General features: G+C 28.2%; 4 protein-coding genes across 17 annotated transcripts; 1 reads left to right on the top strand and 3 right to left on the bottom strand.

Annotated features, from left to right (window-relative positions):
- Positions 1 to 15,451: 15,451 nt before the first annotated feature.
- LOC122538391 (polyubiquitin-A-like) lies at positions 15,452 to 23,492 on the bottom strand. The gene is made up of 3 exons (XM_043672421.1): positions 23,337 to 23,492; positions 19,905 to 22,426; positions 15,452 to 16,829 (listed from the first exon to the last, which is right to left on the bottom strand). The coding sequence occupies exons 2-3, from the start codon at positions 22,412 to 22,414 to the stop codon at positions 15,668 to 15,670; spliced, it is 3,672 nt and encodes a 1,223-aa protein (XP_043528356.1). The 5' UTR covers positions 22,415 to 22,426; positions 23,337 to 23,492; the 3' UTR covers positions 15,452 to 15,667.
- Positions 23,493 to 24,312: 820 nt separating this feature from the next.
- On the top strand, positions 24,313 to 35,616 carry LOC122538390 (protein abrupt-like). 5 transcript variants are annotated; one of them, XM_043672419.1, is made up of 6 exons: positions 29,437 to 29,567; positions 30,033 to 30,222; positions 30,302 to 30,484; positions 30,629 to 30,878; positions 33,315 to 33,647; positions 35,153 to 35,616. In XM_043672419.1, exons 2-6 carry the CDS (start codon positions 30,034 to 30,036, stop codon positions 35,443 to 35,445), a joined length of 1,248 nt encoding a protein of 415 aa, XP_043528354.1. In that variant the 5' UTR covers positions 29,437 to 29,567; position 30,033; the 3' UTR covers positions 35,446 to 35,616. The 5 variants fall into 5 exon arrangements, with proteins under 5 accessions (XP_043528355.1, XP_043528354.1, XP_043528350.1 ...); XM_043672420.1 differs by lacking the exons at positions 29,437 to 29,567; positions 33,315 to 33,647; positions 35,153 to 35,616 and adding exons at positions 24,313 to 24,503; positions 31,366 to 32,576; XM_043672415.1 differs by lacking the exons at positions 33,315 to 33,647; positions 35,153 to 35,616 and adding an exon at positions 31,366 to 32,576.
- On the bottom strand, positions 26,963 to 29,775 carry LOC122538389 (probable autophagy-related protein 17). Of its 2 annotated transcripts, none has more exons than XM_043672414.1 (6): positions 29,547 to 29,775; positions 28,504 to 28,740; positions 28,210 to 28,398; positions 27,630 to 28,128; positions 27,280 to 27,553; positions 26,963 to 27,116 (listed from the first exon to the last, which is right to left on the bottom strand). In XM_043672414.1, exons 2-6 carry the CDS (start codon positions 28,586 to 28,588, stop codon positions 26,994 to 26,996), a joined length of 1,170 nt encoding a protein of 389 aa, XP_043528349.1. In that variant the 5' UTR covers positions 28,589 to 28,740; positions 29,547 to 29,775; the 3' UTR covers positions 26,963 to 26,993. The 2 variants fall into 2 exon arrangements, with proteins under 2 accessions (XP_043528349.1, XP_043528348.1); XM_043672413.1 differs by lacking the exon at positions 29,547 to 29,775 and adding an exon at positions 28,877 to 29,030.
- Positions 35,617 to 37,918: 2,302 nt separating the features above from the next.
- Positions 37,919 to 52,903, bottom strand: LOC122538388. 9 transcript variants are annotated; one of them, XM_043672408.1, is made up of 7 exons: positions 52,747 to 52,902; positions 51,191 to 51,386; positions 45,528 to 45,907; positions 42,055 to 42,298; positions 40,039 to 40,463; positions 39,058 to 39,336; positions 37,919 to 38,454 (listed from the first exon to the last, which is right to left on the bottom strand). In XM_043672408.1, the coding sequence occupies exons 3-7, from the start codon at positions 45,843 to 45,845 to the stop codon at positions 38,263 to 38,265; spliced, it is 1,458 nt and encodes a 485-aa protein (XP_043528343.1). In that variant the 5' UTR covers positions 45,846 to 45,907; positions 51,191 to 51,386; positions 52,747 to 52,902; the 3' UTR covers positions 37,919 to 38,262. The 9 variants fall into 9 exon arrangements, with proteins under 9 accessions (XP_043528343.1, XP_043528344.1, XP_043528341.1 ...); XM_043672409.1 differs by having other exon boundaries at positions 51,191 to 51,365; positions 52,761 to 52,899; XM_043672406.1 differs by having other exon boundaries at positions 52,761 to 52,899.
- Positions 52,904 to 72,089: the final 19,186 nt, after the last annotated feature.

The raw sequence follows: 72,089 nt of genomic DNA on the forward strand, positions 1-72,089 counted from the left end.
ATAGTGTCAGCATTATAAAAAAATATTAACGTTAATATATTATTAATATCTACAAAATAATTAAATAATTAAAAATAATATTGCTTGGATTCACCTGAAAAAATTATTATTACTTCTTGCAAAATCTCTCAACGCGATGCAAATTTTTAATGTAGTTAAATAAAACGATCACAGACTTTATCGAACTCGTACGAACATTCATAGACAATTGCAATGGAATTGTTACAGTAGTATACATGCACATGTATGTATATATTTTCATAGGTCAAGAGAATGGAGAAACGTTTCGTGAAGTCAAAAGGAGCTAAGACAAACGAATATTATCGAGAACGAATCGTTACGAGCGACGACAAATTTTAATTTAAGTCTCCAACAGATTCCACCTTCATGAAAATTCAACAAATCCGTCGAGTTTCTAGAGATTCACACGACCTTCCACGAAAAGCAATGTCGATCGCCACGGAACAATCGCGAGTGAGTAAGCAAGCCGAGTTTACAATCGCGACTTTTTCTTCGGCTTTATAGCATGGTATCCGAGTCTCGGTTTTAGTGGATTGAAGTCATCGTCAGAGCAGAAGGAAGTTTGTCAAGGAGAACGAGAAAATTCTCCTCTGCGCATCCGCGATCCTTTGTATTTTTTCTAATCTGCAGCTTTTGATCGATCAATTGAATTTGGATCAATTAGAATTTTAAACGTTTCACATATTTTTGGTATAACGTTCGTGAACGAGGACGGGATCAAAAAGATTAAATTGAATCTAAGGGCCAACAATTCGTGATTACAAACTATTGTACTAATTAATAAAGTTACACGACTGTAATAATAATTTCTAAATTGATCTTAATCCCTTAAAGTCCACTTCCGTAATATTACATTTGCAGAACTATTTGTACAATTTCTTATGTACACTGTATAAAATAGTTTTCTTTTCGAGAAATAGTATTTTATACAAAATTGTAGACGTTTGCAGAATGAAAAAATGTTTGTTTTTGGCACAGTTTCTTAAAAAAATTCAACGAGCCCTTGATATAACTTGTATTTTTAATTTAGATATGATAATCTTTACAAATAAAATGAATCACTATACACGTAAATTACGTTTTTAATGTTCCGAATATTTGGATTTCTTTTTTTTGAAAATGTACAATTGATTACTATAGATATGATGTACAGAAACAGACAGAGATGTGACATCTGAAATTACTCGTAAAGCATTTCTTATACAATGTTTCAAAAGTTGTATAAAAAAAACAAGAATACCAAATATTATAAAATTTTTGTTTGAAACATTTTTTCGTATAACAAATAATTGAAAAATTAAAGAAAAATTTAATTTCAAGTTCGATTTAACTGTACATAAATGATATTTTATTATTAGAATTTATACTTATTGCTAATATTAGTAGAATTACTACTAAGAATTTATTGTGAAAGTGAAGTATTATGGATCACAGTAATTTGTGATTCATAAATTATAGCAAAGAGGGCCGATAACAAAAAAAAAAGTATAACATGTAAAATGTGCAGAAAATATGCAAATAATATATTCAATCATCTCTCTTTCTCTCTCTCTCTCTCTCTTTCTGTCTTTTGCGTGAAATATACAAAACATATACAATGTAAGAAACATGTATTTGCATAATCTGTCCATAAACTGATGATCATACTAGAGCAAAGTTTATTGGAAATAGAGATAAAAAAATAACAATTTGAAATAATGAATTACTCCCACACTATCTTCATTTGAGAAAAATAGCTTTATCTTACGTTCAGATTGGATAAATCATTTGCAAACAATTTTTTATTCGAGTCGATTCGTTAACAAGTTATGAGTGATGCTAATTTAATAACCACGAGCTGTAATACGTTATCCGCGGGAAGAGCGACCAAATATTTTTTATCGGATAGGTAAAAAAATTCCTTCATGATCCACGATCTTTTCGACGTGTTCGTGGCAGAATGATCGACAGTTTCTTCGATGCCTTGCACGCTAACGTTCGCGTTACGTTAACGTTGCATTAAAGTGATGTAATCGAAACGCTTATGCACGCTTATTTGTTGGAAGCGTCCGACTCGTGAAACGTCGACCTTTCCAGTCAGAATGGTCAGACATTAATCATCACGCGTACAAGCTATTTCAGAATTCTAAGTAAAAACTGACAAGAAGTCACTGATTTGTTAATTGATACAGTTATATAATATAGATACAGTTATATAATAAGATACATAAATTAAATAAATCAATCCCGAAAAGATTAATCAATTTTAATTTTAATTTAAGAACAAATTTATTGAAATTATATAAAAATAATTTTCTTTTAGAAAAAATGTATAAATGTATACTCTCGTTTGATCGAGCAATGATTTTTAATTTTAGCTAAACTAAATCCAAATTAATGAAAAATTAATTATTACACTTGTTAATAAGTGTTAAGCAACACTTATTATAATATATAAATTTAGTATTTAGATAATAATAATACATACAATAATAATATCTTTATATATATATCCAATATATTATTATATATTTTATAGTAATGTACACTAATGTATATTATTTATTATTTTTATTTATATTTAAATTTATTAATGAGACATATTAGTAATTAATTATTTAATTATTTAAGATATATATTACTATTTAATCATGCAGTTTTCTTCGAAATATTTCAGTAGATATTATTGAAATATGTATAGTTTTTAACAATTTTTTTAATATTCGATCTTTTCTATTTATACGCCTAATAAAATATAACAAGATTGATAAAGAAATGTAGAGAACAGCAGAATTAAGTCACAATCAGTTAAAGGAAAAATTTCTTAATCCATCTCATGATTTAAAAGTAAGAAAGATAAAGAGCTTAATGAATCAATAAAATAGTACACTATGTTAAAATTAAATTCTAAATATTGACTGTTGACATATAATTAATTGTTCAATTTTGTAGAATTTTCTTTGTTACTTATTCCTTGAAATCAAAGGGGAGCCAAGAATGAAGCTGGAATGGAGCTGTTACAATTTTTTCTAAATAATTCATTAAATTTTTCAAATAGATAATTCATTGAACAATTGTGCAAATGAAGTAGAGAATGTAGTAGAATGTTTCTAACCTTCCCTAAGTATATAATAATATGATACACATGCAATAATTATTTTCAAATTTAAAATATACGTAAAATCATAATATCCTCATTATAAATTCTCCTCACACTGAATATATATTATTCATAGTAAGTTTCTTCTTTACACACTTAATGGATGATATTAACTTATCAAATTCAAACTTTAAGAAAGAAATAACGTGTTAATCATTAACACATTAAAGATAGTGACCTTATTTACTTTGTATCAACATACGAAGTTTGATATTTGAAAGATGTCCGTGATCAAAGTTCATATACAACATTTTACATTACATGAGTTTGAGAAAGATAGCACTGCAGAAGTACAAGACTGCAAAAATATTTGTTAAGTGTATGATGATGAAGCTATAATATAAATGAAAGAACATACCAACGATGGTTTATTCTTTTTTATTCCGGGAATACCGAGACCAACGACAATTAAATGATGAAGCATTTACAAATAAGAAACAAATGGGTTGAATTAAGTATAAGGACGAATAACTTCCTATAAAACATTACTAATTCGTCTAACTACGATAATAATTCCTAAGTTAGTTTTAAAAGGTAAATTAATATCAAATAAGTGGTATAATGATTTTTTGTAAATAGAATAAATTACTATACATATAAATTACATTTCTAATATTCAGAATATTTAAATTTCTTTTCTGAAAATATATGATTTCTTAATTACGACGGACGTAATGTTTATGGTTATAAAAAAACACGTGTCATGTGCTTTCATTTTCGAGGCATTACTGTTTAAAGTTAGCTGTTTCCTTGTTTTTCTTTTACAAGGAGAAATGTTATATTCACTTCACTTTATGTGTAATACTCTTTATCTTTCATTTCATGCAAGTTATTTAAATATATACAATAGTGTGTTATTTCTGGTATAATCAAAAAGTATACGACATAATTTTGGTCGTTTTATTTCATATAAAATAGATTTTAATATGAACAGATAGAAGATAATAGAAAATAAAAAGAAATCACAAAGGAAAGATATAAGTAATCATTGTATTTTCCAAATTTTTTGGATTTATGTATGAATGAAAAATATTGGACTTAAATTGTATTATTTCTTTAAATGTATTTCTATTAAAAATTTTTTTCATGTATTTTTTGTTATAAATGTATAAATCGTATAATCGTATAATCATATTCTATAATTCAATTAATACATAAATCCAAACTTTTCGAAATTGTGAAATGTGGCATATTTTTTTTATAGAATATACAAGGTGAGCCATTATAAAGTATTTGTATTTGAACAAATAACAAAAAAGAAGATTATAGACTTTCGAATGAAAACAAAATTCTGCATTTCACAATACTAACTTCACAAATTTTAAGAGTTAAATCATTGACATTCGTCGTACCTATAGCACTTCCAAATATAGGCAAGGGTCAGATAATAATGGACCAATGTGGGCGTACGATATTGAATTTTAATTCACCACTGATCACAAATAGTTATTGTAAAAAATCTGTGTTGTATCAATCTTGTAAAATACTTATGTTTCAGATTTATAAAAAAAAAAAAATGACATGCTAGGATATAAAAAATTTTTTATATATTGGACCATTTATCTTGAAAGTGGTGTAAATCAATCTTCCTTTGTTTCAAAATGTTAAAGTGCTTACGTTTGCATCGGTTAGGCAATTCCGTTTAGCAACCAAATTTCAATTGATTAAAACAAACGAATGTTTTGAGACGTAAATTAAAAATTGTTTACAAATAAAAATCATAAATTTTTCATTTTCTCAGACAATAAACTCATACCACTTTCAAAATAAATGGTTCATATAATAATTCAGAAATTATCACAAGTGACTTATTTATTTTAGAATCAAATATTAATACTTCTGATACTTCAAACAAAAAAGTGTCAAAATAACATTAAACATAAAAGTAATAAATACTATTTAGAATGAGTAGAGGTTTTATAAATTATGTAAATTTATATTTGCATGATTGTAATTAAAAAGATGAAATATACGTAGAAAATTATTTTACTTATTAGTGTTATATATTTAATGAGAATATTATACATTTCTTGCATGTTATGTATATTATATGCGTATGTATATGCACATGTATTGTTATATGTATTCTTTTGCATAATATGTATTCTGTGCATTTCCTACAAATGGATTTCCTATAAATATATAAAAATCCGCAGATTAATTAATTTATTTATCTTTATAAAGCCTGATTTATTTTAATCTTTAACTGATATTATTAAATATTGGGAATCACATAGTATTAATTTTTTTATTCCTCAATCTTGGAATTTTTAATTTAATCTAATTTTATTATTAATCACTATCGGGGGGAAACGTAAATAAAATAAATAAAATTAAATACTCAAGATTTTACTTTGACTATATATAATTATTTATATATAATCAACGCAACGATATTGTATCAAATATTAAAATGCTCAAAGTGCTAAATTGATGAACAGCTTGTCAAATACAAGAATTGAACGATTATTCAAAGAAATTGCAAAAAGTTGAAAGATAAAACGAGCAAAACATAACTACTAAACACTGTTTACATTTTTTACAACGAACTCGAGACACTCAAGTCGACCTATTTTTTATAAAAATCGCTAGTATCGATCAAGGAGCTGCTCGTTCATCCGTTTTTGCGGTCAATGTGTATTTCTTCGCGTTTCACAACATTTCGCTCTTTTCTATGTAGCATGAGTAGCATGAAATCTGTGCATGCGTGAAAAATGGATGGTACTTGACAATAAGTACAACTCATGAAGCATGCTTTGTATCAAAAACATACGACTGCAATATTATTAAAAACTAGATATCTTTTCGAATTTTTCATAAAGAAATATTAAATCAAGTCAAATTAATTTAATTATTATTAAACAGAAATATCACTACTAAATGTTTATACATCAATAAGTTTACATTATAATTTGAAATTTTCTATAAAAATTCAATGATCCAATTATATCTAGTTATATCTAAATATGTATTTATTAATAGTCTCAACAATAGTGAATTATAAGTTACAAAGAACGTATGAATAAATAAAAATAAAAATCAGTAAACAAAATATAATAAAATATTTTATCGTATGCTCAACTTACATCTTTTTTATTAGATAAAACGAACTATAAATTATTAAAAAACATATGACTCAAGCATTGTGAAGTGAACAAATAAAAATATATAAAATAAAATAAATAATCGAACGAACAAACAACAAGATACAGTAAGATATTAACAACTTTGCTTATATCTTCTCTCAAGGCACAATGAACAATAAATTAAAAAGAATATATTATAAGACCAAAAGAATAAAACTAAAAATCAGGAAACAAAATATAGTAAGATATTAACAATTCCGTCAAGATATTTCTTTTTTCAAGACCGAATGAAATTCACGTGGTCGGACAGCTCACCTTATTTAAATTTCAAGGAGCGTTCGTTGGTACCATTTTACGATCAGGCCCAACTTCACACAATCTCACGTGGAAACTGGTGGTGGTAACACACCTTTCGACATTTACGTTCCATTGGTGTATGATGCGTTTCACGAGGAAAGAAAACAGAAAGAAAAAAAGAGAAAAACGTGAACGTTCCGAGCGATGAAAACAGAGAGGAAAATGGTTGGGAATAATTAGAAAAGTCGTCGACTGACACGACCGTAGTCCATGATCTTGAGCGGCATTCTCGAGTCGTGGGAGTCCTTCGCATAATTAACGCGGCGAAAGAATGCAACGGTGAAAGAGAAGGCTTAGAAAAAGAGAAAAAAATAAATAAAGGGGCACGAGGAAGAAGGATGGAAACGGATGAGAAGGCGGCGAGGGAGGTGAAGGAGGCAGCCTTAGAGAGAAAAGAGGGGAAAAAGGAGACGCAAGGGAGAAACGAAGACGGGACACAAGCGACATAATTAATGATTTCTCCGTAATAATTAGCGTTTTCACTTTGATCTTGAATCGCTCGTAGATCATTCGCCGTGTACTACCGTGTTTACTCTCGCTTCGTGTATAGCGGTACATCTGTGAAAAATTTTGCACATTGCCTGGCATACAGTCACACCGAAAAGTCTCCGTACAATTGAAATTCTAACCTTTGGGACGCAAGAGGGGCAAGAACGAGTTTCAAGAGAATTTAAAATTTAAAAGTGAGATGCATTTCTTATATGTAGCGAGTTGTTGTCTATGATGTTAAAAAATTTATTTAGTAGTTCTTCTTGATAGCTTCATCGACACAATCTCAATTATGTAATGATAAATAGACAAATTTGAATTATAGCATAAAATATACAGGCATAATAATATCCTATATCATTCAATTAATATTATACATAATATTTAAAAAAATATATAGTATTAAAACAATATGCTAATTAAAAAAACTAGTCTTCTTCGTCAACTTATCTGGGCACTATTTTTGTGTGAATTCTGGTATATTATAAATCGGTATACAATATGTGTGATAATTACAAAATTTGAAAAAACGATTAAATTTTTAGTAGCTTTGATTAGCTTACGATTAACCAAAAAACAATTGACTTTATGTATACAAGTCGTAGTAAATTTAGATTGATTAACGTTTGATTGGAATATATATGTATTATGTAATATATCTTTAGATTCAGTTGATCAATATTAATTTACACAGTTTGCCACAACTTTGTCAATTTTTGAGCTATAACAATGAAATTTGGACGGCATCTTTAGAAAATTTTTCTTGCACACAGCAATACAATTTTAAAAGACTGAATAATATTTATGGAATAGTTATGGAAGTATTAAACGGAAAATAAGAATAACGTAACAAAAATGAAATTAAAGAGTTATATTTAAGGTACATTTAATGTGTAGTGTACGAAGACTTTTTGAACTGATTGTATAATCCTCTGTCGTTATACCCCTTATTTTATTCTTCTTCAATCATTTTTCTTCCATACAAACTATCTTTCTATGTATAGTTAATAATAGGAAGCATACGTAAGAGATATGTAATTATGATCTTAATCTTCAATGGAAAAGACGCAATTCAGCGAAATATACTTTTGTTATCTCTGAATAATAGCACTGTAATAGCACTGTCTATATTTATAAAAATTTATATGTATATTCAATGTCCAAAATCGCTGAAAAATTTTTCATCACAGCCTTGAAGATTGAAATTTTCTCTTTGTAACGAACTCTAAAAATTTACTGTACAATTTGCACATCCCGTATAGTCATATAAGATAGTAATAATACAATAGTAGAAGATACTGACAAATTTTCAAATATCGTAAAATATAAATAAAAACGTGTAGAATAGTTGATGAAGCTTCAATGAACAGCTCTGAATTCAATAGACTTTCAAGTATACACATATTATCAAGTGGATCTTGGCCTCGCTTGAATTTAATTATATTGAAAATGTGTCGCATAGTACTTTCTCCCGTCGATCTAATAATCGTTAACTTTATATACTGTACTACGATAGACCTTTTTTTATGCTCTTAGTTTTTAACATCTAACGATCTCAGAAATTAAATTTCACATTATAAGAAATTTCAAAATCATCACGAAACTTGACCTTAAAAGTTTAATATACTAATGTTTGAAGTACAAAACAATAATTTAATTTGAAATGAATAAATTTTAATTTAATAATAAAGTTAATAAAATAATAATAATAAAGTTTGCGGATGTGAAATAAAATATTGCAGATTGTAAAGTGAAATGATATTTTTTTTTAATAATATTTTATCATCTTTCCACAAGATTTTAAAAATGTGTCAACATCAAAATGAAAACTGAGATTTTCTTATTAACTAAATTTGAATTTCAATGACACAGTTTATTGAGATTGTGAAACTCTATAAATATAGCTTTTTATTTGTTAATTCAAATACTGCAAAGAAATGACCATAATTATAACACTAATAATTGAGTAAAATATAACAAATAAAGCAAAATAGAATACATAGATTTCAAATTTCAAAAATTTCATTCGAATTGAATAGAATTCTTTACTTCTTAAATATAAGAAATGAAATTTATATGAAACTCCTACAAATTTAAAAAACTCACATCACAATATTTCGACCATAAGGAATCGAAGAAACTCATCTTAATAATGAATAACAGTATAATGTAACAATATGAAAATAATACATCTCGCTCGGGAACCATTGCCGAACAATTAATAATTAAGTTTAAATTAACTTTCGGGAAAACCGTAAAAGGAAACATGTAAATCCAAGAGGAACGATTAAACCGTGGTTTAGAACGGTTTTCTTAGAATGAAGAGTTAAAACGTTAAAACGTGAAACGTTCTACACAATATCCGATACATCAAGGCACAATACGAGAGAGACTTGACGCGTGTAAAAGCGTTTTCCGCAACTGTGATCCACATTATAGAATAAAGGTGGGTGCAACATGTAACGGAATGCCGTAGATACCACCCACGGCCGAGATCACTAACATTTCACATATGGCCGTTATCCAAGGGTAATTTTCGCAACGTGGGAATCCACGACCTTTCGGTTCAACATTTGCCACGATTGATCGCATCTGAATAGCGGGAAAAGATATTTCGCAAAGGGGGATTCCACGAGAAGGAAACTGCAAACATCGGGACAATTAAATATCCGGTTGCTTGAGCAAGGTGAACAGTTTAGTTAATTTTAGGAAAGTAATTTTAGAAATAATGGAAGCCTGTTTGACACATTTTTGTTGCTTCGCAGAAAACTCAAAACGAAATCTAAATATGTATTATAAATAGACTTCGTTTCTTTGAAATTTGAAAATACGAAAATAGAGCAGAGTGTATGTTATTCAACAAAAATATATGGACACAAAATATATAATAGTATTTATTATAATATTCAGCAAATGAAAGAACTGTTTATTCTGGTTTTGAATATAAAATCTACATAAAATTTGTTGAAAATTTGCATGAAAATCTACAGTCTAATTATTATTATTGAATATTCTTTTTCTTATCTTCTTCAAACATTTCAAGAAAAGATCATTATTTTATAAATTGTGTCATAGACTAGGAGAATATAATATAATAATAATAATAATAAATATAATATGCTACATTATATAATATAATATATTATAATATTATAATATTATTATATATATATGTATATATTTTAATATTCTAATGTCCATTTGTACATCTAGAGATATATCAATATTCATTAGATCTGTCTGTCATCCCATAGTGTTGTCCTAGGTTTAAAATAGAATGAAGAATCCTTTGAATATTTCTTATGCAATGCTTACAATGTAAATCACTAGAATGTAGATTCTTATGTATTTGTAAGAAATTTCAAAATACGCTGAATGTAAGTAATATAAGAAATATAAAAAATATTCAAACTGTAGTACTTTTTGTAATATATGAATTTGAAACTATGCAGTCGAGTTATTATACATTTGCGATGAAAGTGACACAAGTCTGGATATAAAAATTTTATTCATTTATATATCTTCATAGTTTGGTTGATAAAGCAATTTACACATAAGATTCGAGCAATAAAGAAAATATAAAACTTTAGTTATAAAAAAAAGGTCTTTTTTAAAATGAATATCGTTTCCTATTTAGAAAGAAAACGCGGTAGAACGTTTTATGTAAGAAAAAAATACGTCTTAATGTCACATTTTATTGCCATGCACTTTCATCGTTCCACGTAACAATCGCTTTAAAACACGATCGATTGAGATTTCACTCTAACTCCGTTTAAATTATACAAGAAACGACGACAATTTACGTAATGTTTTTCCTGAAACCGTGCAAAAATAACAATTGTTTCCTCACGGAAACGCAGAAACAAAAAAATGAATGCTCGTACTTACTTGTAATTTCGCGAATAATCGTTTCCTACTTCAAATTGTTGCTAATCAATTGCTATTTCAAATTGTTCGTTGTTTTTTCGTTTATTTTTCAAATTTAAATATAGATCAAATAATTTTGTCTATGTTTTCTTTTTCATTTTAACGTTTCATTATTTTCACATTTTCAAATACTTAATAATGTCTTCAAGTTGCTGTTATTTGATTACTTTACACATTTATTTTACATCTTTCATCATAATTAAATTAAGTATATTCTTTTCCTTTACTATGTTATTACTATTTTCTCATTTATTCAAAATTTATATTAATTTATTATATGATTCTTATAATTAATGTAATTTAAGTCCATATTAATTATTAACATTGGAATTAAATATTAATGATATTAAGATTTAGTATATTTAGTAATTAGTATACTTAATAGTATATTTAGTATACTTTATAAGTATATCAACCCTCAGGTCTTATTCTTTTTAATTAAATTCATAAAAATTTAAATTTGCATAAATGTTTACAATCCATTAATCATATATTCACGAACGTCACGAACTTTCTATCATCAAATTTTATTCTTTCGATTTTTCTTTGAAACCTTTCTGTATTTTAAATCATTTTCTTTTTATTAAAAATTTTATTTTCGATTGTCAGATCTGTTTCTTAACATTATACTTGTGAAATGCAATTCCAAAAGTTTGTCTAACATCTTTTTAATCATTAATTCTTCCAGTTGAAATTTACATATGTATAAAATTGAAAGGGATTTAAATTAATCTTTCCAAAAGATTTTATTCTTCAACACAGAACGAACAGAAGTAAACTAAATACTTAATGTACGTATCTATCACTAGAACCACCAATATTAAAATAACAAATTCATAACTTTTCATGAATTTTTCCATGATTCATGGGGATGTATTTTTAAAAATTTGAATAATTTTTCGTAAACTGCATTAGTAAAAGCTTGTATTCTTTATCGCAAAAAAAAAAAAAAAGAAAAGAATATTTTCCTTATTCCTTGCACTCGAATTTCATTGATGCAAATTTTAGTCGATAGTTAGTGTTAACGTGAACGGATTTGGTTCTTGGTTTCGATTTTACCATTTTGATAGTCCGCGAATATGATTGGGGGAGAGGTGTAGCAATCGCGAGTGCTGCTCGCGGCACTTTCTATTCGGAACGTTTCAACGTGATACAATTTCACTTGTTCCGCGGTATTTCGCCCGTGACTTGGTCGACGATCTCGACGATCGCCACGTCGAGCCGATCGGAGCCTCGCCGAACAAAGAACCGAGGAAGAAAAAAAAGAGACACGACAAAAAAGAAGAAGAAAAAAAGAAATTCTTCATGTAGGAAATATGCACGTGGTTCCGGGTTCACGGCTGTGGGACGACGCTGGTCACGCGATTCACGCGCTCACGGATAATAATTAACCGTAGAAGAACGAACGTTCCTCAAAGGGCTCGAGGAAGTCGCGACGAGGGTCGTTAACGAACCTAACGCTTCCGATTACGCTTCTTACGCGTGTTGTCCAAGCCAAGAAAAAAACACGGAAAGTGCATGATAATAATTAAACTGCGGATTTTTATGATACGGTTTACGAGACATTTGGAAAATGCACGAGTGCATACAATGGGAAAATATATAAATTACGATGCAGCTCCTGTATTCACCTAATGCAGCTCGAAGAACTGCAAAATGGCGATTACAACATTGGTTGGCAGCAATCAGTTACGTATTAAAATACGAGTGCATAAATTAACAGTCAGTAACGTTGAGTAAATAATTAATACACTGTACATTGATTGGTGTACACTTCCACGAATTTTCAGTTTTATTTCTTGGCATTTTCTTTTTACTAGCAATAAGTCAATTGATATTGCAAATAAAATGAAGGATAGAATGATAAATGATAATGTTTATTATTGCATTAATTTATATTGAATTAAAAATGATCAAATTATTGATGAATTATAAACGAATAATAGAGAAATGATATCTCGAAATACTCTCAAGGCCACAAATTTTACGCCACTCTAATATTAACATCGATCGACACTATACTGTCAATATTGTTAGAACATTTGCCGCATAAACATGGTTTTATAAAAACTCCGTGTTAATAAAATCTCTGAATATATATTCTAAATGTTTCGACATTATCTACTATTTCTAATAATTAATTTATAACGATTAAGCTATCAATTCACTTCAACAATTATATTTCTAAATAATATTTAAATATTTTAATAGATTATTTATAACAGCTAAGTCATTAATACATTTTTATGATATTCCCAAGTATTATTTAACAATTTTAACAATTTATTATAATTTATATATAAATTTAACAATTTATTATTATTTATAATTTTAACAATTTATTTATAATATATTTATAAGATCCTTTAACTACAATAGAGAAAAGCACTTATTTTTGAAAGTATCGCTAAATCATCCAGTTAATTAAAGATGATTTCTATTGAATTATTATTAATAAATGTGAAATTTTTAGTTAACGAAAATAATAGAATTTCATTTATATTCAATGCACTGCATTGAACTATCATAAAACTGTAAAAGCTTAACGTTAAAATTTGTGTATGTAATATAAATAAATAAAAAAATTAAATTTGATGGTTATAAATTATGACCAATTGACTTAAACTTCCATAGAAAATAATTTAACAAACAGTTGAAAATTTAATTAGTCAAGAATTGTTTTTAAAAATGTTTCATGAAATATAAATCATTTATATCAAGAACTATGTATTAATGGCTTTAGAATTATGTATAAAAATCTATCATGAATCCGTAAAATACAGATAGAGTTCTTTTTGATTTAATAGAATGATGTCACTTTTTACCAGCTTCTATTGAAAATTCGATAAGATTTAATAAATTATAACGGATTTCATGTCTTTGGCGCATTTGTTACTTGAGCAATTTCAACCGTTTTATTTGTAATTCTCCGATTCACCGTTCTTTAAATATAGAGTGCGCTAAAAGGACAATACTTTGTTTTACCATGTCGGTATTTCAGAACGTATGACGCGAAGGTGTCATGTCTTCCATAAGATGTCATATCTATTCTATACCTTGTCTATAATTTCGCAGAAACTTATATTTTAATGTTCTTCAATTTTAATGCATTCCGATTGCATACTATTTATTTGATAGTATCTATTAAAATAGATGATATGGAATAAAATAGATCTATCTATTTAATACTATTTATTTATAATTTAACAAATAACTTTAGAGAAAAAACTTACAGTATTTAACAATCAGACATCAATTTCATAAACATCCAAAATATAAACTATTATAGCTTCAATGCAGTCAACGATTTTTTATAACATATAGACAATTTTTGCGCAACTTGGCATTAATGACTTGATTTAAGCAAAAGTTGCAGATATGTATGCCCTTTTAATCTAACACGACAGTATAAACATTTGAGTCACTTTGGAAATTATTAGATTTTTACTCTTATTATGATGATTTAAATAATCATAATTAATTATGATAAAATAGAAATCATGCGACTTACTAATTAGGTGCGAGAGGCGACGTATGTAATTGATGACCCATCCAATGAAAAGAAAATCATTGCAAATATCACTAAATAAAACCCCGATGAAAATGTCTCTAACAAAGCACGATCATAATTGAATATATGTATATGTAATAACTCTTTTAAATAATGTTCACTATTTTAAATTATAAATGTATTTGATAATACAAAAACAAGTCATACCGGTAATTTTTAGGCGACAATTTCCGGCAAGCAGCTTCTTGCTACGCTTCCCGCTTAAAACTGACGGTTATACATCCCAATATTAAATCGATTACAAAAATCGATTATGTTGTGAAATTTCACCGCCTCATTGGCGCTGTAATCTTTACTGAAATTATCACACGCCCATTTCGTATGAGAATATCTTGAAATCATAATTGAAAAGAAAAATAAAAATTTCCTTCCTCTCTAATTCTTTTCGTTCATTAAATAAAATTTTCTATAAAAATGTTTACGTCTGTAAAATGTAAAAAGTTACGTCTATTTTGTTTGTAATTTTATGTTTTGAACCCGAGTCCAATTTTAAAAAATTTAATAAATTTAATTTTCTTAATAACTGATACTAAACATGAATCTAGTTTATTCTATCGATTCTATTCTCATTCAATGCCATTAGTAGTCAATAGTTTGAGCAAAAAGTGCACTCAAAAACCAATGATTTTTTTCCCTGGTTGGTATTCCAAGAGACAAAGTTCCAGAAAGGCGCTGTTCTGTTTTTAAAAATATCAATGTAACCATAAATTAAAATTATAATTATTTTACTTAACCAATTTGTATCATTTTATTCCTTTTTATTCCTTTATTCATATAATCCAATTTTAATAACATTCGATAAATCAAAATTACTATTATAAATAAGGAAGAAATAAGGGACAAATATTTTCATATTAGTAATTTATGTATTAATAAATATTTAATGAATATAACCACACTACAATAATGTATACATAGTTATACATATCAATATAACTTGTAACTTTTGATATTACATACAGATAAACAAACATCTTTATACCTAGTAATACAGAATATAAAATGTGCATAAAAAAGTGAAATAATGGAGCTTTTAATACTACCAATTTTACTAGATATTTTTGACAGATCTTACTTTCAAGGCAGTTTAGAACTTCCTCCACGGAGTCTCAACACTAAATGCAGAGTAGATTCCTTTTGAATGTTATAATCCAACAAAGTTCTCCCATCTTCTAATTGTTTCCCAGCAAAGATCAAGCGTTGCTGGTCAGGAGGAATTCCTTCTTTGTCTTGAATTTTTGCCTTAACATTTTCGATTGTATCCGAAGCTTCTACTTCCAAGGTAATGGTTTTCCCTGTGAGTGTTTTGACAAAGATTTGCATGCCTCCTCGAAGTCGCAATACCAAATGGAGTGTAGATTCCTTTTGGATATTGTAGTCCGAAAGAGTTCGTCCATCCTCTAACTGTTTGCCAGCAAAAATCAAACGTTGCTGGTCAGGAGGAATTCCTTCCTTGTCTTGAATTTTTGCCTTAACATTTTCAATTGTATCAGAAGCTTCTACTTCCAAGGTAATGGTTTTCCCTGTGAGTGTTTTGACAAAAATTTGCATGCCTCCTCGAAGTCTCAACACCAAATGGAGAGTAGACTCTTTCTGAATGTTATAGTCCGAAAGAGTTCTTCCATCTTCTAACTGCTTGCCAGCAAAAATCAAACGTTGCTGATCAGGAGGAATTCCTTCTTTGTCTTGGATTTTAGCTTTCACATTCTCTATTGTGTCTGAGGCTTCTACCTCAAGAGTAATAGTTTTTCCAGTGAGTGTTTTGACAAAAATTTGCATGCCTCCTCGAAGTCTCAACACCAAATGGAGAGTAGATTCCTTTTGAATGTTGTAGTCCGAAAGAGTTCTTCCATCTTCTAACTGCTTCCCAGCAAAGATCAAACGTTGCTGGTCAGGAGGAATTCCTTCTTTGTCTTGGATTTTAGCTTTCACATTTTCTATTGTGTCAGAAGCTTCTACTTCCAAGGTAATGGTCTTACCTGTGAGCGTTTTAACAAAAATCTGCATACCTCCTCGAAGTCTCAATACAAGATGGAGTGTTGATTCTTTCTGTATGTTGTAATCTGACAAAGTCCTTCCATCCTCTAACTGTTTGCCAGCAAAGATCAAGCGTTGCTGATCAGGTGGAATTCCTTCTTTGTCTTGAATTTTTGCCTTAACATTTTCGATTGTGTCAGAAGCTTCAACTTCAAGAGTAATAGTTTTTCCTGTCAAGGTCTTAACAAAGATCTGCATGGTTCTAGATCTAGAAAAAATTAGTAAACGAATATCAGCATCACATGATTGATGATAGTATATGATGAAAATATAGAGCAAACTTAAACTTTTGATAGATAAGGAAAAGAAAGGAATTAATAACTTTTGTACATTGTATTATTGTATCAGGAAGTTATTTTTTTAAAGAATTTGTTTTCCTTTAAATATCACACTACTTTTATAATAATATAATAATAAGATTTAATTGTACAAACGTTCAATGCTATTGAATATAATAATGAAATAGTATTTTAATCGTAGTTTTAAGAAAGAAATATGCCAGGCAATTTACAATATATATCATCATATGTATGTCCTTATGTTATCATATATATAGTATAAATAATTGTGTTTATGTATACTATTATTAACTCTTAATTAAGTAAAGTTTTAAAACTAATATACAAAAATAAATATACAATAAAAACAATAGTTATTACGATATTAAACTCGTAAATGAGCCTTCTTCTAAAATAATCAATATGATATAATAGTGTTCGGTAAAATGGTAGCTCAATAATAAAACTAAAAACTATTTATTATTTGACAATTCATTTAATACCGTTATGCAATTATGTAGTATACTTACATACTTTCGAATAATTTGTGAGATGTTATTTATAACGTAAGTTTAACGAAATTGTGGAAATTTAAATCGGACGAACTTGAAAAGCCGATGCAGTAGTTAGCCAAAAAAATGGATGGCGTATAACGTAGAACATGTAACTAGAATAGATATAGATATTTAGTAGTATTATTAAATAGTAAGTTTGAAATTCCAGACGTTAAAAATAATATAGAAAATATTAAAAATAACTTTCCAGTACTGAAAATATAAAGTTATATTTTTAAAGGAGCAAATTTATTTCAAAATTCGTTTAATGTAAACAAGTTGTTATGTTTGCGAGCAAATGTTGATTTGAATTTGAATTTTGTCGAAGTAGGAGGCGAAAGTTTATTACATTAACATCTGTTAGCTACTCATATAGTTAATTTAACAATACGAATACGAGCACAAATTTGATCAAAGTAGGAAACGAACGAGTATTTGTTCGTTTGATCTAAATACGCCATAATGTGAACATTAAATCTACAAGGTGTCCATAAAGTCTCTTTACAATTTCAAAAATTTATTACAAAGGCAATTAATGAGATATTTTCATCAGATTTGTTCTATGTATTCAGTGGTTATCAAGGTTTTTACCATATTGCATTTCAGGTATCCTGTTGAATAAGATACTGTTAAATGAACTCCTTACAAAATGGCTACTCCTCAAGAGAAGGCACAGTGTGTATCGTGGTTTATTGAAACCAAATCGGATGTGCAGACTCAGCGAAACTTCAAAACTAAGTATGGAAGACGTCCACCGTCACGTCCATCAATTCGTGCATGGCACAAGAAATTTATGGAGACAGGGACAATATTCGACAAAGAGAGGAGTGGACGACCTAAAACATCTGAGGAAAACATCGATCGTATAAAGAAAGCCTTCGATTGTTTTCCTAAACAGTCTATCCGTACTGCTGCCAAACAATTAAAGCTACCACGTTCAACAGTGCACAAAGTTATGAATGAGGCAAAAAAAACTTAAATATATATATCTCATTTTGTAATAATCTCCACTTATCTGTCTTTTCATTTGCCTTTGTAATAAATTTTTGAAATTGTAAAAAGACTTTATGGACACCCTGTACTACAACTCGTATTAATTTGTATATAATCAGATATTATGTACTATATATATATATATATATATATATATATATATATATATATATATTTAAATTAATTAATTAATTTTCAATAAAAAAATTTTCATATTATACTAACAATAATATTTAAATATTCCTTTATTTATTTGGTATCAAGTATTTAAAGCTAAAATGTATTTAAAATTAATTAAAAATTTAAAACATAATATTTCATTAAATTAGAGTTAATGTTATATATGTAAATAAAATTAAATTTAAAAGCCAAAAAATATCCTATCCCTTACCCAAAAATTCATATAATTATATATGTATAGATACAAATGGAATTTAAATGAAAATAACATCATTAAGGGATCAATCAAATCTATCAATCAAATATATAATTATATATACATATGCTTATTAAAGAAAAATAATCTTTTGTATAAATTTCCTGAAAATCTTGTGATTTGTCTAAAATTTTTCTCATCTCTAATATTTTTTTACTTCTATGTCTTAAAATGTGAAATAAAACTACAAAAAGTTTAATAAATCTATGAAATTGATAAAAATTCTGTTAAAACTAACGTATAATCTCAGAAGATATGTATATAGGAACAAAAATGTAGTGAAATCAAATGCTTTATCAATCAACTAAATTTGTAATTAGTTATTTAACTAAAGTAGAAAATATATAGCATATTATTATATTAAGGTATATAGTATACATTAAGAATCACATTTTACAATCGAAAAAATTTAAATATAAAGAAAAATAATAAAAAAAGAACTACAAATTATGTTTACAGATAGCAGATATTTCTTTATTTAAATAATTTATTACAAACAAAATATTAATGACTGATGTACTGCAATACACAATAAATTAAAGAATATAAAACAAAATAGTCAGATAATACAATATTTAAATATGCATTACTACACAAGTAAAAGACGAAATAAATAAAACCATTTATATTGGGAATGTATCGACAACTGTTTAATGAACATAAATACATTACAAGAAGTTTAGTCATTCATAAATAGGTTCATACATAATTAGGTTAGTCACTTGCCATTCTTGCATAAAGTACTATATATCGACAGCAAGTAGTATATATTTATGGCAAGTGAATATGAAATATACATAAAAAAGTAATATAATATATCTATCAATACTATCAATTTTACTGGATACCGCCAACAGATCTTGCTGTCAGGCAGATCAAAAGTAGAACCTTTATCAGGTTATTAACTGCAACATTCTTCCTTGTTTTTCAAATGATTAACGTCTTCAACCTGCACATTTGCAAGTTCAAGCAGGCAACCATTATGTGAAATGTGTTGCTCCAGAGAGGAAATATGCACACCACCTCGGAGTCTTAAAACCAAATGTAATGTAGATTCCTTTTGAATGTTGTAATCCAACAAAGTTCTCCCATCTTCTAACTGCTTCCCAGCAAAGATCAAACGTTGCTGGTCAGGAGGAATTCCTTCTTTGTCTTGAATTTTAGCTTTCACATTTTCTATGGTGTCAGAAGCTTCTACTTCCAAGGTGATGGTCTTACCTGTGAGCGTTTTAACAAATATTTGCATACCTCCTCGAAGTCTCAATACAAGATGAAGTGTTGATTCTTTTTGTATGTTATAATCTGACAGAGTCCTTCCATCCTCCAACTGTTTGCCAGCGAAGATTAAGCGTTGTTGATCAGGCGGAATTCCTTCCTTGTCCTGAATTTTCGCCTTAACATTTTCGATTGTATCAGAAGCTTCTACTTCCAAGGTAATGGTTTTCCCTGTGAGTGTTTTGACAAAAATTTGCATGCCTCCTCGAAGTCGCAATACCAAATGGAGTGTAGATTCCTTTTGGATATTGTAGTCCGAAAGAGTTCGTCCATCCTCTAACTGTTTGCCAGCAAAAATCAAACGTTGCTGGTCAGGAGGAATTCCTTCTTTGTCTTGGATCTTTGCTTTCACGTTCTCTATTGTGTCAGAAGCTTCTACTTCCAAGGTGATGGTTTTTCCTGTGAGTGTTTTGACAAAGATCTGCATGCCACCACGAAGTCGCAATACCAAATGGAGTGTAGATTCTTTCTGAATGTTATAGTCTGACAGAGTTCTCCCATCTTCTAACTGTTTACCAGCAAAGATCAAACGCTGCTGGTCTGGAGGAATTCCCTCTTTGTCTTGGATCTTTGCTTTCACGTTCTCTATTGTGTCTGAAGCTTCTACTTCTAAAGTGATGGTTTTTCCTGTCAATGTTTTGACAAAGATTTGCATGCCTCCTCGAAGCCTCAAAACAAGATGGAGTGTTGATTCTTTCTGAATGTTATAATCTGACAGAGTTCTCCCATCTTCTAACTGTTTACCAGCAAAGATCAAACGTTGCTGGTCAGGAGGAATTCCTTCTTTGTCTTGGATCTTTGCTTTCACGTTCTCTATTGTGTCTGAAGCCTCTACCTCAAGAGTAATGGTTTTTCCAGTGAGTGTTTTGACAAAAATTTGCATGCCTCCTCGAAGTCTCAACACCAAATGGAGAGTAGACTCCTTTTGGATGTTGTAGTCCGAGAGAGTTCTCCCGTCCTCTAATTGTTTACCAGCGAAGATTAAACGTTGCTGGTCAGGAGGAATTCCTTCTTTGTCTTGAATTTTAGCTTTCACATTCTCTATTGTGTCTGAAGCTTCTACTTCTAAAGTGATGGTTTTTCCTGTCAATGTTTTGACAAAGATTTGCATGCCTCCTCGAAGCCTCAAAACAAGATGGAGTGTTGATTCTTTCTGAATGTTATAGTCTGACAGAGTTCTCCCATCTTCTAACTGTTTACCAGCAAAGATCAAACGTTGCTGGTCAGGAGGAATTCCTTCTTTGTCTTGAATTTTAGCTTTCACATTCTCTATTGTGTCTGAAGCTTCTACTTCTAAAGTGATGGTTTTTCCTGTCAATGTTTTGACAAAGATTTGCATGCCTCCTCGAAGCCTCAAAACAAGATGGAGTGTTGATTCTTTCTGAATGTTATAGTCTGACAGAGTTCTCCCATCTTCTAACTGTTTACCAGCAAAGATCAAACGCTGCTGGTCTGGAGGAATTCCCTCTTTGTCTTGGATCTTTGCTTTTACATTCTCTATTGTGTCTGAAGCTTCTACTTCTAAAGTGATGGTTTTTCCTGTCAATGTTTTGACAAAGATTTGCATGCCTCCTCGAAGCCTCAAAACAAGATGGAGTGTTGATTCTTTCTGAATGTTATAATCTGACAGAGTTCTCCCATCTTCTAACTGTTTACCAGCAAAGATCAAACGCTGCTGGTCTGGAGGAATTCCTTCTTTGTCTTGGATCTTTGCTTTCACGTTCTCTATTGTGTCAGAAGCTTCTACTTCCAAGGTGATGGTTTTTCCTGTGAGTGTTTTGACAAAGATCTGCATGCCACCACGAAGTCGCAATACCAAATGGAGTGTAGATTCCTTTTGGATATTGTAGTCTGAGAGTGTTCGTCCATCTTCTAATTGCTTGCCAGCAAAAATCAGACGTTGTTGATCAGGGGGAATTCCTTCTTTATCTTGAATTTTTGCCTTAACATTCTCTATTGTGTCTGAAGCCTCTACCTCAAGAGTAATAGTTTTTCCAGTGAGTGTTTTGACAAAGATTTGCATTCCTCCACGAAGTCGCAACACCAAGTGAAGAGTAGATTCTTTTTGAATATTGTAGTCTGAGAGAGTTCTCCCATCTTCTAATTGTTTACCAGCAAAAATCAAACGCTGCTGGTCTGGAGGAATTCCCTCTTTGTCTTGGATCTTTGCTTTCACATTTTCTATTGTGTCAGAAGCTTCAACTTCAAGGGTAATAGTTTTTCCTGTTAAGGTCTTAACGAAGATCTGCATAATTGTATGAAGCTGTACAAAGATAAAAGGTACAAAAGAATAAAAATTATATCTATTACAGCGTCATGTTAAAAAATGAAATTGTAACTACTCCTTATCTTTAATATATGTTATAGAAATCAGCATTTTTAACAACTTCTCCCTTTTACATGAATATTAAATTCTCTCAATTTTATAGATGCTTGCAAGGAACTACTAATACATTTAATTCTATCTATATGTGCATATATTCACAAGCATAACTCGCATATCAAATGTCACTCTCTTTGTCTTTGTTGCATCATACTTTAAAAATATAAATCAATGAATGATGATGATGATGATGGTATATGATAAATATATATTTTAGTGATATAACAAAACGTTTGAGGAAAAAACTATAGCAAAATAAATAAAATTCGAAAAAGTGAACTATAAGTATAATTACTATAAAAAATAATAACCTTATATAACTCAAATGTCTGTTACTTAGAACAAAAAATCGTTTCTTTGAAGATGTATCAAGAAATTGTTTTCACTCGTATTGAAAGATATAAAAATTTGTTTTATTTTTTTATACATTACAAGATCATATGATTAAATTATTTAGTTTAAACAAATGTTCAATGCTGTTCAATGCTGTGTTATCATGATACTGAAATGGCTTTCTAACGAAAGCTTTAAAAAATTTAATTCGTTTAATTCACATTTAATTTTCAAAAATTTATCAATTCTTAATTTTTGCATATACATACAATAATATATATTTTATAAATAGATGTCTTGTAATAGCAAACTCTAAAATAAGCTTTTTAGTATCTCTATATATTTTCAATTTAGAAGAATAATGGAGACTCGTGAATGAGACATACGATATTGATTATTTGAAAACTCACGTAATATTTTTATACACAATACAAAAATGCAGTTATGTTATACTTACATTTGTTTAAATAATTTACAGGAAGATATTTGCAACACAAGTTGAACTATAAGTTTCTCAAAAAACCAAAAAAAGCAGAAAATGATAATACACCTCAGAAGGAGGGATGAAAAATAACGTACAACTTGTATATTCCAAAGTATAGATTCTAAATTCCCTAAATTGGAAACAATGTAAACGGTGTTTGAGTTATTACGTTACATATGAACTTGCCTTTACGTTTGACGATATTGATATGAAAAAGAGGAACGAGATTCGAAATTTATATCTGTACTATATATTCGTACTATTATAATACTTATCTGTACTTATATATTCGAAATATGTGATATATCTGTGTATTATTCAAAGATTCAACATGTAACTGCCGTAACACTAATAGTAAATTAAAAGTTTAAAAGACAAAATATCCTATTGGAAAAGTTTGAACTGAATTGTTAGAAATTGTAATATATTAAATGTTTTGATGGAGATATGTTTAATTATTAAGAACCGTTTTGCTTCTTAAAGAAAATTTTTGATTCTTGATTTTTGACTCTGATTTTTAGCTAAGTTGTACATTAATAATATAAAATAGAATAGAACTGATAAGAAAGAGATCAATTAAGCGGAATAAGAATCATGAATTTAAGAAGAATATTTCTTGGAACAATATTTTTCATATTTTCAATGATCAACATTTTAAGTTGTCTTTAGAATGAAAATTATATCTACATTCTAATCTACATTTTAACGTAGTTCTGAAACATTTACTTAAAAAAATTTATAATTTGCTTTAAACATAAAAAATTTAGACGTTATACTTATAAATTTAATTTTAAAATAATTCAAAGTAGAACATTATAAATTTTTCATAGAAAGTAAATTTAAAGTATTTCTGGAGCTTTTAATGTTTTTAATGTTGGCTATACATTCGAAAATATATATCATATATGTGGAAATATATGAAATTTAAAAGAACATAAAATAATTAAAAATATATAACGAACTACATAATTGCATAATGGATGCTTGTAAACTTATGTACGAAAGAAAAGAACAATCAGTTTTGTACGCTTCATTTTCGCACATAAATGATTTACGTTGTGCAATTTGTGAAATTGATTTTATTGAAGTTCACGATTCATCAGCAAAATCATATTTTCATTGGCAAACATTAAAATGCCGGTTAGTCCATAATTCCTATAAATTAAAAACTTTTTTTTATAATTTTTTAAATGTTTCAACAATAATTTTCACATTTTATGAATAATATAATTTTAGATTACTTATTCATTTAATATCCGATGTTATTGCTTCACCAGTATTGGGAACAGAAAGGTGTATATTTGTCATTGGATATAAAAAATTTTTTGAAGCTGGAAAATTGGAAAGAATTTTAAAAAATTTTAAATTAGTGGTTTGTTCAAGATATAAATTTCCATTAACTTTGAATGGATTATTTTAATAATAAACTAGTTTTTATTCTTGTTAGTATCAAGGATTACGGTCAGTTACTATGGAACTTTACAAAAATTGTCTTATCTATACAATACAGACTAAGATATGTCCTTTGTGGAACAAAGTTGGTGACTATTTTGTTCAAGGAAAAAATTTTTATAATTTTGTAGAAGGTATTAGAGGATTAAAATTAGACATACTTAAAAAGGGTAATAAAAGATTTTTAATTTTGTTCTTTATATCATAATAGCAAAAAATCTTATATATTAATAGTTAATAAATTTTTAGAAAATAATATATGTTTACAACTTCGTGCACAAATAATTAAAATTCCATACATAACACTTGAAGATTATCTTCCACCATATATTATATCTCACTTTTTAGCAGACCCTAAAGGATACATTGATTTATCTCATTATAAACTTCCATTTGTATATGTATTACCAAGGTAATGATAATTTTTTTTATTGTATGTATATCAGTCTACATTTATTTTATAAAAAGTTAAATAAAGTTTTAAAATAAGATTTTAAAATTTCTATAGCATGAAGAGAGGCAAATTATTATCTGTATCTAAAGAACTTCCAGCAAACTGTGTTTTCAAAGATTATGAACAATTACGTAGACACTGGAAAAATATGGTATAAATGTCTATGTATCATCTTGTGTATTTTATAATTTAAATTGCTTCCAAATATTTTTGCATATACATATTATATATATAATATTTCAGTATGGATATTCCTTGCCAAAAATTAAAGATGGAATTTTATATTATGAAATTAAATTTTTGATTCCTAAATCTAAAGTTTTTACATATCCTCATATGTGTATAGCAAAAAATCCATTAGAAGTTATTTCCAGTAGAGATAAAAAGTCTACAATCACACATTTCTTGTCTGATATGCTTGTGAAATTACCTATAATTTGTGGTAAACAATTACAAATATCCAAAGATACTCCATTTAATACAGTAAGTCACAAAAGATATGTAATAATCTTTATTCAATACTTATAAGAAAAAAAAAAATTTGTTTCAATTGATACTTTATTTCATATAGACGTCTCTAAATACACATGTATCATTCAATGTAGTAGCAAAAGATAAAGGATTAGATAGATATCTTGAGGAAAAGAGTAATATTACTTCAGAATTAGAATTTTCTGATAAAAATGTAGATGGATTAACAAAAGATACAAATACTGCTACATCATCAAAAACACAATTAACTAAAATTCATCAAATTCATAATGTACGATTTGATGAAAATAAGCGAATAAAATTAAGCAACAAGGATGTGGAAGGTAATCAAAATGGTACTAAAATAATAATACAATTGTAAAAATAATTCTAAAATAATTTTAATTATAAGATAAATTTCATATATTCAATGTTTCAGATATTCAATATTTAAATGCTTCATCTACACAAGATATGAGAAATAATTTTATCATGGGAAATATATCACAAAATTCAAAGAATAATTTTATTGTATCAGAAGAAGAAACAATTTCCACATACTTTAAAATTCAAAAAACGAATTCTTATGTTAAAACAAAAGAGGTACCTTCTTTTACATTTTTTTCGTAAGATATGCATATTTTATCATTTTGTTTTTATTTTACTTATAATCTTTTTCATTTAAAAATAGTTAACACAAGAAGAGGGACAAAAACAAAAAAAATTAACATTAAAAGAGAAATTGTCAAAAGCTAAATCCAGTGAAGATAGCAGTATATTTTTATCAGTATGCACTAGTATATTTACTTTATATTATTAATTAAAAATTTTATATAATTATCTTATACTTTATTAAATAGGGCCAAAATTCTGTGGAGGCAATGGCAAAAATGAATAAATTAGATCAAATGAAGAATAGTGAATTAAGTGATTGGCTCAAAAAGCATTCAATTCCACATAATTCTAAAGCAAGAAAAACTGAACTTATTAACAAAATATTATCTCATATTAAAAATACACAAATTTTACAGCAATTTCGTATATAGTACATTTTAAGCAAAAAGTGTCATATATATTTTTAAATATATATTATTATAAAAAAAATAATATGCTGATATAATAAATACTAAAAATAGAAATCATTAGTATTAAATACATAATATAATATATTTTTAATTGTTATACATTAAATCATACAATAAAATGAAACAATAATACATAATAAAAAATAATTAATAACAACAAATGTATTCTTATATGTCTGACTTTTTATAATATATTATAACATCTAATATAGCTTTTCTATCAACTTCACTTTCTATACCAATTTCAATTAAATCTTCATTAGTTAAAGTCATAAACAAATCAATGTCAACCTAAAATAAATAAGCATTAAATTACAATATAATATTTAGTAAGTAATTGTTGTATTTTAAAACAAATGTATAGAAAACAAATAAAACATTCAATTTATGAGTTAGTATGGTATCAATCAACATTATGTTATTATAATTTACAATAAAATTATGATATATTTACTTCTTGTTCAAGAAATATAGGCAAATGTTGACCTAATCCATGATGTTTTAGTAAAACAAACATTTTTGCTTCTTCTGGATTTAAAATCATCCCTCTTGGGGGTGTCCTGTAACGTGGTGGTGTTGGTGTATTTTCCCCAAATACATTTTCATCATTTATATTTGGAGGAACGTTTGATGGTCGCAGTGGACTAAATTCAGGCACATATTCAAGAGTAGTATCAAGGTCTTCTTTGTGTTGGATATTTAAGTCTGATGGTCGAATAGACTGCAATCTTTAATAATATGATAAAATTAAACTATCATATTATTTTACATGTAATATATGTAATATAACATATATCAATATACCTCTGCAAAGGTAATTCGTTTACATTTACATTACTTTTTGCACAAGGAAATACTACTTCGTTTTTATCTAACTGTTTATCTTTTGTTTCATTTGTAATATTAATTTCCTTATTATATTTATTTTCTGTAAAATATATATTTGGAGAACTAGGTAACATTTCATTAAGGGTCAAATTAGGTGAAATTAAACTACACTGAATATTTTCTGCATGATTTGTTGGTAAACTTAATGTAAAAGATTTAAAAAATTTTTTTGAATTTTTCATATTGTTATTACAATCATCAGTATTGGATGTTATAATAACTTTTGAAGGAGACAGATTATTGTTATTATCATTTATTAATTTGGAAAAATTTAAGTTGTCCTTTTCAACTGATTTATTTTCTGTAGGAATGTTATCCGAATTATCATTCCAATAATTTTCCATGCTAAAATATTTTGCTAAGTTCCTTATTTCTGGTACTATTGACTGTTCCATCATAATGTGAGTATAGTAATCTATTTAAAATGAATAGAAAATCTTCAAGCAATATTGCATATTATTATTTCATAAATTTTGAAAAATATATAATATCTTACTATTTTTGGAAACATCAAATCCTAACTCTATCAATTTAAAAAATAAATTTTTATCATTTTTCATAGCAGCAATACAAAGTGGTGTAATATCATCATTTAGAGAATTTAAGAGTGTTGCTGGACATGCATCGTATACAGTTTCAAACATAGTTTTATTTATTGCTGCTGCTAATCCAAAAACAGACATGCCTACAAACCAACAAAAATACATGTACATGTTTAAATTTAACAATGTATTTTTATATTGTAATTTTACTGTATTAAAAAAATAAAATTTCCAATCTCTTTTAATACCTAAATAAGTTGATTCATTTATGTTAGCATTATTTTGTAAAAGATATTTCACCATTTTAATATGTTTATTACGAATTGCCAACATTAATGGTGTCCAACCAAATTTATTTTTTCTATCGATAATTTGACGGCAATCGTGTTTTCGGAAAATCTCTTCTGCAATATCAAGGCATCCATTTGCTGCGCTAATGTGTAACAAATTTTCTCCATAACTGTTTACCCTATTTAGTGTATATTCTAAAAATTGAAATTTAGTATTTAATGTTTTCGTAATTAGTTGTATCTAAATAAAAAAAATAGCATATGCTTTAATAATTAGAGCTAATAAATTATTGTATAATGTAGTTAATTATATATATAATTAATTTAATACCCTCTTTTTGTAACGCTTTTATAACTTCTTTTTCCATAGTATTCTTGGTATAATAATTTTCTTTTTCATTACAATTTGTTTGCAAATTGATGCTATTTTCACTAAACATTATTGATACTATTATATATTTCCCAAGTCTTAATTTATATCAATTGTACTAAAATAGTATTTAATAAGGTATCTTTAATATATTTCTGTATTTACCGAATTAAACATTGAAAGTGACCTACAGTCTAATATGTATTTCATTTGATTTGTTTGTAAATTTTTGCATCTGATTCTGCAATGTATTATGAATTAAATAATTCAGCAATATAACATAAGAAGCATTTTTTAAGGAAACTAATAGAAGTTCTTGCATTTAAAAACATTTATAGGTCGAAAGTCTGTTTGATTTTATTACATTTTCGATTATTTCCGCCAAAATTTTTAGTTTAGTCAGAAGTGTCTATTTCACTGGTAATGTGATGGCAGCACAATCACGTAAAATGTGACGTGCACGATAATTTCTGACAGTATTTGAATTTCAATTTCGAAATCTTCATATATCTATCTGGCTGAAGAAAACAATTATTTCATAAAATTACAAAGATAACAGCGTCATTCTTGTTCCTATAACGCGTGAGCAACGAATTAAATGTGGTTTGTTGTAACATAACGTGCAACTTACAGCGATAAACTTTAAGACAACGTGAGTTACTTTCTATCACGCATATTTCCAAGTTCTTTTCAATTTGTTTGTTTCCAATTAAAATATAAAGAATTCCATTACGTCAGATTATAATCGTGCATTTTTCTTTGATGTTCTGTTTATATTTTTCGTGGTGTAAGTTTTTGCTAGGTTAACTTTCAGACGACGCCGAGATCGTATTTTTGGGGTGGGGGCACTAATTAAGAGAATGTGGATGGGGGAGACGAGCACGTATCGTTACCGTTAGTGGTCAATTTTCTCGAATCTTTATTAACATCGGATCCACATATTGTATTCAAGTAAATGCATATATGTTGAATTCTCTTTATTTTCTCTGTGATAGATTATAGATTTAGCCAATTTTATTATAACAATATGGAAATACTGATTTTCTTATTACTGTATCATAATGTTCTGTTATAATATCATGAATTTTGTTTGAATTATGTATAATTTATTATTCAGAATGGGAAGCAGTGGTCAATTATATAGCCTTTCCTGGGGAGAGTTTAGTTCATCACTGGCATCTGCGGTACAATTGTTAAGAGGTCATGGAGATTTGGTTGATGTGACACTGGCTGCTGGTGGACGCAGTTTCCCTGCACATAAAATAGTTCTTTGCGCAGCTAGTCCCTTTTTACTGGATTTATTAAAGGTTATTATTTTTCTCATTACTTTGAATGCTTTACGCAGCATAATTACAGCTTGTCCTTAAATTTATTTTGTACAAGTAGAGCACACCATGTCAACATCCAGTAGTTATGTTAGCGGGTATAGGAGCAGATGATTTGGAATCACTGTTGGAGTTTGTGTATCGTGGTGAAGTGAGTGTAGAACCTTCTCAATTACCTTCACTTCTTCAAGCTGCTCATTGTCTTTGTATTCATGGATTAACGCCTCCTACTATATTGACTGAGGTATGTTTTATAATTAAATAATACATTGCATTGAAATATTTATATTTTTCTTTGTACCATATATTTATCAATTTTTTAATCAAGTAAATATTAGTCAACAGTGATTTTTAAAGGAAAAGATGGTTAATATCTTTATTTCTTTAGAATGGGGAGGAGGTACCAGTATCAGCAATACCAACAGCAAATGAAACTTTATCAAAAGAAACCATTAGTCCGTATTTTCCATTGAAGCGAAGAAAAAAAAGGAGAAAGTCATCTTCATCTTCTGGAAAATGGCCACGCAATGTTAATACTACTGAGAATGAAAATAGGACTGTAGATGGAAGTGATAATAGTCGGTCGGTAAATTATGATCACAAAGATGAAGATAATACGGAACATGGCGATGATACAGGTAAGAAATATTCAACTTTTTTGTATTGTAGCATATTTTGTAACTATTATATTCGTTAAATTTGTTATAATTTCGTATTTAATGTTTACTTCGAATAATAAGAAATATCATTTTTTTACTATATATTTTAAGTACAATCTTCTTTTTATTATTGTACATTGAACTGAGTTGATCATTATATTGTTATGTATATTTAATGGTCAGTTTAGTAGCAAATTTTGGCAAGAATGGATATCTACAATATCTACTTGTGTTTTGTGTCCGATATATTGTTTTCATCATTTATTAATATGTTTTTGGAACATAATCCATAAGTGTTTAAAGCTCCTTTCAAGCTTTCATATATTAGAACGGACACAAGCACAACCATCAATCGGGTTGAACTGCGTCTAATCAATCACGTCATATGCTATAATGATTCGAAAATTTCAGATGTGAAAATCAGTTCAGCCCTGCATGGTAATATTGTGTTTGTGTCTGTTAACAGCGAACGATCGGTTGGAATATTCAAATCATCGAAGTTGTCACTCGCCCCGTGGTCAAGAAGCGCAACCAGTGTCGGCAGAAAGTTCTCAAGCAGGAACGCATCAAGATCAAATATCGGACAATGAATCGCATCTTCACACTTTAATGCCAATGCAGCCATATTCTCCACTACATATACCGCAATTTCCTGGTCCTTTAAATATGGGCTTTCCTCCTGGTATACCACTCCCACTAGTTACTCAGGGTTCAACAGCTGGAACAGGATCTTGTGGACTGACAGGCAATATGAATTTGTCTAAAATACGAGGTGCATCTGACTGTCCAGGTGTTTGTCCATTATGTGGTGCTACGTTACGGCAAGCGAGAAATTTACGTAGACACCTATTATCCTCGTGCAAATATCGGTTTAGTAGTAATCCGGTTCAGAGTTCCCCAGCCGATGCAATGATGATAGAAGTAAAGCCTGAAGTCGAGTTATCGAGTTATAATGAGCAGTCCATGACGTACGGAACTGATAGTGGAAGTAGTACCTGTGAGCAAATAATTTGTAAGCCCAGTCCACTTCCTTCGCCAACATCACAGGGCCCGAGTGTTGTTTCCCCTCAGAGCAACATTCCGTCTCCGACTATCGCTAGATGAATGTACAGAAAAAAACTGAAAACGAAGATATGATGCAAACAGAATCTTCCGATTCTGTTGTTGTGATTGTGAAACTATTTTGTTTCTTTTCGTCAATTTGTTCTGTAATGTAATAAATTTAATTTAAGGAAGCGCATCCGTTTTTTTTTTTTTTACTTATCGTTTTAATGTACTTATATGAATTTATGTTCGAACTATTGTTTATCAGTTAAGAAAAATTATAACGGATTGGCATTATTCTGTAGAATTTCTCAGAATGAACTGATTGTTATATTACATGTATAGTTTATAATCTTATTTTAGGAGTTTTTTCATTGAAAATTAATGAAATTAACTTGAAACGAAACGTTTAATATGAACGTTCAAAATAAAGTTAAAGTATACAAAAATCTTCCACGTTAGTAAGTAAGAGCAGTATCTTTAGGGTTAATGGGAATAGTCGATGAAAAATTATGCCTAGTGAGAGCGGTGGTATAAGTATTGCAAAATACTTCTAAATTTTCGATATCTTTGAAATATTCACTTACGCAATAACTGTGTATGATCAGTTTTATATAAACTTATTGAAATCTATCTTTGTAGCTTATTTTTCTCTTATTTCTTTTGCCAATAAAATGTTAAATTAATATTTTAACATTACACACGTGTAAGTAGAATTCGGATTTCTGTCGATATGTTTCAAAAGAAAAACAAAGTCTCAATATTCAAATTTAAATAAAAACGTATTAACAAATTTAAATAAAAATGTATTATATACATATATAAAGAATTTACTTTTATATAATAACATAAACTGACAGAAATTTCAGTTCCTACTTAAATAGGAAGAAATTAAAAACTTAATTTATATGTTCCTTTATAAAATATTGGCAGTTATTTTATTTAGAATATCAATCAATTAATAGGTGTAAACAAAAATCAATATGAATTATGAATTACGTTAACGGTATATTTAACTAATGATAAGTAACAAATTCGTTTGACAGAATAGCAAAAGTTTATTTTATCATAGACTGTATACTTTTAAATAAAAGAATATCTACAGGTCGTAATTCTTCGAGCAAATATTTTGCAAATATTTTCTGTACATGGCCTTTTTGTACGTACTTTGCATAATTATTTATTTATAACTATTAATCTACTTTTATGGAGTCGCAATACGTCTTAGCGGTAAAAAAAAAAAAGGTCAGAACAATAAATACATACAGATTAATATCCATGATTGTATACTTATTCGATTATTGCCTATTGTTGTGGTGATCTTTTTCAGGTGTGTTTGAATGTGTTTAGATTTGACGGAATTAATTTTAGGAGATGGATTGTCCAAAGCACGAAGCATGTCTGATCAGCCGGCGTCGTGTCCACTTTGCGGGGCAATTTTGCGCCAATCACGAAATTTAAGAAGGCATTTAGAGCTTCTACACTTTGGATTTGGTAGCAGTAGTAAATCAGGTGTTCACATGAGGCACCGAAGAACTGATAGAAATAACGATTTTGTTCGATCAACACTCGCATCCATTTGTCCACCACATATAACAAGGACGGATTATTCAAGAGTTGTAGAGAATACCGACTTGTCGACGTTAACTTCTTTATCCATCGCTTCGACAGTCAATTCCAATGCATCGAATGTCAGCCTTGCAGGTGAATGCTTAGCAGCTTGAAATAGAGAAAAGGAGGAATGATTGATACAATTACTTTTGGTAGTTGATGATACAGAGTATAACAACTAATATTTTAATAATTTGTATTAAAGTTTGTGGTATTAAAAAAAGTTTATTCATTTATAATTTGTAGTTTCATAATCATAATATTAATTAATATTTAAAATACTTCAAGTCTTCTTCTTACAATGATTTTGATTGATTTATTATATGATATACTGTATTAGTAGAATACGTAAATATTTCTCTTTAATAATTTATATTTTTCTCAGTTATTTTATATAAGATAAATTAATTTCAGTATTATTTTGCGATACTTTTTTTAATATTAAAGACTAGCATTTTTTTGTAACATAAAATATAAATTTTATGATTTAAAATATGAGTTGGTATAGTATAAAAGTCTGTATTGTTTCATCAATATATTTAAATATCTGTAATTAATTTGTTTAATTAATTAAACAAAAGTGTCGTTTGAAATCATATAATACTTATGTAAATTGATTAATTGATTGATTGATTGATATAGTATATAAATTGAAAGAAAAATAGAAAGTAATATTGTATCGATCTTCCTATGATGTCAAGTTCTCTGTAACTGTTTTCTTACGATTAATTTTTTGTATATATAATCAGATAAAAATAAGAATCAAAACTTGTAACTTTTACATATTTTAATTTGTTTGCCATCATATGTTGAGAGACTGTAAATTATTTTTAGTTATTGTATTGTAAGTGTAAGTAAATAAGAAACAAAATACAAGTATTTATGTTAAAAATGTTGTCAATTATTTTGTTTGCAAAATTCTTTTGTAATATTATGTTTATTTAAAATAATCATATGCACGATTATCTTCAATTTATATTTGTCATTGAATGCATACTTTAAGTAACATTTGTACAACACTTTATATGTATATAAAGTTAAAAAAAGAAATTGTTCTCAATGTATAAATTTAATAAAATACATTGATTATATTAAGTTACAAACAATGAAAAAGCAATCGAAATTAGTAGAAAAAATCAATTTATATACACTACTAAATTAAAGTATTCGATGATTATAAAAATCTGGTGACAATGTAAGAATTCAGTACAAATTTTAATTAATGTACGTTTGCAATTTTTCTTAAATTACAAGTAATTATTCTCAAAGAAAAAGAGAAGATCAAAGCAACATTTTTCTGATTGTAAAATTTGTTTTGAAAATAAGCCTAATGTGTTATCAACAGAATAAGACTTTTAAAAGACTTATATTTATACAAAAATGATTGAAGACGTCACTAAGAATATGAAACAACTTTCGTAATTTGTAAAATTCATAAAATTAATATTTAACAGTGTATCATAAAATTAACTTAATGAAAGACATTATATTCTTATTACATATTATTCTTATTTCTTCTCTTTTTCATTTGACTACTTGGTACGAAATAAATTAAGCAGTATGTGCAATATGTGATATTCTTATGTCTTTGTGAACAGGAAGTTTGATGGGATCAGGTGTACTGGGAAATGGTGATCAAAGTGCTAACTCTACTCTGGTCTCTGCGTCAACTTCAAGCACGGCCCCTATTGTCTCTGCCAATAATGGAATTTACTCATCAGATGGTAGTGCCAGTATGCTAAATTGCTTATTACCGTCGTTACCATCTTTGCCTTCTCTGTCTTCTCCGCACGACGTGTTTCGGCATGGTGAAATGTTGCGAGTTGGTATTGCATATCATGACTCCTCGAGGCAACATTTCAAGCAGCCACAGCGTACCGATGTCACCTAATTTATATAATAATTCATGAATTCTTTCGCTTTAAATATTAATTCATGTTAGAAATTGTAAAGCTGAGTATGTCGAATTTCGTCGCGTTTTAGTATTGAGGGCTATATTAAAAACTGTATAAGTAACTGTATAAGCTGTGAAAAATGTAAAGAATTAAGAAGAACTTGTAAACACCGTGTCTCGCTGTTATAAATTTTGTAAAAATATTTTTTATATCGAATCACATTTTGTAAAACATTCCTTACTTTGAGATTCTATAAATTATTATATTATTAATATAAATGATTATTTTACAGTAATGTACAAAAAGATGAAGTTATATGATACGTGAGTTGTAGTTTTATTGATATGTCTTCGAAAGTTATGCGATGTTATTTAAGAAAATAAAACTTGCAGTTAATATTAAACGACGTTGGATTTAAGTAATGGATAGAATTATTCGGCGGAGAATTTTAATTTTGTTTTAATTTCAATTTGTAAGATTTAATAAAATTTCTGTTTTAATTTTATTTTTTGATATGACAGATATGTAATACAAACGTCGCGTTAATTTTTTATTTGATTCAATCAATATTGTACAATAAATTATTCAGGTTTTTATGATGTCGCGAAAATTTAATATGAAACAATACAGGCAAAAAGAATCGAGATGAAAAAATACCTATCGAGTCTTTTTTACAAAGAAATTAAAAATTCATCAAAATTCAAAAATTCAAAAAAACATCACTTTCTTAAAATTTATGGTAAATTTGTTTTGAATAGAAATTTCTCTTAACAGGACTTTAAGATTAATGTTAAACCAGATTTAATTCTTGTAAATAAAAATATAATATTAATGTAAGTATGTACGATAAAAATATAATGATATATTGAAAATAGAAGATTTCTAGATAAATAAAATATTAAGTTCAAGTATCGAGAAACTAGATGATTTATTTTGTTCTTCCTAGTTAACAGTCTAATGTTAATTACATATTTATAATGGTCGATTATAGGTAAACAAATTTTTGAAAATTAGTAAAAAGATAAAATTTTTAATTATAAATATTCAACAAAATAGTGGAAATGAAATTTTGCTTTATTGCAGTTGTACATTAAAGTACATCGATGTTTCATTAATGATTCTTGATAAATATTATTGTAATTGTGAGACACTTGATAAAAATAAAATCATACGTAAATTTAGAAATTTGTTATATTCACTAATTAATGTTAAATTTTATAATATTTAGAATATATAGTTTCATTTATGGTTTCAAATTAATTCTGACTTGTTACTTATAAATTATAATATATTAAGTATGAACTATTATTATGAATTATGATGTAGAAGAATGATTTAACATTTCGTTGTCATACATATAAATAATAAATAAGGGAATAAAAAGTAATATTAAATAATAAGTTTTATTGATGGAAATAAATGTTGAATGAGTGAAAACTTGTAAGCAATTTAAATAATTAGAAAGTACACTGAAATGTAAAAAAATGTATCAAATGTAGTTGTAAGTGGAATGAGTGTAAAAAATTATTATTTCCTAAAATATTTGATTTCTGTAATGAAAATAGTTGCAAATTATTGTATAAAACAGAATTTCAAAATATATTTTAAGTTATAATATCGATAATACATTTATAGAATTTCATGGACATATTATAGGTACAATATTTTTATGAAACTTTATTTAATAGCTAATATTTTTATAAATATTTATTTAATAGCTTTCTGCAATAGCGATTCACTTATATCAAAGGAAAATTTCATCGAAAAATCACAGAAATCATTACAAATGTGCTACGAAACAGTCTAATATTTTACATATTTTTATTTATTATTAAAAGTGTTGATGAGCAGGTGTTTAAATTTGGTAATTTTAAAATTTTACAAATGATAATCTACATGCAGAATTTAAATATTTAATACAAATATAAAGTTAAATTATTTTTTATAGAATATTTTTAATTAATACATATTTACTTAAACATACAAATTTCAAAAAATTAATTTAATTCATTTAGTTAATTTGGTTATATAATTACCTAAAATTAATGATTGCAAATTATTAATACTCATACTAATCAAGAAGTAGTGTTAAACGTTTTATTAATTGTAATTATTGTTAAAGCAACTATATAAACAAAATCCAAAATTAGAACTCATGTAGAACTCATATTTGTTTTAAGCATTAATTTTAAATAAATGACACCTGCCTGTAGTATATCGTGTGATTAAGTACTGACACTAATACTGGTAACAGTTCAATAGCAAGAATATGAGAATTTTGTACAAGTTATTAAATCACAAAAGTAAAAGAATTATCGAAAAATACATTATACAATTCCTAAATAAATTTTTCAAAAGGAAAAGAATGTATCTAAGTAATGTATTATTTTCATATTCCAGAAAATAGAAATTGAATATATCTCTTAAAAAACTATTCTGTAAAATATATGTTTAATTTCTATTTGCGCAAACAAAAGTATAGAAATTCATTTTAATAGAAATTTTACGCGTTTTTATTTATTGATCATTTAATTAGATAACACAACATTATGAAAAAAATTTCTCTCGTAGAACCAACTATATGCTATATTGTTTGAAATTTATGTTACTAGTCAGTTGTACGGAAGAAACTGCAAAATTTATTATATAAGTTCAATTTTACTTCATCATGAATTAACAATGGCAGTAAAACACTCCTAGCGTGTTTGTATCTTATAAAAATATTTAATTGTGTTTTTTAAGTAACGAGGTATTATTTCGTAATATTAAACAATCTTTCGTTATATGCTACCGTGGAAATAATTTTGTATCGTTCACACGATGAGATTCATTTCCTCCGAATCATTATTTGTACGTCCTATAACAAATGGCCAATTCCTTTTCGAGATCCTTTCCAATTCTCCCTGTAAGAGATTTAAAAGGTCGTCGAAATATCGCAGATCATGTACTTCTTGTCGCAGTTTACTTGTATTGAACAAAATATCTGCCATTTTCTCTTCGTCACACTGAAAAATAAAGAAAATTTATGTTTTTCATAATATTTTATAAATTAATGTCAAAAAAGCATGTTATGAAAGATATTTTTGAACAGAATATTTATAAGAAATAATTCAATCGTTATTATTTTCTGGTATTGATTTGTTTTTTTTAAAAACCTGCCTCTAATGAAAAGTTTCTTGTATTTTTCAAAACTATCGATTTATCAAGTTTCAAATGAACCACAGTTTTAGAATATGAAGAATTTTTTAGATTATAAATACAAAGTCTTTCGACTTTCTTATCAAATTTCTTTCCATATTACGTTAGATAAATGTCCGATTAAACATAACTTAACGAATTAAATTTATGAATGTTATTAATTAATTTTTAAATATTTGTAAATATTTTACCTTTAAAATATAATATTATGTTCGAAACATGTATCACAATATATTTAGAAAAGAATTCTACATAACTTTTTAAAATTTTTTAGTCAGCAATTCAGAAAAATTTTAGCATTTTACACTAGTACAATTTTTTTCCTAGAAATCGTTCAAATGTTTACTTTATTGAAGAGTATGCCTCCGACAGAATTTCGGTTTAAAATATATAGTTTCAAAAGTTGTTACTTGAAAGCTTTTCCGAAGATCAGATATATCTCTGTAAATATCTTTGTTGCTATCTTGAAGTTTCTTTATTTTGTTTTGAAGATGAATTAGAGGTTCTTTTTCGAGGGTCGTCGACATATTTTCGTCCGTTTCGATTGCCAGGGCCAGCCTGGTCAATTGATCGTGCGTAGACATGCTGTCGTAGAAACGATCTTCTTCGAGAAGGACCGCAGCTTCCTCGGGATTTGTGTCGAGCGCTTTGAAAACTGACACTGCCTGGTTGGTGGTAGAACATTTTCCCTGTTAAAAATAAAAAGAAACCGAAATGAAATTTTTCAAAGTGATAAGTAATAATTATTCATTAACGCAAAGAAAACTATAAAGAAAACACTTAATTTAACTTATTTTATTTCTCATTGACTAGTAATTTTTAAATTGACAAAAAATAAATGAGTATTAATATTTTTTATTATTCCTAGTAATTTTTAAAATAATAAATAACAAATTATTTTAAAAGGATGAAATTTATCCATCGAACAAGTTAAGGATTTTCTACGAAAAAAGATTTTCTACGTAAAATTACTTTCCATGTTTATTACGCATAACTTAATAAATAACATTTTTATCATACTTCTTTACTCTTATTTCAGTAAATGACTTTTGGCACGAAATTTAAGAATAATAGGATATTAAAAAAGACGAATAAGCACAATACGAAGGAACGAGAAAACAATTGTTGTTTAAATTACTATGAATTAATTTTATTCATTTAATTCTTCAATCAACATTTCATTTGCAATTCTTTGCAATTCCAAAGATTCACTTCAAATCTTTTCTAATATTATTTTCCATTTAAATTCTACAATTTAATGAATTTTCAAGATATTTAAATGTCCTATGTAATATCACGATAAGATACTGCTTGGTTCTTTAATGGGTTAACCAACATTAATTTATTCTTGTTTCTTTTCAACTTATAATGTATCATTTAAGAAATAAAACCTGTGTGGCATCAATCTTGTAATTCGTCGTCGCCAACTCATCACTGAGAGAAGAGCTTTGCATATTCAAAGTGTGCGTGTTGGAGGTCCAATCGTTACTCTGAATATTGGACGTGTCTTCGAACGGGCTCGTTTCAGAGCAAGCACTGAAAGAGTTACGTGTCCTCAACTTGTCGCGGCTCTCCCACGTGTCGTTTAATCTCTCGTAAATTGATCTCTTGTTGAACGAACAATCGAACATGTTCGGGCTTTCCGTATTCGATTCCCCATTCGACACATCTTCCTTTTTCGTTTCGTTTTTATCAGCAACCGTCCCGTTACTAATGTTGTAGACACGTTCGTATTTTCTCCGACGATGCAAGTCGATCGTCGGCACCACTATCTCTTTCGGATTGGGATTCATGAAAGCTTTCAGCTGCATTGCACCTGAATGAACAGAATATAAACCCAATTTAGTTTAATTTAATTTTAATTGTTTTTAGAAAGCGACTGACTTTACTATTTAAATTTCTTTAGATTCCAGCGCTAAAGTAAGCTGACCGATGCTTAATCTTTTTACGTTGGAAATAGATTTTCCTTAACAATTAGATTTAACACAAATAGCAAAGATTCTTTCATGCAATGGTGAATAATTTATTTGAGAAGCTAATATGATCGTTTCGAGGATATTTTGTGCAACGCTTGTATCTAAACTAATTATAACTATTAATATATAACATATAACATAACTAATATTAATATACAATATTATTTTATAATATAATATCAATATAACCACCAATACTAATATTATATATTATATAATACTAATATTAATATAAGTATTAATACTAACTATTTGAATTTCAAAAGAAATCTTAAAGAAAGATGTGTATGATATTTTTTTCCCAGATATTTAATTAATTTTTAGAAATTTCAATCATCAGAAATAATTAAAACCTAATATTAATAATATATACTATATACTAACATTACTAATATTATATAATACTAATATTAATATAAGTATTAATACTAACTATTTAAATTTCAAAAGAAATCTTAAAGAAAGATGTGTATGATATTTTTTTTCCAGATATTTAATTAATTTTTAGAAATTTCAATCATCAGAAATAATTAAAACCTAATACTAATAATATATACTATATACTAACATTACTAATATTATATAATACTAATATTAATATAAGTATTAATACTAACTATTTAAATTTCAAAAGAAATCTTAAAGAAAGATGTGTATGATATTTTTTTTCCAGATATTTAATCAATTTTTAGAAATTTCAATCATCAGAAATAATTAAAACCTAATACTAATAATATATACTATAAATATATACTATACTAATAATATATACTATAAATAATTAAAACCTAATACTAATAATATATACTAATAATATACACTAACATTACTAATATTATATAATACTAATATTAATATTAAATTTCAAAAGAAATCTTTAAGATGTGTATGATATTTTTTTTTCCAGATATTTAATTAATTTTCAGAAATTTCAATCATCAGAGATAATTAAAACTTAATACTAATAATATGCATACCATATACTAATATTACTAATATTAACATAACTATTAATACTAACTATTTAAATTTTAAAAGAAACATTAAAAATGGATGTACATGATATTTTCTTTTCGGATATTTAATCAATTTTTCAGAAATTTCAACCGTCACAGATAATTAATAAACCGTGTCGTAAAATTCCGAGATTCTCTCGTACGTATTCGATGTACGATCGTGAAGCAAGTTTAAGAGTACAGGCGAAGGTACGTCTAACGAGCACGAAGCGAGCCGATTTCACATATTGGTAAACCGCGAAACTTTACTAGGTCAGGCACAATAGTCGGATTATATTCAAGTTAGCTGATGGCGATCCGCTGTTGCACGCTCGGCAAATATCGGAACTGGCCCAACATTTTCTCTCTTTCTCTTTCTCTCTCTCTCTCTCTCTCTCTCTCTCTCTCTCTCTTCTAAACAGCAAGATATACGTACCATCTTGGTTCGAGTCGATAAGATAGTTCAATCCCCGGCGGCACAAGGACGTTTTCCATGGATTTTCTGCCATGTCTCTCACTTGAGAGATGGATAAATAGCGAGGCGAAGGCGTTAGTATCCGGTAGTTCTGAGATCTGACCAGCCTTTCCGGGGTGTAGCATATGCCGTGCGATTGCTGCGACTTCAAATCTGTCGAGCACCGTATCCCATCATCTTCCGTTTGAAATGGCGCGAAATAGTCCTGTAATTACCAAAACTGTCAATAGCCGGTTCATCAGATTGTTACAATAAGCTGCTTGGTACATTTTGAGAAATAATATACAAAACGCAAAGTAATACACTGTAGGAATTTTCGTATAAGAAGGTAGTTTGTTCAAAGTTAAAAGTAAGAATTTTGTTTAATGGTGATTTGAAGGATTCATATTAACCACTATTCTTTCTTAATCGCTACTCCCTAGACTAACTATATTCTTTCTGATAATGATCGAAACTCTCTGTAACAGACGACTCTTTGTAACTCACTGACGACTCGCTACTCTCTTCCTCGTCTGCACAAAACATTCGTCGTTCATACACACACACACACACACACACAAACGCAACCATACCCTTAATATTTTGAGCGCTAGACCTGGAGGGCCTAACTTTCGCCACAGGACGCCACTTGGGACATTTGGCTACAATTGTTGAGCATTGGAGAAAGTTCTGAGCCCTTTCCCAGAATTTGCCCATCCCACAATACGAAAAGGCGAAGCTTGTACTATGTACTTGTTGATGAGATCAAGTGAATAAAAAAAAACGAGATTCAAGTGAATAAATAGCGTTCCCGAAATTGTGAAAGACTGAATGATCTAGAACGAAAATAACATTTACAAGCACACGTTTCTTTAAATTTTTTATTATTTTATTTGGAAATATAATTAATGGATTTTTTTTAAAGTATTCATGCGTGAACGACAACATTCCTTGAATGACCATTTTGAAAATGAACAAGTTATGACTATGAGGTATACAACCGATCAGGTTAAACGCCCCGTTTTCGAGAAAATCGAGTCTGAAAATTTATCAAGTTGAACCTTAAGCTAATTTTAAGACGCGACAGAAAAGAATAATCAACAGGATGTGCAACTTTTTTGCATGTCGAGTTTGAAACTTGATCAAGTACCAAGGCAATTTTTAACGAAATAGACGCAGAGTATATTTTCTTAGAAAACGACGCTATGAATGAAGAAAAGTATACGTATGTATATACGTATGCACGCACAAAGTTATTATACATAAAATTTATATGTAATATATTACGATATTATATGTAATAATAAATAATAAATAGAAATATTAATATAATAATAAAATATAATAATATAATTTTATATTATATATTATTATAATATTATTTATTATATTAATTATATTGTTATATATTATTACATTATTATTATGTATAAATATAAAATTATAATAATAAAATATAATAAAATATAATTAAATACAATTTTAATATATTTTAATTTAATTTTATAATAAAATATAATTAAATGTAATTTTATATTAATATATTTTATATTAATATAATATATTATTTATTATATTATTATTATATTAATTATATTGTTATATATTATTATATTATTATTATGTATAAATATAAAATTATGATAATGAAATATAATAATATAATTTTATATTAATATAATATTATTTATTATACTATTATTATATTAATATGAATATTAACAATATTATTATTATATCAATTGTTATATATTATTATATTATTTTTAAGTATAAACATAAGACTATAATAATAAAATATAATAATATAATTTTATATTAATATAGTATTATTTATTATATAATTATTATTTGATTAATATAAATATTAATATAATAATAAAATATAACAATATAATAATAATAAATAATAAACAATATATAATAATAATAGTATTGTTCGCGTGCAACAAATGATTTTATAATACAGCGTAACGCTTAGTGCACGCTGACTCTTAAGGGACTGTCCTTGGTGGTCTATTTGAACGCAATGTTACCCCTAGATTATCGGAGAATTCTCAGGAGACGATCAGTACCGATCGGAGGTTAAACGATTTCTCTACTATCCTTCCGAGCCGATGGAAAATAGAAGGAAACTCTCTCGTTTTCCTTTCCATTGGGCTTCAAGATTTTTTTAGCCTCAAGACGAGGACAAATTCGTTCGCAATCATTTGTCAACTCGCGTTTTGTTTAAATATTCATTGAAATAGAACTTTCACTAAAAGGTGATCCCATAGGCTATGGCACGTTATACGCTATTGACATAACCAATCTATTCTCCAATTCTAATGAGTTAACGAGGCCTTAGTCGTCGTGTTGGGTTTTCTCTGTTCGAAAATAACGAAGCGAGTCCATAAATCATTCAACTCATTAAATTGTAGAATAATTTTTTTTTAACTTTAGTTTAAATTATTATTCAAACGGATTAATTATTATAATAATTTTAATTTTTAGAATTATTATTATAAATCTAAATTTAATACACTTTAAAAGTTATTGCGCATTATTAAATTTGACTTTAATACTTTTAATGTACATAATTTTTTTCTCAATAAATTTAATATCATTTTATCTTATATTTGAATCTAATCTCGTTTATTAGTAACTTTTTTATATAATTATAAAATTAGGGTACGGTGAATTTCGTTTTAATTCTTCATTTTATTTAACATTTTATACTTTGGTATTTCCTTTGCCATTTATTATTTATTAAATTTATTAAATTTATTTTGCAGTTTAAATTTTTATATTTTAGAAATATTAAATTATAAATAATTTTATATATTGACAATTTTAAATTTATTTATATATTATCTAAATCTAATTTATTAGTAATTTTTTATATAATTATAAAATGAGGGTACGGTGAATTTCGTTTTAATTCTTCATTTTATTTAACATTTTATACTTTGGTATTTTCTTTGCCATTTATTATTTAATTTATTAAATTTATTTTGCAGATAAAATTTTTATATTTTAGAAATATTAAATATTTTATATATTGATAATTTTAAATTTATTTATATATTATATTTTAAATTTATTTATATATTATTATTTAAATTAATAAATTTAAATTTATTTATATATTATATTTATATATTATTTTATCTGTTTTAGTAAAAATTCCAATATATGCATATGATTCATGGATGGTTATTAAAAATTCATGTTGAAGCCTCTTTTTTTCAGTACAATAATTCTAGCTTCAGTTATGTTAAAATTAAAAAGATACGATATATTAGAAATTGCAACGTGTTGAATTAAAATTGCTATATCTTTCTCACAGCTAGATTTTCATTCAGTCAATTAATTTGTTTGTTAATACGACCTAATTTTCTAATTATCACGAATTCAAATTTCAGAAATAGCAAATAAAGTTAAATTTCCCAAAAGAGCAAATAACATCAACTTACCGTGTCGTTTTCAATCGCGTCTTGTTCGATAAGATTTATGTCCAAATCCTCGTTAATTAACGACGTTAGCTCTATCTTTTCGTAATTGTCGTTACATTCTTGTTTGAATTCCTGTGCAAGGAAATAACTGTCGCTATCGTCAGAGTCCACGCAAGAGAACATCGATTCGGTCGATCCTACAGATTGACGATCTTTACTGCGACCGGTTCTGGGCGACTTTAGATTGTCTTCGTTGTTCAACCACCAGCCGAAATCATCCTGCTTCAACATTTCTTTAAGTTTCGCGTCGCCGCTGTTCCTCCCTTTTAGGCAGAACATCGTAGACGAATTCTCGTGTGCAATTTCACTGATCTTTGGATATTTTTGTGAATGAATTAAATCTGAAACAAACAAGATCAGATTAGACTAGTGGATTTTCGTGCACAATTGCAATTTAACCACTTGCGGACCATAACGAGTGACCAGACCGTATACAATAATTTGTCGCTTTTACCATCTACCGCCGCACTACCCTAACTAAAATTTATAAAAGTGAAGGACGCAGAAAATTGAAAAGATACTATTATCTGTAATTTAAATTTAGCAACAATAATTGTGGTACATTAACGAATGTATTCCCATTCCTTATTATTATCGTTTGATACGTTGTGCATTTGTAGAAAGAAAGAAAAATAGTATTATTCAATTACTTTAGTCAAGTAGAACTTTTCTCTCGATCATATTCATTTTATATTCATTTATAGTCATTGTAAAATATTTGTACGAGTAAAATCAGTGACTACTGCGTGAAAATAAAAATAAAAATTAATTAAGTGATAACCGAAATTCTAATAAACTGACAATAGCTAAAATTAAAGTTCAAAAATACCAGATTTGATTTTGGAAAAACTTTGTTTCGAGAGTTATCGCCAGTTGTGAAATCTGTAGTGAAATTGTTTCAAGAGCTGCGCTAGATCCGATGCAGATCTCAGTTTTGGTTAGATTAGAGTTTGGGTTCGTGATTAGATTAGAATCGCATAGAAATGGAATTGGTCAGCGTTATTTTCTGAGAATGAAATTCTGGATCTTTGCGCAAAGAGATATCGCCATCTTGTATAAATTAAACTTCGGTGAGTTCAGTTGCAAATTTTTTTTTTGTATATTTATTAAGTTAAAAATGTTTCAGACTTAAAACATCTATTTCAGTCTGAAGACGTTGCTTTACTCGTTATACTTTTAAAAACTAGCAATCAGAATTTATTTTAGTGTTCTAAAATAAAATACGTATAAAACTAGAGTCACCTATTTATGAATGTTTAAATATATTATATACATAGATAATTAGATAATATTTAAATATTTTAATATATTAGTATTAATTATTATAAAATAATAATAATTATTATATTATAATTAATATATTAATATTAATATTGATTATTATATAATAATTTAATATATTATAATTAATTATTTAAATATTTAAATATACTATATAGATAATTAATAAATATTTATATTATAATTAATAAATATACTATATAGATAATTAATAAATATTTATATTATAATTAATAAATATACTATATAGATAATTAATAAATATTTAAATATACTATAGATAATTAGAATCGAAACAGTGCGATTAAAATAAACAATTGTTCATATATTTGGTATGGACAATGTAATAAATCTGGATACTACGCATAATATATATGGGCATTATTAACAATAACAAGTAAAATTGAGTATACGGGTGAATGATAAAAACTGCTCCCATGGAAATCATTGACGTCAAATTGATATTTATTAGGCTGCCTGATAATTTTCGTTATTATTCATAATGAGAATTTATTACATTGTCACATACACAGTATGTACATACAGCGAAAATAAAAAGTAAATATATGTGTCTAACTAAACTATGAGATTTATGAATTATATTAAGTATAATAATCATTAAGATTTAGACAATAATATGATGTTATAGCATAATATTTATGGCATTTAAAAGATGTGTTTACATATAAATGTAAAAATTATAGAACTAGACACAAAAAATATTTTATTAAGCAATTCATGAGGTTACAGAATTGTTAAAAAATTAATTTAGATACGTATCTTAAAATCGAATTTAGCTGCCGAATTCTCAAGCCTTTTAAGATCGAGATCTAAAGCATACCGCAAAAGCGGCTAAAGATTGGTTGCTATAGAATACTCTAAATTAATTAATACGCCGTTACGTTACTAATCTCCTAAGATGTTGCGTTATTTTAATTAAGAAAAGTTAAAACATATTAAATAAATTTCGTACCTTCAAGGTATTTTATTCACTTTCGACCTTGTAAACATAATTACTCTTTTATTTCAATAAAAGTCAGTATTGATTTTCCTAAAAGCACGTGTGTTTTTTGTGATCACAGAAACAGAAACAGAAAGAATCCGACACTCGTTATTTTCACAAGTTTTACAATTCCAATATCGACACTTTATTTTTCTTCAAATATAAATTTATTTATATGCATGTAAATATAATTTTTAATTAACATAATGAAATAATAGTTTTATAATAAAAATATATTTTAGTAATAATTAAAAATTAATAATGTTATTTACAGTTTAAAGTAATGAAAATGAATTTTTCAAAAAATCAATGAGCAAAATTTGTTTTGTACCTTCGATATGAGGGTTAATCAATTTATTTTAATAATTTTAATAATTTCGAAAGTAAATGATCTAAATATATAGCTACCTTTTTTATGAAGTAAAAGAAACAAATATATATTCAGAAATTAAATGTTTGTCGTATTTATTAATGTCTAATTTTTTTCTAAATAAATTCAATTTATATTTGAACCCAATGGGAAACATTTCATACACATAACAACTTTCATAACATTTTTTCTACATAAATTCAATTTATATTTGAACCCCAATGGAAAACAAATTCACACACACGTAACAACTTCAACTACCGTTTCAATTACAATTTCTCACCCAAATAACAGGACTTTGTACACAGATGAAAAGATTCGTCCAAACACAAGCCACTGCAAACCACCAACCGAGATCTCGCTTCAATAATGAAGTTCCATCGTCAAAGTTAGACGCGAATGGAACCGGGTACGTCTGACAACGAACTGGGACGACGAGTAAGCCATTATACGTACACTTGCCCGGCTTCTGTGTCGACTTCGAACGCTCGACCATAGAACGTTAAACCGATAAATCGAACGATCAACGACAAAAACTTCTCATCGATCCACGTTCCTCGAACAGTTTCTTGACACGTGAGAACTAGCGTGTATCGCGTGCAGGTTAGGATCGCCGCGAGTCTTCGATCCGACGTGTCCGGTTTGACGAAGCGACGCTACAGTTCCGAGTTCGATCGTCTCTACGGAACGCCGATTTTCCTTGACCACCGGGTAACCATGGGAACGCTAATTTAATAAATCCGACGGTTTCTTGTTTCGTGTCGTTTAGAGCCGCGTGTCGATTAACGTCGCGTGTTCGCTGGATCTCGCTTGATTCATAGACGACGATTAGATTCAGTCGCGGAAATGGAGGCACGCGGCGAGATGAGATTTGCTCGCGCGTTATGATTTGTTGCTTTTTCGTACGTTGCATCCGATAAGCCTCGGATTGGTCAACCGAGAACGATCTATATATACGAGAGCGAATTAATTAATTGAGAGGATTGTCGAGTTAGTGTAAGTGTAACAGATGTACGTCAGAAAGTTTCTTAATCAATTTCAAGTATATTTAAATGTAACCCAGGTAAAACAAATGATAAGTTTATTAATAGTTTCTTAATAATTTCTGTACAGTGATACCGACGGGTTCAAAAAGATAGCGACGAATTATTGTATAATTGGTTTGGTCACTCGTTATGGTCCGCAATCAGTTGCCAGCGCAGGTGGTTAAAATACACATGTTACGAGGAGAATTTAGTGTAATTAGTTTGTTTCTAGATGATTTCGCGAAGGTCAATTATTATTTTTCAAATACAAATCACGTACCTAAATGGTTTTGCATTGATTTATATGGCAAGTAATTCTCTATTAACCTCTTGCGCTGGAATGACGTGCCACGCACGTCGAGAATTTTTTTGTCAAAAAATTGCAACGTTTTCTCAGTTTCAAGTATATTTAAATGTAACCCAGGTAAAACAGATGATAAGTTTATTAGTTCTTAGTCGTTTCTATCCAGTGATGTCATACCGACGGGTTCAAAAAGATAGCGACGAATTATTGTACAATTGGTTTGGTCACTCGTTATGGTCCGCAATCAGTTGCCAGCGCAAGTGGCTGAAATACACAATGTTACGAGGAGAATTTAGTGTAATTAGTTTGTTTCTAGATGGTTTTGCGAAGGTCAATTATTATTTTTCAAATACAAATGGTTTTATATTGATTTATGCTGCAAGTCATTCTTTATTAACCTCTTGTGCTGGAATGACGTGCCACGCATGTTGAGAATTTTTTTGTTCCAAAATTGCAACGTTTTCTCAGTTTCAAGTATATTTAAATGTAACCCAGGTAAAACAGATGATAAGTTTATTAGTTCTTAGTCATTTCTATCCAGTGATGTCATACCGACGGGTTCAGAAAGATAGCGACGAATTATTGTATAATTGGTTCGGTCACTCGTTATGGTCCGCAATCAGTTGCCAGCGCAAGAGGTTAAATACTGGGAAACGTGTAATAATATTATTGCAAAGAAATTCGGTACTGCATGGTAGGAGAAACATAAAACAGATACAAAGGATCCTCGTGGTTCTCTAGAAATGATAAGATCGCAATCTGAGAGCAATAAGTGAAGCTCGGCAGAGAGATTGAAGTAAAGATTGACATTCAATTTGATGCGAGTCATCGAAGTCTGCAACTCTTCCGAATTAACGTCGATTTTATAAATATATCTTTTGCATTATATTGTTTCAAAGTATCGTTTCGAGCAGTCGCTTTGTTAAGAAACAAATTACATTTGCAATTCTAATTGTATCTTTACCTGTGTGCTTCGCGCCATTTAAATAAGTATAATCCACATATGTTTACAATGAAACATAAACATTAATCGCCTTATCGTCCTTTTACATATCTCTGTTCATCTAATCAGACGAACATTATCATTTTCTGTATTATCTACTCATTTTAATCCATTCTTACCTTGATCTTTGAATTCATACTTTCACATAATACACGAGCACGTTTGAAACAGTCGATAAAGTGTATTTATGCTGCACTGTTCTTCAACTTTCATCTCGCGGTTTTCAAACGTACATACACATACACATACATATATATATATATATATATATATATATATATATATATATATATATATATATATCATTACATTACACATTCACGAATCAAGAAATTAACAGCACAAAAATACACACGTGTAATGTAGTTTTCACGTGAAAATGTCATAAAATTGACCGAACAATCGCAACTCAACTCATATTCACTTTCATCGTCTTTGATCTCCGAGCAATCGTAAAAATCTCGTTCGGTTCACCGATGTACGCACTGTGTCCAAGCATACACTGACCCATACCACGTTTTTTCCCGGGCTATAACATCACTGAGCTCACCCACAATGATGAATGTCGGTGTTTGTTTTCGATACGACCTAAACAAACATTCCGATAGCGAGTTCAATCAATTCTCACTGTTACTCACCTATATATGCTCATACTCGCGGGGGTACGTTCTTTCACGATAACTCGATGACCCGGCTTTCGCGATACGAGTTCCTCGTTCGTAAGTTGAGTCAGAGTAATGCCAATCCGAATCATGTTGATACGAACGTGAACATGAAGCTGTCCTTCAGATCGTGAGACTTGTTTTGTAAACACTATTATACCGGTGAATTTTGCTTATGACAGATTTTAATTTAAAAATTAAATTTAATTAAATTGAAAACTTAATGGGAATTAAGTTTATAATTATATTATATATTATTATATATTATTATAATTATATTATATTATAAACTAATATAATATAATTATATTATATTATAACTAATATAATATAATATATTATATATTATTATAATTATATTATATTATATTATAAACTAGTATAATATTATACTATAATATTATAGTATAATATAATAGTATAATATTATATTATAAACTAATATAATTAGATTATTTATTATTTATAATTATATTAGTTTATAATTATATTATAAATTATTGTATGTATTTAATTTTAGTGAAAGACTAGTATTTAGGTGAACTAGATAATCCCCTCTCTCCAGTCCAAGATCCTAAATTATAATCTATCGTATTTTATACATGTCGTGAAACTTTTTGAACACACGTGAAATAAATAAAATAAATAAAATAGCGACACACGAAAATAAATGGAAAGGAAAGGATAGCATTTTTTGCTTAGAACTTTAAGAATCGTGTCAAAAGATTTGTACTCGAGGCTGGCTAATTTCGAACTGAACTGGAGTGAAATAATATTTTAAGCGCAAAAATATAGTTTGAGACATAGTTCTAAAATTTATAATCAAATTATTTGAGTCGATATTTCTCGTGCAATGTAGGCTATATCTTATATTACACTGTTGCTAATGAGAAACGGTCCAATTATATTCACAATATAGATTTCAATTCATAATATCGATTAAACTTTGATTCACCAGATTCTTTAAATTTCGTTGTGAAACAATTTTGTAATTATTTAGCTTTAGTTTAATCATTGTTGATGACTTTGTGATCTATTGTTTGCCATTATATTATCACGACTATATGTTGTTATATTATTTTAAGAAAAATTTTATTTTTAACGTAATTTTTATTTCTCTAAGACTATCTTTATTAGTTGATCTAGTTTTTAGTTAAACATTTTTATTACTTGATTTATTTTCATTCGGTGTACATACAAATAAAGTCACTATTCAAATAAATAAATAAAAATTGAACGAGTTATTTCAAGTATTTAAATATTCAAATATTTATTTCAAGTATTTGAATAAGAAATACGATTAGAAATATGGAAAAAAATAATTATTCAAGACTAAAAACACTATTTAAAATAACTATGAAAAACGAATAAATTAATAACTATTAAAACATCGTGAAAAAATTATTTGTAACTACTATCAAACATTACAAACTATAACTATTAAAGCACTATAAAAAAAAATATATATTCAAATGTCGAATGAGTGTGTTATTTGTTGATTATTTAAATCGACAATGAGCACTAAAACATACATTTCGAAACATACGTTTGCACAGACGGACGTGAAACTTTTTCATCGGGTATTTCTGACATTTTCCTTGTGAAATTATATCGGACAAACGATCGAACAAAACAGCGACACGGAATCGTGTTGTACATCGAACTAACAATAAGAGCGAACGAATCATGCGTCGATTGTCTGTCGTGAATGTTCCCAGATATTCGTCGACACAACAAGTTGCGAAATTCTCACGGGGAATTTTATCGTGTCATCGTGACACGAGTTTTTGTGAGAAACAATGCGAATTGACTGTAAGTATTTATAATGAATATCGCCGCGAGGAGAACTTCAGTCACACTGAAGTTCTCCACGTTCATATTTGCTGCAACGGTGAAGAGATATATTCACTTTCACGTGGTAGTATCGAGTTTCGTGATTGAAACTTGTGTGTTTTTTAGAAAAAAAGAAAAAGAAAAGCTGGTAATTGTGGTAAAGACTGTTTCAGAATTATACGTATGTACATAAGCCTTGCTCGTTAATTTTGACAATAGCAAGGTTTAAATATACGTGGGAAAATTAATATACATCAAAGTGATTCTTGTTAATGTTCGAATGTTCATGTTGAGAAATTGTTGCTCTATATGTTTGTTCACAATAATTAATTGTTATATTAAATTTGAAAAATTTTTTTTTATGTTATATTAAATATTGAATTAATTGTTTCTATTTCCACAGTATATTAAGATGCTTACTATTTATTTAAACTGTGCAATGAATCATATTCAAGACGTTTATTGCTTAAATCGCGTAATTTCTTTAAGAGAATGTCAAATATACTTTTATACAACATTCATACGGTAAATAGTTTTTTAAACATTTACACTATTAATTGCAAGCTTCTTTTATTAAAAAGTTGAATGCGTATATTTTTAACATCGATAACTTATTATACAGTTTAATAATTAATTAATAGTTGTGTGCATATTTTTACGCACGAAAACTAAGTAATTCGGTAAATCAAAGGGTTGCATCAAATGTAGATTAATTTTGTACATTTTTATCGTTTCGTAAAATTTATGTTTTATTAACTGCAATAAGAGTTTCAGTATATTAAGAATTAATTAATTCATTAAGACTTTTACAGAGAAATGTACACAATAATCTCTCGAACGTGTGATTTCGAAATATGTGTGTGCAATGACAGATTTTGAATTTACTTGTTATTATATAAAAGGTGTCTCATGTATTGTGTGAAATTTGTTGTAACAAGTATTGTGATTGCTCTTGTATAATTCGAAAGGCTTTATATACTTAGGTAGTGGTAGTATATAAGTGTATTGCCTGAAACATACAAGGTAAACAAGAACAACAAAAACAGACATACATATTTTAATATTTTAATATTTAATATTTTGACAGATACATATTTTAATATTTTGACTCCCACGTTGTTTCCATTTGTACATAAATATATAATATTTTAGAACGATTAAAATAAGGTGAGTATCATTGATAAAAAAAAAGTTTAAACAATTAGAAAAAATGCCCTTTTATTGTACTTTTACCGTAACATATTTTATAAAAATTGAAAATAATCTGTTTCTGTTTCGTGAGTGGATGAAAATTTCACTTTCAAGTTTTTGCCGCGTTAATCTTGTCTTGTGCTCGATTCGAATTCATTTGGCGCAATCAGATGCAGTTTACTACTTTGTTAGTTTAATTACATTGATTCAAAGATTTTCCCAACGAAAAAGTCAAATAGAAAATTTATTGAAACACCACTAGAAGAACAGTTTTTAGTTCAACATTTTAAAATTAAGGAAAATTAAGAAGATATCGATTAGAGTGAAATAATGTAAAAAGAAAATGTAGCAAATGAAGAAAATTGTACCTATCATGCGCAATCGCTGGGATTTAATTTTAAGTGATTCCAATAACCATTAGATTTTCGTTTTTTCCTGCTACAACTAATGAAAAAAAGTTACATTTATACTGTCTGAAATACTACTGTTTTGGCAGAAAGAACTTAATTAAATCTAGCATTTTGCGCTTTAGGTCTCGTATAATACGGGATTCGTTGTAATGCAAAATGTATTCCTCGCATTATAAAGGATTTTATAGTAAATACCTACTCTACCATTTAGAAATATGTATGTGAATATTAAAAAGGATATAAAACCATTTGAATTTGGATAAATGTTATGTTTCCTGGTTTGCAATGTATTAGAAAACTAATAACTCATAAAACATCTCACTAATAATGATAGAAAATGAGATTCTTCTTTTTAAAAATTATTACTTATTATCAATAAATCTCTTGTCATGTTGTTAAAATACTTCTATATTCCCATATCATGGTAATGAATAATTTTCACGTTTAATAATAGGCAGAATTGTCACTTAATTTCTCATTAGCTTCTTGGCAGTGTTAGGTGCATCAAATAAATATTTGTTTCAGAGATATGATTAATTCAGTTGTTGAATTTCATGCTATTACAATATATTACATAATTATATAAAATATAAAATATATAAAGAATGTAAAGACTTTATAAAATACAAAAATAAAATACAATTGTTATATGTTGTATTTAACTATACTACATTATATACTGTATTATATACTATATTAACTACATTATATTATATATAATTGTACAAGAATATTTCATTATATGCCAATTTCTGCAATTTCATCATTTTTTGTCTGTTTTGTATATAATGATAAACATGTTCATTTTTTTATACTCAGTGTATTAAAATACTTTGGGCAAAAGAATCACTATTGACATTAGAAGTACATAGGTATAGTTAGAACACCTATACATATATTCAAAGTTTTGGTCGGTAGTGCAATGTAATATGCACGACTCGATGTATCTCTTTGTTCTTTGTAAAATAAGTGCTGAGATAGTTAGGTTGAAAATTAATTAGTTTAATAATTTAACTTTAATTCTGTAGAAGTAATTGTAAAGTATGAGTAAAGGAAAACATAAATGAGTATTGCGTTATATCTTTATAAGTTCTGCAAGATTAAAATAAAGATAATTTTTAAAGTAATGTTTTTGATCTAGGTGTTTAAATACTTTGTTTTTACAAAATATAAAGATGTATCGATTGGTAGGCATAAAAATCTATTTCTCTATATAAAAAAGCGAACACAATTGTAAAATTTTCAAAATGCTTCCACTTTTGAATTGAATACGTACACTACGTACATATGTTATGCATCATTTGATTTATGCACAATGGCTATTTCTTTGGTTCATAATTTCAGAACTACAGTATAGACTATTTGTACTTATATATATTTTTTATAATATTTTATGTCATATTAGTTACGATGTTATTAGTAGATTCTAGATATTTATGCGTTCTTACATATTTATAATTATAACTAGAGAAATGGAATTTAAATGAATTCGTTTTATTTGCTAAATTTTATAATAAATACTTTACTCTGGATATTTTATATATTTTTGCATATTCTATACTATTGCATGTATTTAGTTATTATGATAATTATAGTAGCATGAGAATGTAAGCGTAAGCAATTCTATTAAAATATTACATTAATATTTCATTGCATAATTTAATTTCTTTAATGAATTTATTAAAATTGTGAATTTTTTCTTTTTTCTTAAATTCATGCTTAAGGAGAAACTTATTAAATAACATAATTATATATATATATTAATATAAAAATGTACAATTAATAACTTAATAATTATATACACAAGTATACTCAAATATAAAGATTTTGAAATTTATTTATAAAGATTTTAAATTTATTATGTCGTTTATGTAATCACAGTAATCATTTATTAAAACATTTTTCACATTCAATATTAATTTAGAAAAATATGTCTTTTACATACATTTTTATTAAAATGTTTATATAATGGTTTATACTGGATTTTTCAACCAAACTATATTTATAAACAATGATTAAAAAATAATAATGAAATTAATTGTGCATCTACAATGTAGTAAAACGTACGTATTGTATCATAATTTGACAACGTAATAGGATTTCCGTTTTCAAAATTATCTGGTCACGAAACACTCAATGTCTCATATACAAATTATTTATGCACTAATTCGTTCATTGTAAATCAAACACACGCTGATTAATAACTTTGATAATGTCATTCAGATCGTTATAATAGAAACTGCAATCCCTTTGTATTCATTTTCACAATTAAAATATCCCTCAATAAATATCATTCTCGACATTTCCATCATGCTTTCCTATTTTGTATCGAAATACGTCGACTATTTTCATAAATTGTTGAACGCAAAAGGGAACTCGCTGTCAATGACAAATATCAGTTACATTTAAAAGTTAAATATTTCTTGCATGATTTTTTGATATTATTTGTCGAGTCGATCAACTCCATGAAACGAAAAATAGAAAAATTGATAAAATAATATGCATTTATTTTTGAAATTTAAATTTAAGTATTAGCAAGCCGTAAAATGTATTATTACAGTCGTAATTTTCATCCAACGATATACAAAATGCATAAAATAATATATGGAAGAATCACATTCTGAAGTAAATTTCATAGCGAAGAAGATTTTTATTATTTAGTGGGATTACATTTAACGATAAAGAAAATTTATTTTAAACGTTACAAAGTTAAATATTAACCAAGTGGCTTGGCACTGAAATTTTAAAAGAATTCAGGAAGTGGAGTTAATCCTTTGACTTTTCACTTTGATTCACTTTGATTTTCATTTTCGTGGCTCACATATAATATTATATACAAATTATATACTTATATTTATACACATATATTCAATATATTTAAAATATATAAACGTTGCAAGAAATTGTTTATAATATTAAGAAATTCAGTAGTACGAACTTATCAACATGGTATGAATTACGTATTCGTATAAAATATTAATGTGCATTTTAATCAAAAGAACGTCCTGCGATCTTTCTTCCATCCGACAGTACAATTACGCAAATAATCACTTCGCCAGAAAATCACAGAAAAGTTAAAACTTCACTGAAATACGGCAGGACAGTACGTGCTCGTGTAAAGCCGCAATCGCGCCAACTGCGCGAATGATAACGCCACGTAGATTGTCTTTCAGATTCTGCTGTTTTCTAACAGTCAGCCTGTGGTCTAGGGGTACGATTCACCACCGTAGATCCGACATGTGGATAGAAACGGGTATTCGAGACTACATGCTGATTTTCATTTTTTCCGAGGGATTTTTTCGGTCAAAGGTTGACCTAAATCGATGGTCGTGAGGCTCAGCTAGAAACTTGAATTTTAATTCGCTTTTTAGGACGAATATTCATAAGTGTGACGTCAAAAGGCCTTGATCAGGGGATAAAAATGAAGCGCATCAGCGATAACGTTATCGATAGTGTTGTTGCAATATGATATAACGGGTGTTTTGTGAAAGTTCGCTAACCACGTACTCGCTTCTATTCCTCTCTCACGTGCGTTCGCCTCGCGCATAGAAATACAGTTGATCTCGTTTAAATATACTGATTAATAGACTGTTGAATTGTCATACATTTGTGGACAAATAGAAACTGCACAGATATACAATGGACTAATTACTATTCAAATTTTAATTTTTGTGTTTATAAAAGTTTAAAAAGACGGACAAATCTGCAGTATGACGTTAAACAAATAAATGAAAAAGGAAACGAAATATAACGAAGCTTACGGACAGATTTACATATATGCAAGTATATGTTTATTTATCGGTCATATTAACACACATTTTTCGCACAGAAAAAATTTCTTGCCTCTTTTTGATATATTATGTGACAATTATAAGATATTTATTATGTGTAATATTTAATAAATGAAAAAAATAGATTCCATTTGTTAATAATTAATTAATAATTCTATAGTTAATTACGTTTCGTGTCATTCGTATTATCTATGATACACGAAACATTGAAACTTTCTCTATTAAAATGTTCTTAGTGTGCGTAAAATAAGGGATGATTTATGTACATACATCATCCGTGGCATATGTACGTGATTTAAATGGAAAATCATACGAAAGCAACGTGGTATAGAATGTGTTGAATACTAACTTACAGCTATTGATCAATTGGAGCTGTAGATGAAACAAAAGGAACTTGCACAAGTAAGAAAAATGATTAATTCTGCGGTTCTTGAATAATCGTGATTTCTTTTTTCTTGTTTTATTTGCTTATCGAAGTAAATATCTTATTTTGTGTATCACCTTATGTACAAGCTATCTTCCAATAAAATTATGACTAATTGACCTTCTTCTACTGGCAATCGAAGCGATTATCTTCCTAAACGATAAGATGAATTAAATCAATCGTGATTCATACAACGTTTTGTGCAGCCATGTGGTTTTGTGCAGTCGCGGTTTAGAATAAAGAAAATACAAGATATTATTCTCGGGTATGAAGTGAAATTCAATCACAACACGCAATTACTTATATAAGAAAATTGCTCGCGCCTGCTTTTATCTTTCTGGAAAATGATACTAATAGTGGTTGGTTCTCAAATTTTGATCAAGGATTATCATTTCTTTTATAAAAATTATGAATTTGAATGAATAATATTCTTGTTGTTACTGTAAAATCATAATTTTCAATAATTTATGCAATTGTGTAAATTAAGTTAATTTTTTTGCAAAATTATAAAGATATAAACTAAACGCGATTTTATCAAAAATTTTTTATATTATTTACAATTTATATTAAAATTCAAATGATTCGCAATTTATTTTATAAATAGGAAAGTAATGTTACTAGATACTAAAGAAAACTAAAAATACAGATAATTCAATTTGTTATTAAACCATTGAGCTGTTATTAAAGTTCTTTAAATTTAATAAAATTATAGAATCCGCAGATTATAGGAGATAAAATGAATTCTTGGAATTTTCTTTCATAGCCAATATTAAGCCAATATTAAAAAACAGAATTTAATAATATACATTGATTGAAAAGAATTGTAAATGAAATATTGCTCCCCAACAAATTTATAAATAAAATTTATATATTTTATTCTTAATTGTTATTACACTGTTATTTCATATTATTATTATGATACCATAGATTCTAAATTCATGGTATATATGAAACTGAGAGATTCTATGATTTAAAATAACATGAAAATCAAGAATAACAGTATTGCGTTGGTGTTCTCAGTTTCGAGAAAATCGAGTTTGAAAACTTATTAAGCACACGTGAATTTGCGTAATTCCCAGGGCACTCGTCTAATTCACAGGAAAGGAGGTTGTTCTATACATGAAAATAAGTCGGAAATGTAGAATGAAATTTTTTTCGTTTGTAATCTCATTTTCGAGAAAATCGAATTTGAAAGTTCGTCTAGTACGCTGATACTGAACTACAAAATTTTATTCTACATTCTCGATTTATTTTCGTTTATGGAATGAACTTCTAAAATTAGTTACTTAAAAACGAAATGTTTTTCGGATATAATTTTGATTGTGCATAACTTTTTCCAAATATCATGTATTTAATTGAAAAACTATTTAAGTATATTTATATATAATTCAATATACTTAATTATTATTGTTATTTGTTGCATTCTTTTGAAACAATTGATTTTTGATTTTCTGTATTGAAATTAAAGCTTTTTATTTTTATATTTTATACACTAAAAATATTTAATTTGCAGTTCTATCTACTACTTCTGACATATTCGTGAGAAACACTATATACAAGAATCAAAATAAATGTTACATTTACAGCTATTCGTAATTCCTAACAATTTATTCATTTTGTACCCAGTATTAAGTGCTTTATATATATATATATTTTTTATTATAGTTTTTAATTCAAATTTATGTATTTAATACAAGATACACGCTTGCAAGCAGATGGTGTAATATTTGTAAAGTTTGAATGAGTCTTAAAGTTTTAATAAGAGGAGAATAACAATAAAGAATTTCCAATTTAAAATAATAATTAGACACTCTCTCGATGTATATGAGTATTTCTATATTATTCACATTACATATTAGAGAACGTGTTTCCTAATATAAGCATCTGAAGAATTTAATTTAATAAACGCAATATAGCGCTGCAATTTATCTATCTTTGTCTATTAAATTTTAATATGATTGTAAAAATATTGTAAATATTAATTTAATTCTCTTATATTACGAAATTCTATTGTATTATTAATTCTATTATATAGGATGATAACACCAAAAATGTAAGATATTTCTATTTTTTAGATTAAGTATATTTCTAAAATTGAATTAATTCGTTTTATAAAATACTACCGAAGAAATTTTCTACTAAGAATACTACTATCAATTTTGCATATTGTATCCTTTTACGTATTTTTTAAGATTTTTGGCTTTTACGTAGAAAAAATTCTAATTTTATCGTCATAAAAAAGAAGCTCAAAGGATTCATATTAAAACATCAAATAGTCCATTCTATCGGATTTTCTCGTCCTCATTTTTCATAGGGAATCTGATATAAATGTAGTCTAATATTAACCAAAAAGAAAAATAGAATTGTGTCATATTAAAATTTTACATTTTTATTAAAATTTTTCCATTTTTTTGTCAAAAAAAAAAAAAAAATCACCTGAACGTATTATGTAGAAAGGCAGTTTTTATTCTAATAAAATTAACGTAAATTTATTTTATTCGTAACTGTGTTTACTGTGTATACGTGAATTTTATATATCGATATTGAGTAAAAAAAAGATTGTTACTTTATTTAAAAAATTTTACGAGTCTTCGTAAAAAATAAATTTCTATCATTCTATCTTGTAATTTTGATTAATAAATTTTGCTACAGTTTTTAAGAAGGTTGATGAGATGGTTCTTGGGAAATTTTTCATAAAGAAACTATTTATATTAACGGCTATGTGTATTTAACTATATTTTACAGTCAACACAGTCGTACATAAGCAATATATTTCAACATTTTGTTACAAACAAAAAGACACACATGTTCATTACTATGTTCATTACTATGTACAAAACGTTTCTAATGAATTTCGATATTTCCAATCTACAAAGTCACATACTATTCATGTAAATAACCTTATTCGTAGAACATACAACTAGTATAACTGAAATATCGTACCTGTTATTTGGCGGAAATTCAACTTTGTAGAGGTTATGAAGTGTGGCACAGTTCGCAATTCTGAAATCGTTTCTCGAAGCTTGGCGCCACTGGCCGCTCTCGAAGATTTAAACCGGGGAAAATCGGCGTCGAGACGTCGAGATCAAAACGAACGAGATAAGTGACGACGAACGAGCAGCAACGTCTTCCTTCCCTTACACACTTCTCTCTCGCACAAGTTCGTTAATAACTGCAATTCAAATATCGTTGCAAAGTAAACTGCTCAAAATATTGCGATACGGGATACGAACGCGCGATAAATTGGCCGTTTGGCAACCGACACGGCGAAGACGCGGTCGCGCGGCGAGGTCGATAGCTGGTCACGTGAGCGGCGCGCGATCGATACATCGAAACGACGCTACGGCCGCCCGGTACGCGGAATTGGCGACGCGAAGGGGTCTCGTCTAACCGTCGCAGCGAAATCGAGAGATCGACGAACTTTCGAACGGGGCGGCGAAGAAATCGCTTGGTAAGGAGCGCACTTTCGGGTCCTTAAGGCGCATGTACACAAACATGGCGTCTTGGCGGAGGACGGTGGCGAGCGTACGCGGCGTTCGTGGGCTTTGGCGGGGTTTGTCGGATCGATAGCGCGCATGAGAGTGCGCGAACACGTACGTCGGTGATCGTCGCGACCTGGCCGCCACCGTGAGTCGAGTATCCGGCGAGTGTTCACCGATGTCAATAGCGTACGTGCGTCCGAGTGACGAGCACCGGAGCCGGTAGCTCGTCTCGACGAGGTTCACCAGTCGGTCGTGTGCGTCCATTTCGCGCGTTTCATCGCGTTCGGTTTAACCGGCCGTGGTCGTATTCGCTTCGTTTGGATCGTGCTCCGGTATCGAGAGCCGATCCGGTCTGGACCCAGTCCCGCCGCGAGTGACTCTCATGTACGAGGTTATGTTCACGGTGGTTACGCGCGGAAGTACCGCGGAAGCCGGTATGGAGTCTCGCTGAGAGTGATATGTCCGTGATGTCACGAGGCTCGCCCTGGTGCTGGGACGCACCGGGGACGAGCAAGCTCATGATTTTTCTCACCATCGCCATCCTCCTCGGCTTGTTGTCGCGAGGCGTCGTCGCCGAGAAGAGCAAAAAATGTGAGTAAAAGTGCTCCTTCTTTTTTTTCTTTTCTCGCTGTTTTTTCCGGTTGATAACCGCTTCGCGTGTGCCGCACGAGTCCGGCCCAGGTGGGATTAGCATCGTTTCGGGGCAGCGAGACGCAGTTTGAAAATGTTTTCGCGTCATGCGCTTCGAAAGTTGTCCCGTGAAGTTGTCGCGAGATTTATCGGAGATTTTTGTCGCGTTTTCTGAACGACGGTGCAAGTTTGTTCAGTTAACGAACAGTTGCCGTTACCACCACTGACACATTTTTGGACTTTCTCTCGATCGTTCGGTTTTCATAATTTCTGTCGTTTTGAGCAATCGAGGTTAGAACGGAATTTTTCAACCAACCAAGTTTGATTGAAAAATATCTCTCTCCTGTCAGATTTTTGTTTAGTGAAAATATGGGCTCGTTTTACTTTCGAACGTGATTCTGATGTATTAACGGAAACAATAAACGCTTATCGTGGAAAGTTTAGATTAGAAAGTTGCGGATTCTCGTAGACACAGTCGAAGAAAAAGAGTTAAATTAGTCCCGAACTTTAATTAAAGTAGCGCAATTGGAAGGACGAGTTTTGTTTTATTTCGAACTTATCGTTAGTCATGTAGTTCTGACTTTCTGATTCTGCCTGCAACTTTTTCCAATCTTTCCTCAATTTTTATGGGAAAATAGTTGCGTTTACTCCACTCGTGTAAAGTTTTTCCTCCCTATTGTAGTCAACGGTTGCTTCCGTTGTTTTCTGCGGTGTCACCAAAACCACGTGGCAAGAAACTTTGTTACGCATCGTCGTGTGCATTACTTTACAAGCTATCGTTATTAAATAAAATATCGCAGTACGAACAACACGTTAACTTTAAATTAGTATTAATTCGGTGTCTTTTTTTAAACAAACAGACTAGCCATTTATTTGTTGATTTTGTTTTCGATTGTTTTTTGGATTATTTCTTTTTTTTTTTAATTAGTTATTTAAAATCGTTTAAAAATAATAGTTATTTAAAATTGTATTTGAGAGAAGTTTTCATTTAACAATTGTTCCAATTCTTTGAATTTTCAATTTTCGATATCCTTGGTTAGACACTCTTAAATTACTATTGAAAAATCTCTAATTGAAAATTAAAAGTGAATGTGTTGTTTCTTTTAATAATCTATAAACTGTGTTTTACAAATGTGACGATTTACACTTAAAAATTCTACACAAAAATATCTAATTTCTAATATTTAACAATTATTTATTTCTAAGTAAGATAGATTTATTTCTAGATAGAAGAGAATTTAGAAACATTTTATTTTCTCGAAATCTGAAAATTTGTATACGAACATATGTCTATTATTAATGAGTCGGGATGGTAATGTTAGAAATGAAATTGATGAAAATAATTATAATCGTATAAAATCGTGTGTGAGACGCTTATGAAACGATGAACTCGTTGCTAAACAACGGAAAAACAAATTTTACTATGTGATGTATTAGAGAACTGGCTAAAAAGTGGGTTTTCAGTTTAAAAGAACTTTGACTTTACTGAACTGGTTGCGTGCAACGTATATCGATCAGTTGCACGTTTGTTCAGTCGTTTTACGACTTTGCTTTACGACTGTGCAACCATTGTAATTGCTAAATCTCGTTATTACACTGCACATTGTATGTTAATTTTTAATTTTTCATTGGTTAAATTTTGCTGTTTACAATTATTTGAATAGAAGGATTACGAGAGTTCTGAGAATGAAGATATTATAAGCCAGAAGGAAGGAGGTTGATTTACCTGCTTGCTTCTAGCTTCATTTCCAGGAATTTGAACTTGCATTTTGTGTACAAAGTATAAAAATACACTCGCTGGCACTTATCATTTAAGAATACGAAATTCGTAGTCTGATCTTATTTTCTTGAGACTTTTATTTCTTGGCAATAAATAACGAAGATATTTACGGGGTTTATTTTAAATCAGAACGTTATTAATATTTTGTGGATATAATCATATCTTTCTGTTAATAATTGATAGTTTCTCAAATCAATGTTATGTTATTTAAAATATATTTAAAATGTTATGTTAAAATATATTTAAAATATATGATTTATTGAAATAATCTTTAATCTAATCGTTTTAATCTTAGAAGTTAAAATTCGTCAATTTAAAGATAGATTGTATCACTGGAAAAGCTTCATTCAAATAACTATGAGCTACATTGTATTTGCGTTTGCAACTTCTATTAGATTTCTTTTAGATAACGTTTCTTAATTAAATATTAATGAGCTCCTTACGTAGCTTCAATTCTTTAATACTGTTACATTGTTAACACATTTTTCGGTAATTAAAAGGAAGTCACGTCCGATTTCGGTAATTTTTTAATACATTGTCAAGATCATCTCACTGAATAGACAAATGTGGTGGTTGTTGTTTATTAAAAAGTTATTAAAAAGTTATAAAGAAAGTTTACTCAGATATACATAATTTTTCGTACAATATACAATACTTATGTATGAACATACCTTTATGAAGTATAACTGGGGACATAGTATTCCCTATTAAATGTATAAATGTTCGAAAAATTAATTTATATGTATATATGGACAAAATTGAATGGACAGGTAACGGAAATAGATATGAATTAAGTTTAGTCAAAGTGGTACTATTATTACGTACTTAAGTTTTATATATTATATATTATTTATGGTACATAGATTATTTAGCGAATGATTGAAATTAATATATACATTGGTGTTGAAACAAGATATACTTAAAGAAAAAGTTAGCAGATTGTCGAGGGACAAAAATAAGTAGACACTCGTTTGTTTCATTACTCCAAGGCAAACAATGTAAACAAATGTGAAGTGTTGCTCCCATTCTTATGCTGTGGTATCAAATTAACTGTTTAGTTGTTTTTTAGGCTTTGTACAGGGCAGATTATTTGTAAGGAAATAGCGGAATGTCAGCAAGAAAAGAAATTTCAAATCAAATTCGTTATTTGATTATATCGGACTGCCGCAATCAATTAAGTTGCCGTGTGATAGCAAAAAAGTTCGATGTTTCCAAAAGTGCGGTAGAAAAAATTTACAAAAAATATTTAGCACACAAAACCGTTGAAAATTTAAGTGGTAGCGGATGTAAACGTACCACCGCGAAGGAAGATCGTTGAATTATTCGTAAATGTCGACAAAATCCAAGAATCGCATCGCGAAATATTGTAGAAACGTTAGAATTAAATGTATCATTAAAAACAGTATGACGTCGATTGCAGGAGTTGGGATTAAGATACTGTAAGCTATATATATATATTAATCAAACAAATATAAAGAAACGTTTAGTTTTTGCTAAAAAATATGTAAATATGCCAAAATCATTCTGGAAAAGAATAATGTGGAGTGACGAAAACAAATTTGAATTGCAACAATTGAAAAAAAAAGATTATGTAGAAAAAGATATGAATCATACAAAAAGCCGTTCATCACGCCAACTATCAAATTTGAAAAGTCATTAATGTTATGGGGGTGTTTTTCATGGAATAGGGTTGGTAGTTTGGTACAAATTGAAGGAATAATGAATGCTGTCAAGTACATTGAAATAATATGCGAAAATTAGAAGAGGCAGTTCTAAAAATTAGAAGAGGCAGTTCTAAAAATGGCTCTCGAAGAAGAATTTATTTTACAGCAGAACAATGACCCGAAGCACACTGCTAAAAAGACCAATAAATTTTTCGAGGATTCACATATTAAATTGTTGGAATGGCCAGCACAAAGTCCGGACTTGAATCTAATAGAAAATTTATGGAGTGTATTGGACAGAAAAGCGAAAGAACAAAAACGATTGTTTTAAAAATTTGCAATTAGCATTTGAAAATATCGATAAAAATTACATTGAAAATCTGATAAAGCATCCCACGACGTTTAGAAGCAATTATTAAAACAAAGGGTGGACATGCTAAATATTAATTTTATTTTTCTCATATATTTTATTGCATGTCCACTTATTTTTGTCCCTCGAAAATCAGCTAAGTTTTCCTTTAAGTATATCTTATTTCAATACAAATGTAAATATTAATTTCAATTGTTCACTAAATAATCTATGTAACATAAAGATACATAGCTTAAGTACGTAATAATAGTACTACTTTCACTAAATTTAATTCATATCTATTTCCATTACCTGTCCACTCAATTTTGACCGTAACGAATATCGTCGTAATTTATTTTAGAATAATATTTATCACATGTTTCAAATAGATGATAACATTTCAATTATATACATACATTTAGCGCAGTATGATATATGCTTAATATTAATATTTTATCATAATATTAATATTAAAGATGAAGTATTAAACAAATAGGGGTAATAATGTCATCATTCAACAGAAGTATTTGAGTATACTCTTACTTCTATTTAACGATCATACTAGTGATCAATATATTATATAGTAAATATGTTAGTAATCTTAAATACTCCAGCTTAAATTGAAGGAACTCAAAAACACAAACTTCGCAGATGTTATTGAAAAGAAATGTTACGTCATAGAAATAAATTTACTCTATAGGTAATCTTGATTTATTAATGTAATTATCAACGCAGAACGAAAAAAAGGAAAAATGGCAATGGGAGTAGACAAAAAGAAAGCAATTTACTGGGTGGCTCTAATGCGAGCCTTGAATATTAATGTTGCACAAGCATTACCCAAACTTGCACTTTACTTCTTTGTAGAGCATTTAGTGCTTACTTTACATGCATTTAGTCGTAACCGGTGGTAAAATTTCATGTTAATTTTAGGTTTCTCCTGCATTTGCTGCCATGAAACATTATGCAAAATAAATAGGCATTACTCTGAAGATGTATTGCGATGATAATCTTTTTTAATCTATGTAACGTCCTTTGGTATTATCTTTCTTTCCATGTATGTTTATTTCGCTCTACTAAAACATTGTAGTAAAGCTTCGTTTTAAATGTATTATGTTTTCAAACTTGGGTTTCCATATTTTTCATGCTTCCTGTGGCCATTCCTAACTGGCCTAATTTTGGAATTTTTAATTTAATTTAGTACAAAGTTACAAAATTAACTCGGTCTGACGTTTCTGAGAAATTAAAAAACATCTCAAATTTAAACGAGTAATTACTGTGCACTCTGATTAAATTTTATGTCGAACATCTTTTCAAAATATTGTAAATCCTTTTTGTTTGTTAAAATTGAATGAGATAAAAATTCAAGGATCGCCAGCTTGGTTGAATTTTTATATAATGATTAATTATTATAGGTATCTATAACACGACTATAGATATTCGATATTATAGGAATGTGAAAATTATGTTACGTTCTTTGATATTATGTTTTTTCTCTTTTCACCATTTTCCTATTTTTTTTCTTTTTTACTAGAAATTTTTTCAATGGAAAAACATTAATTCAACTTGTCATGTCCAATTTCTTCTGACCTCCCAATGTTCGACGTACAATCGGAAAAGTCAATTGTTGGAACGTTCCAATTATCCCGGATAATTGAAAATATGCTGTGACGTAATCGTAAGAAGACAAAGATTGATGAGGAATTTATATAGTCACTTCTTTTTTTTCACACTACACATTTCGCAAGTTTTTACTTTTCTTTCTTCCATAAAACCTGAATTTTACAAGTATATCCTTATATAATGATGGATTATAAAAAAATAAAAATAACAACGAAAAAAGAAGAAAAGATTTAAAAGATAAGTGGCGATTATAATTTTACAAAATGAAAGCGTAGTCTTCAAAAGCCATGAACGAATACAGTTAGACTATGTATTTTTATATTTTTATAGATGTAATTAAAGAAATGAATAAGAATTCAGGGTACTTGCTTCATTTTGTGTTTTACATTATTTTTTTCATAGAAATTGATAAATTCAATTAAAAAATTTAAACTAATCAAGTAATTTAACTTTGAACAGTTATAGAAATTACTCCAGTTCATATAAATTTGTTTTTATCCACATTCAAATGCATTATAGGCACTTTCAAATGTCTCATACATGTATAAATATCTACAGTCAAGATATGATACATAATAATATGATATAATATACAATAATATGATATAATATACAATATTCTAAAATATTATATATCAACTGAAAAAAATGTTCAGTTTGAAAGTTGCTAACTTTTAACTGTCAGTGCATTTTAGAAACATTAGTGTAATTATACAACGTACATAGATTTATTTCTTCCTACGTTTCATGCTAAACTCAATTCCTTCCCTTCATTTCCCTTGTTATTAACTGTTCAATCGCTTGGGTACAGGTATATCACTCGTTTCGCTCTCCTTTGTTTCAGTTGTTTTGTTAATTTCAGCCCTCATCTCGAGGATTCTCCCCTACCGGGCTGTAATAAACTTTCGCCTGTTTCCTCCGGCTCTCCTTATACATTTTATGCGTTCACAAAGCTTTTCCCTCTCGCCGAAATCCCACGCGAAGCTTATCATTTTCGTTTCGGCCTGAATAACAAGGGGAATGATAAAATGTCCTTCCTGTTATTCGAAGAGTTATTCATTAGTCGGCCAACAGAAGTTTTGTGAACACACGCGGTGCTACGCTCGTTTTCGTTTCATCGTTCTCAGCCTTTGTCCGGTTTTTTAATCGTGTCACGTTTCATTCGATTAAGTATTCTTTTCCCCTTTTCTTTTGTTTTGCTTCGCTCGATCGTGCGCTTGAAATTCATATACTTGAAATTTTATTTGCTGCAAATTCACCGCGAGACAAAGCATTCTGTTTCCAATTAAAGCGTACGAGGAACGACAACGCTTCGAAAGACATGATATATCGTTTTCATGTACAAACGACGGTATCCTTCTGTTCGATGGTTTATTATATCCGTAGGAAACGAGAAGATGAAAGCAAACGTCACATTGCAAATGATCACTGAAAAGATTAATTAAATCGGGTGAGTTGAAGAACAGCCAGGAGATATTTAAAGTTTGGAGATATTTAAAAGAACAGCTTTAATTTCTCTCTCTCTTTCTCTCTCCCTCGTTTGTACAGTATTGCTCAAACTAGAATGGACATTGATGTTCCAAATGAACATTCATATTTGCCTGCTTCTGACTAAACTTTATTTGATAAAAATGACTTCGACCAAATTCATTCGTTTAATAAAGTCATTGAGATGTTCAGGAAATTAAGCAGTATAGTATTTATAAATAAATATAATAATACAATAAATATACTTATTAACGCGTCTGCAACGCAATTGAAAGAAAAATTATTGTTAAAGTGAAGTTAGCGTTATATTAAAAAATTAATTGGTTCTTTCAAGAGCATATCATAGCATGATATTAAAAAACTAGTCATTGATATATAATAGTCTTACAAAAACATATTTTTTGGTAGGTTGATAAATGATCCATATTAATATTTGGATACCAATTGAATTTATTGTTTTTTTAATATATTAAAACATTGAAATACTTATTATAGTTAATATAAATGTAAATTTTATTTATTTAATGCACACAGTATTTCACACAAGGGTTTTAATATATTATATAATTTTATATATAATATACACGTACAATGTATATATCTACAATATATAAAATTAACATAAATTTGATATAACTTGTTCATTATTCGAATCTTTTTGCGATTTGAAATTTTACTTAATCATTTAATTTATCGCTTCTTATATAAAAAATTATGCAGATTAAATAAATGAAATCTATGTTTCTAGCAAGCACAATAACTATTATAGAAACAATAGATTCAATAATAATTATAAGAATCAATGTATTTCATTAATTTGAGTACATGTCGAGTGAGTCGATTCTGCATATGTGTCTAAATTTTGAGCGATTAATGTTCGTGGAAAAAGATATTGCAAGTTATTTTGAAAGATATTTTAGTAAAATACGTTTATTTGTTAAATTTGCCAGTATTTCTTCCGACATAATAATTTGTAATAATAGCACATTTTCATAGAAAAAATTGAAGATTTTTCACTGAATATATATTAATATATATAATAATTAATATAATATAATAACTAATATATTTATATACATTATATACATTAATATATACAATATATTATAATATATTATAGTTATAATATATTATATATATTAATACAGTAATATATATAATAACTAATATATTAATTTCTTGAATAGTTATTTCACTGAGAAATCGTTGTGTGAGGAATCGTGGAGCAGTAACTATAATCATCTCTGCATTTAACTGTCTTCTAGTAATTTTTCCCATCATTTGTCAGATAAATAGCGGGCTATTTTAATAGAAACTCTACAATTTACAACGAAAATGTAAATTAGTCCGTTATTTTTCATAAAATGGTGTTTCGCATTTGTTGTCACAAGAAATTCAAAATAATTTCTAAAGTCTTGAGATCTCGTATCTCGTTGTCAGGAGAGAATGAATTTATAACTTCAGTTACCTGTGAAACTCTCAGAAGTTGAAACAAATGGTCAAATATAATTTCTAGAAATGTTAAACTTATTTCCTAGTCGTTCTTAATTTGTCAAATGACTATTAATTTCTAATTTGTGGAAGAATTCTTTAATTCAAAATGCATTTATTTTTTTCAACATTATCCCTTTAGTTTATTATTCATTTTATTATCTACAAATAATTGTTACGCTAAATAAATTTCTTTGATTTCGCGATATCAAGTCTTCTTCATGTTTAATAACGATATGTTATTGATTTGCAAAGTTATTTTTCTGGCATAAAAATGTATTATGCAGATATTTTACCATTTTCACCATTAATACTATTGTTTATATTTATACTGTTCACTAAGATTGTAGATTTTCTGGTACTAGGATTATTTTGTTTCTTTGTACCAAGGCATTATATGTATATAGTAATCTTTGTACCAAAATTGATACATGTACGGTAAAGAGCCAATGACCATGAAATGACACTGTACCAAATGACAATAAATTCATCATCAAAATCAAATCATTCAAATCGAATTCTATATTCGATTGTTTTATAAACAGTATAAAGATTTTGGTGAAAATTCACGAATTTTTAGATCATTTGAAATACATACAATCGAAACATTTACGAAGCGGTTCCATTTATGAGGAAGAATATTCTCGTAACAAAGTGAAGCGGATGTTTTGTTTGCAACGTTGATTGCTAAATTGAAATGCGTCACCCGGTAAAAATACCTA

This window comes from Frieseomelitta varia, unplaced genomic scaffold (genome assembly GCF_011392965.1).
Source record: "Frieseomelitta varia isolate USP_RPSP 00005682 unplaced genomic scaffold, Fvar_1.2 scaffold_989, whole genome shotgun sequence".
Taxonomy (NCBI): domain Eukaryota; kingdom Metazoa; phylum Arthropoda; class Insecta; order Hymenoptera; family Apidae; genus Frieseomelitta; species Frieseomelitta varia.

Excerpts from the sequence above, each read along its gene's own strand:
- LOC122538391 (XM_043672421.1), bottom strand. The coding sequence starts at position 22,414 with ATGCAGATCTTCGTTAAGACCTTAACAGGAAAAACTATTACCCTTGAA. Across the intron at positions 16,830-19,904 it reads TTAAGACTCCGAGGTGGTGT|AACCATGCAGATCTTTGTTA; the intron begins GCATATTTCCTC and ends TTCTAGATCTAG.
- LOC122538390 (XM_043672420.1), top strand. The coding sequence starts at position 24,340 with ATGGATGCTTGTAAACTTATGTACGAAAGAAAAGAACAATCAGTTTTG. Across the intron at positions 30,485-30,628 it reads CTCCTACTATATTGACTGAG|AATGGGGAGGAGGTACCAGT; the intron begins GTATGTTTTATA and ends TTATTTCTTTAG. Across the intron at positions 30,879-31,365 it reads GGAACATGGCGATGATACAG|CGAACGATCGGTTGGAATAT; the intron begins GTAAGAAATATT and ends GTCTGTTAACAG.
- LOC122538389 (XM_043672413.1), bottom strand. The coding sequence starts at position 28,985 with ATGTTTAGTGAAAATAGCATCAATTTGCAAACAAATTGTAATGAAAAA. Across the intron at positions 28,129-28,209 it reads ATTTGATGTTTCCAAAAATA|ATTACTATACTCACATTATG; the intron begins GTAAGATATTAT and ends CATTTTAAATAG. Across the intron at positions 27,117-27,279 it reads CTATATTTCTTGAACAAGAA|GTTGACATTGATTTGTTTAT; the intron begins GTAAATATATCA and ends TATTTATTTTAG.
- LOC122538388 (XM_043672404.1), bottom strand. The coding sequence starts at position 52,873 with ATGTACAACACGATTCCGTGTCGCTGTTTTGTTCGATCGTTTGTCCGA. Across the intron at positions 40,464-42,054 it reads TATCGACTCGAACCAAGATG|GTGCAATGCAGCTGAAAGCT; the intron begins GTACGTATATCT and ends CTGTTCATTCAG. Across the intron at positions 39,337-40,038 it reads ACAAGATTGATGCCACACAG|GGAAAATGTTCTACCACCAA; the intron begins GTTTTATTTCTT and ends TATTTTTAACAG.